Raw genomic sequence first — 72089 nt, 5'->3', positions numbered from 1 at the left:
GGAAGTAATGAATGCAAACAGCTAAAGAGAAGGGTCCCTTACCTCTAGAGAAAAGCAATTTAATGGCAATGGGTTTTTTCCCCCTGTGGGAAACTATGAACTTCTAAGGAAGTGACACAAATCTTTTCAAATGCTAAAGACCGTAATCAATCATCAATTCTGTGCCTGGGCCAAAGCCATCCTATTACTTAGAGGAAATAAATCAATTTTTAAGTAGGGGAAATTAAAAGAATATTTAAAATATCACTAAATATCATTAGCTGTGGAATTTATCTAAGCAGAAGGTAAATGATAACAGAAAATAGCCACACCTTTGAAGGGAGGAGGACATTAGAATAGACACAAGTGAGTGTGACTACATTATGAACTTCTGAAATCATTCACAGTGATTTCATTAAAAAGAAAGTCAGAACAGAATGTGATATTCAATATGAATTGAGAACAGACAACACAAGTATTTCATACTAGTTAAACAGTAGAGAGAGTATAGGGTCCAAAACTAAAGTTTCTGTACTTTATCCAATGTATTAAGCCATTAGTGTTAATAAATTATGGTCCTGTAGCATGCTATACAGTAGCAAAGGCAGGCCTTAAACTGGTGTTCTCAAGTGCTAGTGCCGCAGGCATGCTGCACCATACCCAGTGATATTTGATGTGTGCATTGAAATACTTAGCACAACCACCATGAAAACAAACTGCAGCATTACACCTCAGACACTGAACACACAGCAAGACGGATGGAATGCTTACAAAAGATCAAAGATTCTTCTAGACTGGATTATTCCTTCTTGAATCAGAAATAGTATAAAGACACTTGCTCTTTCTACTTTTGATCTTCCCTTACTAAAGAGTGCATATCTGAAACGAAAAGAAAATGTCCCTATTTACCAATTGCATTACTGAATTTGTGAAGCATAGGCAACCCACATATGTGCACACGTGCACACATCACACCTTTAAACCAATCTGTGTGAATATCTAAACAAATTTATATATGTATAAAACATTCACATTTCAATGCACTAACAATGAACAGATAGAAACCAAAGTTTAAAACAAAGTATCAATAAAGAAGAAAAGTATTTGCATCAAGATGTAAGAAAACGTGTGCAGGATTGGTATCCTTAAAAATCAAATAAATAATGAAAATTAAAAGCGCACTGAAATGGAAGAACCTGCTGTGTCTGTGGAAGATAATACGATAAAACATTCATAATCTTTTGCTGATAGCGTAACATGATGACTATCCAGATGTGAGCAAGTTTTCCAACAGATATGAAGAAACTGCTTCAAAACGTACATGGAAAAGTGACAGCATTCTCGTCTGGGATGGGTGAGGTAGAGGAATCCCTTTGTCTGCCTTTTACTGCAATATCCAGCTAAGGTCTTTATTTGGCTTCTAGTATTGCGATAAAATACAAAGAGCAAAAGTAACTTGGGGAGAAATGGGTTTATTTGTTTTTTTATGTTCTGATCACAGTCTATCGTGAGGGAAATCAGGACAGAAACTCAAGGCAATAAACTGGAGGCTAGAACTGAGAGACCATGGAGGAATCTTGATTATTGGCTTGGTTCCCACGGCTTGCTCGGTAGGATAGCTGTCTTCAAGAGAGGAAAATAGCTGGAAGATGTCACTGACAGAGGAACTAAAGGATAATATCAAAACTATTAGTCATCATGGTCTGGATTTTAATTATTACTTTTTCCCTATCTGTATTTGACATAAAATTTTCATGTGACATAGAATAAGATTACTAGACTTAAAAAGAAGTAAATAAGAACACACTTTAGCCTAATGGAGTTAAGATAACAGATAAAGAAAAGATGTGTTTTAAATAACCAAAATAGACAAATTTTAGCTAGGTTGACCAGTTTCCCCATGTTTTACAGGTGTTTGTACTCTACAAACTATCTTACGTAGATTTAATTGGTTAGAAATGGAATTTTGGAGAAGTTACTGTAGTATTGAACACCTTTGTTTTAGTAAAATAAAATATTCTTTAATTAATTTTTAAATTCTGACTACATGTACCATAAGTCACTTAGATATAAATTAAATAAAGACATATCAGTAATTATGGTATTAAAATATCATGAATATTTTTTAAATAGATTGTTGTATTTTGTATAATTTGGCTAATAAAAGTTAACCAAACTATTTGGCTACCTCTAATTAGAATAAATAGGATACATATATATCCATACTTACACATCTATATGGAGAATAATATATTTCTATACATCGAGAAATATATTTCTATATCAATTATTACATATTAATACATGTTAATATATAAATATTATATATATACATATATCACTCAAGCCATTTAACAGTTGTTTTGAATAAGGTAGGGGTTTAGCACCAACAGTCATAACAAAAAGGAATGATTAAATAAAAGAACATCCTATTTTTATTTCTAACTTCATTAAAACCAAGATTAGCATTATTTTATCAGTTAGAAATACACCAGGTGGAATGTTAAGTAGTATGAACAATTTTCAAAATAGAATTACAAAGGTTATTTTAAAAGAAATATTTTTAAACATTTAAATTACAAAAGACGTATTTTAGAAATATTTAACTATTTGGGAAGCTCAGTTGTCAGTGGCACTGGAGATGAATGTCATCTGTCATTTTCAAAGTCCACAGGAATGTACTCTGAGCTGATGTGAGAAAATTCACTGCTTTGGCTTTCATGCTCGAGGAGTAAATTAGAAGTACTTGATAGGGTCCTGATCTTTCCATCAGAACAGAGTCTTTAATATGATACTTTCTCCTTCTCCTTCTTCTTTGATGAAATCATCAGTTTATCCTTTGATATCCTGTAACTAATTCTGAGTTTTAGCTATCATAGTTAAAAGTCTTTTACAATACTATATGTTGTTATCTAGACCAAAATTTATTAACATATTTAAATATTTGTCTGTGAAAATAAGTTTTACAATCATTATTTAGTTTATTGGGGATATTCTAAAAAGGCATAACTCTGTAAACAGAACTTTGGAATGGCTTAAGCAATGACCTACTATCTGCAAAGGAAAACATTCATTCACTGGAAAATCATATTCAATCAAAGGTTTTAAATATTCATTTAGTAAAAGAATAAGCAAAGGTTTATCCTCTGTATTTTAAGTTAAAAAAACTTCGTTTTATAAAGTTATTTTTTGGTAAACAATACCAGGAACAAATAAATACTTAAGAAAATAATTGTGGTAGAGAATCAAACATTAATTTAATCTTAGGGTGTTTTGTTGATGTCAAGTTGCATGTTTATAATCATTGATTTGCTTTAACTTATTTGCAACCATATATCTATTAAAATAATTATTTTACAGCATACTTTAATATTACCATGACTAGTCTTACAACAAAATCTAAATAACAGTTGAATGAAGGAATTTTAAATGAAAGCTCAGGAACCTGGATCTAAAACACAGACAACACTGTATCGTAGATATCCAAAAGTTATAAATTATAGGGAAAATACATTATTAGTTTTTATTTTCTTAACTAATTTTAAATTAAATATTTGTTAAAGGTTTAAGCCTTCAACATGTAAGGTTCTTTTTTTAAAATTGGAATATCTTTTTTTAAAATTGGAAAATGTATTTACGTACCTTTAATGCTTTTGGGGATTCCTAATAGGATACGGAATATAGAAAAGAATAATTTAGTATTTATAACTTTACTATTTATTTATTTATTTATTTTTAATTTTATATTTCCATTCAAAAATTTACACTTTCTCCCCTCCTCCCATTCCTTTCCTGCTCCCCCACTCCCCCTCCCTCTCTGTCCTTAAGAGTGGGCAGGGAACCCTGCCCTGTGGGAAGTCCAAGGCCCTCCCCCCCCCACATCCAGGCCTAGGACACTTTGCATCCAAATAGACTAGGGTCCCAAAAAGCCAGTACATGCAGTAGAAACAAGTCCCAATGCCTTTATCAATGGCCTCTCAGTCAGCCCCAGTTTTCAGCCACATTCAGAGTCCACTTTGATCACATGCTCGTTCAGTTCTGTTCCAGGTGGATTTGGTGAGCTCCCATTAGAACAGGCACACTGACTCAGTGGGTGGACCAGCCCCTCGCGGTCCAGACTTCCTTGCTCATCTTCTCCCTCCTTCTGCTCTTCAACGGAACCTTAGGGGCTCAGTCCGTTGCTCTGATGAGGGTCTCTGTCTCTATCTCCATTCGTCGCCAGATGAAGATTCTATGGTGATATTTGATATAATCATCAGTGTGATAGTGGGGCAAGGTCAGTTCAGGCACCATCTACTTTGCTGCCCAAGGACCTAGCTGATTTTTTAAATAAAAATCACAGATGAATAATTCTTTTAAATACATCATCATGGTGTACCCTACTAAGATGATCTGTAAATTATAAGACACTTGTAGAAGCCTCAAACTAGGTTTCTAAGTGACAATTTTAAAAAGGGGTTTTTCTGTTACATAGGCCTGGCTGAGACAAGGATATTGAAAGAAATATGTTTTTTCTCTGTTTGCTTTTAAAGAGGCAGTAGTGGTGAAAAAAAAATTCTTAAATTCTTTAAAACATTTGTATTTACATATACATTCATTTGGATACAATATATACTTAAAAGCACAGTTGTGAGTTATCCTCTTAATCTTTTGAATAAAGAGTTTAGTGTCCCAAGGGAGGGCAATTATTGGTTAGGAATAAAAATACGGATCTTTGAGTAGGAGTGGATAATTACTTTAAAGTTAATTCTACCCTCAAATAATAGAGACCTTGTTGTAGAACCAGAATTGGAATAAGGATTAAGGAAATAATACCCTGACCAGAACTGTACAAACCTTTATGGCAATTAACTATCTCTATTTGTGGTCTATTAACTGTCTCTATTATTTTTGTGGTCATATTGATTTCATATTTTTTGTCTTTTATCACTATTTTGCTTCTTAAAACTTTAATTTTACTATGGGTCAAAAGGAAGCTGGCCCAAGTTAACAACTTTAGTTCACATAGTTTAGTTTACCTAAAAGCTTATTTGTTACTAAATATATTATGTGGTAATATAAATAAACTGCAATCACATTTAGATAATTTATATATATATATAATCATGTATAAGCTATATTTAAATAATCAAAAATTTCAAAAGTTATTGTTTGTTGGGATTTGATATTTTATAGCCTACACTGTAGGAAGAAAATACAACACATAGATTTTTAGTAAACAAATATATATATTCATTTATACATAAAAATCGTACATTCTGCAGTTTTATATTAAGAGTACTTTGAAGAAATCAAATGAATTTTATGTTATACATGATATAAATGAGATAAAATTTTACATAGTTGTGTAAATTTAGAGTCTATATTGGAAGAAAAGCTTTATAAAGATTTCTACATATAACATTAAATTTTATAGCCTAATGAAATCTAATAAACTCAACAAATGTTGTTTACATAAAAAATTAGCATTTTAAAGTTAATGAAGTATTTAATGTACCCAAATATATCATTTTAATAGGTTTTAAAATGTCTAGATTACCCAGATTTATCAAGTAGTATGTACATATTAGGCCTTAATATATTATCAGAATATTTAAATTTGTGAACTTGCACATGTATTTTAATTGGTCATGCAAAAAATAATAATTTTAGCAAACAATAAAAATACATTTATAAAAGGTTAACTGAAGTGGTCACAGATTGTTAAAAAATTATTTTTGAGGCATTGCAGCCTACACCTCCAGTGGGAAACACCTGCCCCATCAGTTCCCATGCCAGCCCTGACATCCCCAGATAAGCTTACAGACTACCAACAGTCCCCCAGAACCTGCCCACCCTTGCAGCAACACCCCTCCTTGCTTAGTCACCCTATCCCACCCACACATGCAGTAGAAGGCCCCTGCCACACCAGCACCCAGATCTCCATCTCAAGTCACCTTATCCTGATCTACACTTCCTGTGGAAGCCTCCTGTTCCATCAGGGCTCACAGCAGCACCCAGATCTCCAGTCCACACCTCCATTGGAAGCCCCCTGCTACCTGAGAGGTCAAGTCAGAGCCCAGATTCCCCAGAGATCACACCAGGACCCAGAACCCCAGGAACAAAACACTCATCCAACAAAGACAAACTCAGAAACTGGCAACTAGACATGCAGTCACATCAAACCCAGATGCCCAAACACAAGCATAAGTGTCTAATCAACAACAGTGCGAGTAATACATCACCACCGGAGCTCAGTCATCATACTACAGCAAACCCTAAATAGTCTAATATAGCTTAAGCACAAGAAAATGACTTTAAAACCAAATTTATAAAGATGATAGAGGCCCTCAAAGAGAGAATGAATAAATCATTTAAAGAAAAAGAAACAGCCGGGCGATGGTGGCGCATGCCTTTAATCCCAGCACTCGGGAGGCAGAGGCAGGCGGATCTCTGTGAGTTCGAGACCAGCCTGGTCTACAGAGCTAGTTCCAGGACAGGCTCCAAAGCCACAGAGAAACCCTGTCTCGAAAAACCAAAAAAAAAAAAAAAAAGAAACAATAAAAATTGGAGAAAATAAATAAATTCCTTAAAGAAATCCAAGGGAAAAAAACAGTTGAAGGAAATGAATAAAACTGTTCAAGACCTGAAAATGGAAATAGAAACAATAAGAAAACACAAACCAATTGAATTCTGAAAATGAAAAATCTATGTAAGTAAACAAGAACTACAGAGGCAAGTATCACCAACAGGATATGAGAGATGGAGGAGAGAATCTTAGACACCTAAGATATAATAGAAGAAATAGATACACTGATCAAAGAAATTGTTAACCCCGCCCCCAAAATCTCTTCGCAAAACATCCAGGAAATGTGGGACACCATGGAAAAGAAAAGCATAGAAATTGTAGGAATAGAGGAAGGAGTAGAATCCAAGCTCAAAAGCCCAGAAAATATTTTTGATATTTTTTAATTTCTTTTTTTACTGCTCATTTTAATTCTTTGAATAGGAACGTACTATATGTCTTTACCTCATTTTCTTTCCACCTCTCCTCTCCACTCTCCCTCTCCTCCAATGACTTATAAATGTTGCCCAAGTGCAGCAATATAAAGCAATACTGGGAGAAGTCACCGAATTCTTACCTTATACACTTACTGAAAAACTGGAAGAAAACTTCATCATCTCCATTAAATTCATACATTCTAGTTCTCATTTCCACAAATGTTTTCTGTTACCTTCATAGACCAAATTTCAAGAATAGCAACAACCACACAAAGCCAGACCCAGCGGGGTAGATTTGTAAACCTAGGGACTTGGAGGCTTAAAGCAGAAGGATCAACAGTTCAGGTCTGTATGAACTACAGAGTCAGTTCGTGTTCAGCAAAAATTAATGAGAGCCTGTCTGAAGATAAAGTGAAAAGAAGTCTGACAATGCGGCATAGTGCCCAGTGATACAGTACCTGCCTGGCACGTGTGCAAGGCACTGGATTATATACCTGGTACAAAGCACACAAACAAATCATCATCAAAAGCCAAACCAAAGACACTGCTAATCAAAATCAAGAATGCAGTTAAAGCTGAGAAGCTCTCCAAGATACTTAAATCTTTCTGCCCGAAGGGCAACAAGCTTATTCATAAATGCTGCAAAGGGCCTGACTGTTTCAAAGACACTGCAAAAAACTCAAGCAGGTGGCATCTCCAAAGGAACTCCGAGCATCGCAGAAATCTTAACAAACTCAGAGATAAAACACAATCTTCCTAGGAGAATTCAGGGTCTCCCCCCCGACCTTCTTTTCTTCACTGACATCTCAGAGAAGTCAGGATCATTATTAACCAAGATGAAACAAAGGCCCTAATTGATAAAGTCACTGTTCTACTGTTATAAATTCCAACATTTAAAACCTGTCTCAGAATAGAGAGAAAACTCAAATGGAGGCAATCTCTAACTGCTTTTGAGAGGAACCCAATAAAATACGAATCAGGAGAAAACGCAGGATAAGACGCTTTTCTAATGGCAGATACTTACCCTATATATTTATTAGGATAAAAGTTTTTAGAAAGACAGAGCTCTCATATCTGCTCTCCCAGGAGATAGACAACCTAACACCAAACACACTCTTCTCCGTATGTCTTATAAAGGAGTAAAAAAACAATCCCATCAAGGGAAATCAAGAGCCTTCATTCACAATACCACCGTTACCATGGACAAAAGAAAAATCCTGAACAAAGAACTTCCAAGACTAGCTGCCCCGAGTGAGGTAACAGTAGATAAGACAAAAGTGTGCTGAGTATAAAACAGTACCCTGTGAGGCAGAACGTTCTGCTAAAATTTAAACCCATAGTACAAGAATACTTAAACTAGGACACTGGTAGAAGGCAGCCTGGGAACCTTGGGTACTTTAGACAGCTTTAGACAGCAGTTAGACCCAGTGGCCAAAAGATACCCACCCACATGAGGGCCTTCTCTACCACTGCCGTGATACCAAGACTAGCTGAGAAGCTAATTGTAGAGTCTCCTGTCACAATCTGCAGAATCCCTGTTGAGAAATTTGAGCTAAATTTGAATCCTACCCAACGTTGCTCAATAAGCCATCTAATTTCTTAAGACAGTTTATACCTTCATCTTTAAATTTTTTGTAGGCAGCCCTCTTAATGTCATCACTTTATTACATCTACCAGATGAAACAGCGAAAGGTAAACATGAGTGTAACAGATAAACGTCTTTACTGCTGGGAAGCCCTACTATAAACTACCATTCAAATGTGAGTCAATTCCACTTACTAGTGATTCTTATTTGTGAGATGAACAAGGGCATTTTCAGGCAGGATATGTGGCTACAGCTGCACTTGATATAATTGAGAGTCTTCATTTGCCTGGAATTGAATTTGTGCAAATGGCTGAATTCATAGCCTTAACTAGAACATGCCATTCAGCATAAAGCAAAGCAGCTAATATTTAGAGAGGGTTGCTGTGTGTTTGGAGTAGCCTTGCTATTGGCTTTTGTGGAGGCACAAAGGGGTTCTAACTTACCCTGGTCCAGCTATCTAAAACAGATTTCAAATGTGCTATGTAGTACACATTCACCCAATTCGACATTATGAAATCTTAGGACATTTAAAAGCAAATACTAATGAGGTCAAAGATGACAATTTGCCAAAGTAGCAAAACCAGGTAAAGTATGCAGGACTTGCTCTCCTAATTGAATCAGGCTTGTTCAATCTCTGCTCAGTAGAGAATTCACAAGGGGCAAACAGAATCTGGCAACAAAATGTTTGTAAATTCCATTTTCTAAAGAGACCAATATAGTGATATATTATTTGTATTTTGATAAATAAATCTTGCCTGAAGATTAAAGTCAAAGCAAAAGTCACTAGAGGTCAGACAATGGTGACACACACCTTTAATCAATCAATTGACTGGTCTTCAGGTAAGATTTATTTATCAAAACAAAAATAATATACCACTACAGACTTTGCTTAGTGAAAATTCCCATAATAACCCCTAAAGCCAAATTGCCATTTCTGCAGTGTATATGATTTAACTCATCAACCCTCAGAGAAAGTATGTTTGTGGCAACTCTCCTCTTTTGATTTGAATGTGAAATGTCCCTCATAGGCTCCTAGGTTAAAGATGTTGCCTCCAGCCTCCAGCTGTTTAAAAATGTCTTGGAAACTTTAGGAGGTAGGGCCTTTATGGAGAATTTGGGCCATAGCAAGAGACTTGGAAATTTGTAATCTGGGCTCACTTCCTGTCTGCTTTCTGTTTCATGACTGCAGACGCCTCTTGCTTATCCTTTTCCCAGAATGATGGACTGTATCTTCTTAAACTTTAAATCCAAATAAACTCTTTCTTCCTCTTTAAGTTGCTTCATGCCAAGTCTTTTGCCACAGAAATGAGCAAAAAATTTAAGCAATACACCTCTTCCCAAAGAGCTCATAACTTCTAGTTGTGATAATGTATTGGTTCCCAAATATAATTAGAAAGGGGCATTCTCTTTTGTTAAATGTGTCATTTGTATTCTGTCACTTAATATTATCCAAATGCCTCTGACAAAAATATAAATATGCCCTATTGCTAGTCTGTATGCTTATTAATTGAATCAAAGTCTTTACTTGTTAGAAAAATCTCCATTTTAACAGGAAGAATAAAAATTATTAGGAAGTGTTATTCCTATTGGATAATTCCTACTGGATTGCATAGTGATAAAGGAACTAATTTTATTGGAAAAGTATTTAAATTTATTAATAAATTTTGTAAATAATTTTCATTGTGTCTGCTATCTTCAGTTCTCTGGACAGGTTGAATTAATGAACAATAGTATGAAAATTAAAAATCAATTTCAAAATTTGACTGTAACTTTCAGCTTCCCTTTCCAAAGACATTTCCATTCATCCTTCTAAGTCTAAGAACTACCTCTTTTTGTAAACATCAATTATCTCTATTTTAAAAAAATTATCTGATATCTATTGAAATGGGCAAAGAACACTATGAACCATCTCTGCTGACAAGAAACATTATATAACCCTGTGTGTGAGTTTTGAAAATGAAGATCTTAGAACTGGTTGCAGAGTGAAATTTCTGAAATATGAATAAGAGCTAAATTAAGGGAATTTGATATAGTATTAAAAATCCACATCAAATATTTCCTTTGGATTCAGTGAGAAGACACAGTTAGGTACTTTTAACCACTGCCTGTGCTCCAAGCTCGAGGAGATAAATGCTTAGATCTGAATTTTTCACCTTGGTTTAATGACCAAGCTATTATAGCTATTTCTGCTATCTGCTGCAGAATAAATTATATTGATGATCATCTGTCCTGTAAATACATCTGGGTGACCCACAGTACAGGGCCTAGCCATAACTATCAAATAGATGAACTATAAGTTCGAAGAGTCCTTGATGGGCACAGAGTCCAGATGATATCAATAGTACCACCCTGCTTGCAAGGCCCTGTGCACACTTAGTCTTGTGCTTGCATCAGAGTAACTCCTACTGACATCTGATGACTCTTGAGGAGGACATGCAAGTATTCATATTGACTCTTTTATGGAAGTTATACAAAATGAGACTCCAAAGACCATGGCATCCACACTGAGCTTCTCAAAACTGGTCAAATGTTATTGTCAAAGGAGCCATCACTGGAACTATGGTTACTAGTCTAGGAAATTTAGGAAAAGCTTAATCTGTGTTAAAGTAAAGCTACACATTAAAAAATAATACCTTTTCAAAAATCAGACACATTAGATGATTGTGTGTCTAGAGAGATGGTTCAGTGGCCTAGAGCACTTGCTCTTGTGGAAGACCTGGATTCAGTTTCTAACATCTACATGGTAGCTTGCAATCATCGGTAACTCCAGTTTCAAGGGATTCCTTGCACTCTCAATGGGCACCAAGCACACATGTGGTACACACACATGTATGCAGACAAAGTACTCATACACATAAAATGAAATAAGTAAGTCTAAAAACATGGGGCATATAGAGTCAATGCTATTATTTATGTGATTGTTAACTTATCACATCCTTGGTTGTCTGACACCAAAACTTCTGTTGAAGAATTGCCTACATTAATCTTATTGGCCTATGGGCATGTCTATGGGAGGTTTCTTGATTGTTAATTAATGCAGAAGTCAGTTCCCTCTAGGGAACACTGTCTCTAAGCAAGTAGTTCTGGGCTATAATGTCCTTTCATGTTTTTGTCTCTTCTCCTTGGCTCCTGTTTGGGTAGAATATCAATAAACCATTCTTACATTCAGGTTTCTAAAATGAGTTCCTGCACTGACTTCTGTTAATGACGGACTGTGACCTGAAAGGATAAGATGAAATAAGCCTTCCCTCCCTTAAGTTACTTTTGGTTAGATTGTTTTAACAAAGCAGCAGCAACAACAACAAAACAAAACGTAAAAATCGAGCAAAACAAAAACCAAGGACCAACAACAACACCAAAAAACACCACCATCAATGACAAAAAAGACCACTAAAACAAGACAAGCATTATTGCAAAAGTTACTGCTAATGGAGTCCTAGTACCTTTTCTGTAAGGGAAGTTAAAAATAAAATTTGACTATGAACAAAAATACTATGGAATTTTGATTTTTCCTATATTTGACTCCCTTTCCTGGTTACTAGTAGTATTTGGTAAATGAAGAAAGAATGATTTTATTATGAAGAAATTCAAAATTATGTTGTGGTCTTGGTCAATTATTCAGACTTACATACAATAAGCAGAGAGCAGAAAAAGAGAAAAACTTTGATCTGGACCATGACGGCTCATAATATTAGTACGATGCAGTAACTTCTTACTCCATTGATTTAACAACCATTTCTCTCCCATAAAGACTATTTTCCTGCTCATTCAACTACAGCTTTGTCAGATTCGAGGAATGAGCCTTATTCAAACCATGGCTCACAAAATAGCACTTGGCCTCTGCATGCACAAAATGTGATGTGATGCTTGACCGACAGGGGGCTATGAAATGAAGTTCTCCCAAGAAAGCCACAAGTGTGCTGAACATTCTGGGCAAGGATTGGATCTCTGTCAAGGTAGCTGATTGATAATCAAAACTAACTTGAATCATTGTTAGTCCTCTTAATTGACCAAATCGCAAATAAGTTATAAATTACCCCCTTTTTATAATCTAGCTGCCTGATGTCCAGTGATTCTGGCAAAGCATCAATTTATGGGTTGCATTTTTCTGTGCCTATAATGTAATTGCTGCAGTGGTGTAATGCATCATCCAGGACAAACTAAATCTCTGTTCCTAAGCACACTCACTCTGATTTTGGTTCTCAATAAACTTTTTTCCTCAGCGCAACAGCTGTGTTTTGCTTGAGGAAGTCGGGTCACATAAGTGATAGAAACATTGAAAGAAGTTCACAAAGCATGTAGAAGCCTCACCAGGCAAGTCTTTGGAACATAGTAATGTGGGAGTTACTGAGACTTGTGATGTCAAATTTTTACTCTGTTACCCTGGCATTTGTGCAAAGATCAATAGGAAGCTTTGAAGACTCCGTGCTGGCGGCCTTGAGTGGAACTACGCAGATGGAGGGGCATTTCTACACGTGAGAAGGGCTATGTGGGTAGAATATATTGGTTCCCTGAGTGGTAAGAATAACACAAAAACAAAGACCATGATGACTTGGGATTTCTGGACTACCAACAACAGAAAAAATGTATAGAGACTGATTAAGGTAGATAAGACTTGGAGGAGGCACTTTTAAAACTCTGCATGTGAAATTAAATATTTTGGCAAGCAATAGTTTCTAGGTGTTCAGATAGAAATAGATAATAGTAAAATTTATGTAATTTTACATAAATAAAATAGAGTTCAATTTCAAGTCTAAAAATTGAAATCTGGACATCATCATCAAGTATATAAATTTGTAAAATGCTGTGTTTGAAATTACTGAGAAATAAACACCCAGGGGAGGGGCATTCAAGGAAGCCTTGAATTCAGAGAATCCACTGCATTGAACAGAAGACTAACCAGCTAATAGTCTGAGAAGGAGGTCATTCAGGCTAGTGAAGCCAGGGTCTGAGCTGTCAACAATGCTGGGAAAGAACTCAGAGTCCTGACTCTTTTATCAGTCAGGTAGTGGACAAGGAACCTGGATGTTGTGAGATGGGGAAGAACAGGCTATGACAGCAGAGTAAGTAGAAATTATTTAAAAGGAAGTGGGACTCTAAGTAGAATCTAAGTACAACTGACAAACTGGAAGATCTCCAAGAAGGGTTGCAGAGTTCAATAAGATATTACATGTTTAATTAAGGATAGGAGGTTCTGTATCATAAACAGAATAAAGCAATAAAAATAATTAACTACATAAAGCAGAAGGAAGGCCCCTGGAAAGGTAAAGGATACTCTTTACTGTGGAATAAAATTTATAAGCATGTGGGCACTTTTATAAGAGGGAGGAAGATACAGGAGGTTTGGTACATTTTGTAAAAAGAAGATGAAGAATTTTCCTTCTGGGTTGCTTTCCATTTTATTAGTAGAAGGCAGACTACTCATCAGGGAAGGAGCATGTGGTGTTTATAGTGAGAGAAGTCATTAAATAGTTTGATTAGACTGTTGGGAGAGCAATTGCACTGTAGAAGTGTGCTGAAAAATTGTCAAATCATAATATTGCCCTGTAGGGGATTGTTCCTTTCTTAAAATTAACTTAACCGTTTCAATGCACATTCCATGCTCCCCTTGCCTTTTATTCCATACCAGTGGGGCCAGCTCGGTGAAAGCACAGTAATAGAAAAGAGCAGAATAGATAAAGCAGAAACATAATTTCAGGACATTTATTGTTACACTGCATGATGGAGCTATTCAAAAGCACTGGCAGAATGTGATTCCAATGCCATTCTATAGTAATTTGTGCTTTGATCTTAAATTCCACTAACTAGATGCATCATACATATCATCTACTTTCCAAAAACATTTGTAATGTTTGTGACCCATTTATCCACTTCTTAGTCAACATCACTTTTCGATAACCTAGGATACTAAGTTACTGAAAGGCCTGTAAAGCCTATCTCTAAAATGCAGTGGCAGGAGGCAGGCTTGTGGTTCACTTCATATTGTCTTTATCCATTCACCCAAACACTAATGATGCTATTTACCATCATGCTATTCACAGGGTGATGTAATAGGACACAGCGCCTATCTAATAAGGGCTCAAAAGAGCAAGGATCCATGTCAATACTGTATGAAAATGGTTTGAAAACTAAAGGTGATTGAGGACACTGCTTTGGGAGAGCAAGGGCACAGACCCAGAGAAACGGAGAGGAACCACTCCTGAGAGAAGTCAAGGGAGCTTGACACTTGGTGTGGGCTGAAATGGAGTTTGGGACTTAGTCAAGAGGAGTGCTAAAAGAAGGTTCTTCAGGAACAGACAAGGATTGTGCAGACTCATATATGAGCACAGAAAGATGTGGGAAAGATCTTAGGTACAGATGCTTAGAATGTAGTGTGATACAAATGTCAGCTTATGCTGGAGAGGATGGAGAGCAAGGGGAACACTCCTCCACTACTGGTGGGAGTGCAAACTTGTACAGCCTCTTTAAAAATCAATAAGGTGGCTTCTCAGAAAACTGGGAATCAATCTACCCCGAGACTCAGCAATACCACTCTTGGACATATACCCAAAGGATACTCAGTCATACCACAAGGACACTTTCTCAACTATGCTCATAGGAGCTTTATTTGTGATAGTCAGAACTTGGAAACAACCTAGATGCCACTCAGCCAAAGAATGAATAAAGAAAATGTGAGTTGATAACTAAGGTGATGAGGAACTATTCTGTGAGAGGCAAGCTGATGTCTATTGAAGGCACTAACCATAATAAAAAAAAAAAAACAAAAACAGGCATATGAAGATTTGCATTGGAGTGGGGATGGGTATCATAAAATGCAATGAGGTCATCATCTAAGGCAAACATTTTAATATGTTTACAGATTTTGAAAAATATTACAGATACCATCCATTTTGCTCTTTGAAATCATCATAAAAATGTGCAAAGAACTGCAGCATAGAAGGGAACACACACTTATTTATCATTGTAGCATGGCTTTTATGGAGTCCTACATAGTAAGACTAAGTGAGACAAAGCTAACACCACTGGGGAATGTGGGAGAATGTTTCTGTTTATAAATGTTGTTTATCACCCGGAGTCTAAGGAAAATCACTAGATGTTTGTTTGCTTGGTTGGTTTTGTTTTGTTTTGTTTTTGTTTTTGTTTTGCTTCTGGAAGGTTTCTCAGTATGACATAAAACATCCATTTGGTGAAGAGAGCTGCTTGTCACAACATTCCTGCCCTGACGTGGCTGACTCATTGTGTGATTACCTCAGAAGGCAGGCACTGGAGCACTGCAAGGTTGTCATCACCGGCTGCTTGCATTTGAAGACTTTCTATTCAGCCTGAGTCAGAATTGGTTCATATTATCTCCCCCTCCAGCAAAAACTTGCCATTTGTCAATTGAGGTGGAGCCTCTATTTCTCCTTTGAAAGCAGCCCCAATAATCAGGAGATTGGGCAAGCCTTTGACAACTTCCTGCTTAAAGAAATAGTGGGGTTTTTTCCCTCTCTTGCTTTCTCCCCATTCTTTGATGTCTCTGGTTGCAAACACTGTGTTTTCTCTCACAATCAAACTTACTGTAAAAATGAACTCCTTCTGTTGAAATCAACTTTTGTGCAAATACTTCAGCTCGTTGAACAAGAAAATAGGAGACACTTTAGAAAACAATCGGGTAATGACTTTAATAAATTGCAACAAAAGTCTTTCCTGCAATTTTATGAGGAATTCTATGTTCCAATTTAAAAGGAAAATAGCTTACATTTTCCAATTATTTTCAATGTAGGCTTGCTCCTGATGGGCAGTTGCGGTTCTACAGTTTGGATATTCAAGTAAGTGACCCTGGAGCAAGTTTGAGAACTCTACAATAATCAGAGCCCAGAATAGGATGCTAATGAGCTTGAGAATAAGATATAGAACTCTTATTTTATTAGAATCAGCACTCATTAAAGACTGTAGTCATATGCATTCTGTCCTATTCATCTTTACAGGAGTAACATATTTAAAGCATGCACATGCAAAATTATCTAATGGACTCTACAGGTAAAACAGGATAAAATGCATGATCCCCTTTAAACACGAGAAATCTTTATGAGCAATGAAAGCAGTTCAATATAAATGACAAGTAAAGTACAAATTGGGGATATAACTTGACAATAAAATGACAGCAATGTAATTCTTAAGAACAAAAAAAGGAGTCTTATTTTAGAAGCCACAGTCGTTTAGGCTTTGGGTTCATCAATTTCATTTTGCTCATTTTACTTCTGTTACTACAAATATGGGGTGCTAATGCTATGTCTATATGAAATATTTTTATTTTATTTTATTTATTCACAATTTTTTTACTGAAAATTTATGAAAATTTTCTCATACTAAAGAAGTTTACAACTTTCTAAATGTCTCCAAGATTCCCAATAGATCTGTTCAATATTAGTACCAATTATCAGAAACAGTGAAGACTCCTCAGATAAAGTTGATATAAATTAAGGGTATATGTGACTGCTCACAATAGTTGAGAAATTTCTAGAATGGTTCACAGGATTTAAGAAAACCATTTTCATGTCGTCATCAGCTGTGGAAAATCAGTCAATGATCAGGCAAGTTAAAAGACACAGAGGTGTGCTCAAAGCCAGAAGCTTACTGGATCTCTCTGTTTATGAGTATTGGCAGCATTCATCTCTGCCCAGTTCTTCTCTCCCTCCCTTCCCTCCTCTCCCCAGAGAAATTAGAGCGGGGATGAAGGTACCATTTCTCAAATGTCTTGGTTCTTCTTGTCGTTTTCAGATCCTGGTGCTGTTTTGATGCTCTTTCTCAGCTCACTTATTAGAAAGAACTCAGGCAAGGTCAACAGAAACTTGAGTAATAATAGACCATATTGTTAGAGCCCATGAAATCCCAAGGGTTTAAGGAGTTTATGTCAGGAACTTGGAGCAAATACCAAAAATACCTCTGAATTATATTACACTGCCACATAGAATTACAGAAAATGTTAAAGAGCTCTTTTATTGGGCGTATTATAATTCCTAAAGTAGCAGGTTATGTATGTGTATTTAGAACATTTTCGGTGATGACGCAGTAGCTTCTCCCTGTTACCGAGTTTCCTCATCTCAAAAGTAGTGCTAGTTTTAATGCTTTCCGACCAGATGAGTTTTTCCTCTACTATCCCCTCGTCAACTGAGAAAACCTGTCCCCATATATCACCCGCAGAATTTAAATTTTCTGATGCTAAGACACTTTAAAAATCAAGCTAATACTAGATAAATAGTTATCAGTAACCTGTATTCAGTTATATACTAAAGTCTAATGGTTTTATGAACTTGATACACGGGACTGATGATCAATCATAAATTTGTTGGTATGTTGGGTCATGAAGATGTTAAAAATCTAAACCGGCTGTATCTGTAGTGATCTGGAGTGTCATTTCACATCTTACATACTAACATGAAAAAAAAAACTCTGCTATTACACACCCTTTATCAATTCTCAGCTATTTCAAAACACCAGGGGAGTTTTCACTCATAGGGTTTTGTTTGTTGGTTTCGTTGTTTGATGTGTGAAGAAGCTGTGACACGCCATCTACTGCATAATAGAAATCCAGTGTAAAGTCACTTCCTTACTCAGCTTCTCCAACCATTTATTTTAGTTATTTTAGTCCCCCCCCCTTTTTTTTTTACAACTTTCAGGATCAACATTCTTTTAGAGAAAGATTATATATGTATGTGTGTATGTATGTATGTATTGAGTCTGCATGATTTTATGTGTATCACATGCATGCAAGCACCCCATAAGACCAGAAGAAGGCAATGACTCCACAGGAACTGAACCTAGAGGCAGTTGCCTACTATTTAATGTTGGTGTTGGGAATCCAACTCGAGTCCCGTCTAAGAGTAGCAATCACCCTTAACTGTTGAGCTGTCTCTCTGGCCTTGGTTTGTTTTGTATAAACACAAACCTAGTTCTGGGTTATAACAGTCTGTCATTGCTTCATGTTATAGCTTTGCTGTGCATAAAAGCACAACTGTTTCAGGAAAAGATGAGGAAGAGCACCCTGCTTTCTTTTGGAAATATCCTTTGATCCTTCTGTTTTTATCCCCCACTTAAATGTATATTTTGAAGCAGGCACATTAATTTTTGCTCACATTCCCCACTGAATAGATTTGTTTGCAGTTGTATTATTTTTTGCAATCAAAGACTACAGATTGTCTGAAGTCATCACCCTTTTCTTCATCATGACAATTTCTAACACCCAGGGATCTACTCCTGAGTCATGACACCAACCACTTGCCTTCCCTATTCTCTTTAGCTCTTAGTATTTTACTAGGTAAAGTTACATTTCTGACATTTTTCTTGTTCTTGAGATTGTGATATAATTAAATTATTTCTCTACTCCATATCCCTCTTCTGAATCACTACCATATAGTCTCTTCTTTCAAATTAATGTCCTATTTTTCATTGCTTTTATATGTCATATATGTCTATACAAATTTATTCCTAAATCTATCCTTCTCAGTCTGCATAATGTTACTTGTATTTATATGCTCAGGATTGGCCATTTGGTATTGGATACCCTCTTCCCTGGGGAAGGCTATTTTTCCTACTCACGCTTACTTATTTGCCTATAGTTCTTTGTGTAGGATTGAGGTCTCTTGGGCTTTCTCCCATCCACTTTGCCATGTCTATTGTTCTTATCCTTTTTTTCAGTGAATGGTTAGACTGTCAAGATAATGAGAGTTTATTTGGTGTAGCTTCTGACATTATTAGAAAATGCAATCTCAGAGCAATATCCCTGGTTCACAAGCTGTTAAACAATTTTTCAAAATGTTCCCGGAGCCTTAGATGCAGGAAATGTTTTGTAGATATATCCTTTGGGACTGAGATCAATGACTCTGATATTTCATTGGTTGTTGTCATCCATCGTTGTCTCCATCTATTGTGAAGAGAAGTTTCTTTGATGAAGGATGAGGCTGTGCAGTACTTACCTGTATATTTTAGAGATTGTGCTGGTTTAGTAAAATGATCATTGTAGAATATTCTCCAAGATCCATGACTTGGCTAGTCCTCAACAGTTGGCTAGATTTCCAGGTCATAAATAATTTTTCACTTATTGAGAGAATCTTAAATTTGTTTAGAAAACTGTTAGTTAATGCCAAGGTATGTATGCCACTACTGGACCCTTGGGGTTGTTGTGTCATTTCTGGTCATTGTCGTAGTTTATAGGTGTTATAACTGGGTAGGACATTTGGCTGCTTCCTTTCTTTGGAAGTGTGCACCACAGCTTCTCCTACCATGAATGCTAGTCCCCAGGAAGAAGATTTTCATGACAGTTCCAATAGGCTACATTTCCTTTTCAAGCTCATTTCTTTGGTTAACTTTCTAGTGAGAAGCAGAGCACTTCAGGGTAAATTCTCTACAACCTCTTTCATCTGGGGGAAGTTCCCCAAACCCCTCTATCTCTCTGTAGACTTCTTCATGGTTTTCCATGACTCCATGGAAACCATTGTGTGTTCTCTGTAGCTTTGGGTGGAACAGTTTGTGATCTCTCTATCTCTGGACTTTATCTGAAGAAAAAAAATAGATTTTAGGTCTTCTGACTATAAATAGAGCATTGTACATTACTTTTGATACTAAGTAGTCTTTCGAGAGGAACAGATTAAAATCAGAACATGGAAATTCTAACCCTATTACTTCTGCTAATCACCTGTGGGACTATGAATAAGTTATTAATTCATTTTGAGCTACAGCCAACTCAGGTTCAAATAAAGCTGTATTCTTGGGGCCCTTAATATTCTTCCCAATAAGGAATAAATGCCTGCAAAAATTTTATGTTCCAGAAAAGTATCACTGCGGGCCCCTCTGAGATTACTGGTTCTTCTTTTACTTGTCACAGCAACGTGATCTGAGTCATAAAGTTCAAAATGTTATGGATCTGAGCATTAACCTTCTGCTTCAATTTAGCCTCAAGCTTCACTGATTTCCACAGACTGACAACTGTTCCCATCAAGAGAAACTGTTCTGCAGTTCACAGTCTAGTCAAAATGACCCTGGACCAGATTCTGAGAAAATAGTTCAGCCAATTACAACTGAGTCACTAAACAATTTCAAAACAGACCGAGGATGGTAATTTTTTTCTCTAATGAGGGACAAAAGAAAAACCTGTACTTCAGGGAAAATCTCGATTCTAGCACTTCAACTGGAAGGAAGCACCAATTTAAAATGATATAGTCTTTAAATCAGGGGACAATACTGAGTAGTAAATGTGTATCTCTGATTAATGGACACAGCAAGTTATGTGTTCAGCAAAATGCATTTTAATGGAATAGAATTAATAACTTAAATTATTAAATACATTTTTTGAAGATTGTATTCTAAAAGCTCTTTTCTTGAATTGTTTTGGAAACATCTTGAAATTTTCGTCCTTCCCCAGTTATCCTCTTCAATATCTGTGGAGTGACACTAGTTTTTTGTAGCTGAAAAATGAAAATCCTCAATACTGGTCAGGATCTCCTACATCTTTTTTCAGGGTTTAAACTGGAGAATAGCCCTAGCCATCTCCATCCAAGAACCCAGATTTAACTGAGGTCTCATAGCCAGTTTTCTGACCTAGTCTGCCCACTCCTAAGTACACTTCAACATACCTCTATGCTTTTAATACCCAACCTGTCTACCCCTAACCTACAAGGCTCTCCCATGTTACACCCAACATTTCTACCCAGTTATATCTACTACCACATTCTAGGTTGAAACAGAAACCTCCTCCTTTACATTAGTCCAATATCCTCTGCCCCACTGACTTCATACCTCCCAAGCCATTTCCAACTAACTGTCTGTGTCTGTATCAGAGTCAGAGTTAACAATAGGAGTTCACATACCCAGATCTCACAAGAATATTATCAAAATGAAAGATTAAGCTTGTATCTTTTATCCAAAAGTTACCAATTCTGTTGAAATGTTTACTAATGAGAATTACCTAGATAAACCTCATGGTACATAATTTAAAGGAACAATCATAAGCTTTACCAAATAATTCAAGGAGTTTATAGGAGACACAAAGAAACAGCTCAATGAAATTATGGAGAAGAACCTAAAAAGAATAAACACCCAAGAAAATATGATGCTGAAGAAAATCCAGCATTTGAGAATGTAATTCAATAAGATGATAGAACCATTGAAGAGGAATCAAACTGAAATGAAGATGGAACTTAAAAAACTCAGCAAGAAAATGCAAAGGATAGCCTTAGAAGTACAATGAATCAAGTAGAAGAGAGACTATCAGGATTCAAAAATAAACAAAAGATCTAGATCAAATAATCAAGGAATATGAGAAATTTCAAGATGCATAGGAAAGGAAACACAAGAAATAAGAAACGCCATGAAAAAAGTAAACCTTTGAATTATAGTCATAGATGATGTATAATAATACCAAGTCAGTAAGACAATAGATGGAGAAAAAAAATCTCTTCAATACAAGAAATGACACACCTGTACAGATACAACAAACATACAAAACACAAGTAGAGAAGACCAGAAAAGAAAATACCTTTGGTATATTATAGTTACAACACTAAGTATACGGAGCAAATAAATTGTGCTGATAGCTGTAAGAGAAAAAGAACCATAGCAAAAACACAAGACACATTTAGAGGAAAGCCCAACAGAATAAGAAATGATTTCTCAGTGAAAACTTTAAAATCCCAAAGAGCCTGTATTTCTTTAGAAGTTGTTTACAATATAATTCCTGTTTACTTAAGTAATATTATATAATTATTGGGTTTTTTTATGAGTTGAAGACATATAGTTTTCCTTGATTATGATAAAAGATAAATTTAATATAAAACTTTAGACTCACAAAAATAAAATATATTATATTTTCCTTAATTTACCAAATTGTGAAAGGACTAAACATTGTAACTGTAATTCTTGCTTGATAACTGTTTTGTACATGTAATTTTAGTACATTAAAGTTAAAACCTTCCTTTTTATTTAGACGGAAAAGAGGAGATGATGTGGGATTGCCCTTTGTATGCTGTGAATATGTTTTATTACCATTGGTTAATGAAGAAGCTGTTTTGACCAATGACGTGGCAGAATAAAGCCAGGCAGGAAATTAGAACAGAGATAGAGAGAGACCATAGACAGAGTCAAAAAGATGCCATGTAGATGCCAAACCTTTGGGCACCCAATTTCATAATAAAAATCCATCACTAAATTTAAAGACACAGATAAATTTCAGTCTTTTAGTAAGAGGTGATTCCAATATGCTGTTTTCCCTAATAACTAGTTCACCTGGACAAGAAAGATAAACAGAGAAACATCAGATTTAACTGACATCATCCTTAAAATGAACTTAAGAGCTACCATTCTTCACTAAATCTAATTTATAACCATGGCAATTTGAAAAGTATTTAAATAGTTCTCTTGTTGAACATCATACATGGAAAGCTATTAACTGGTAGGCTAAGTCTCTTCCAAATAGTTTTTAAGCTACTCACAAATGGCCTAACATGCAGGACAAAGGGAAGAGAGAAAATTCACATTTTCTGTTCTTTGATGTTCTTTTCGTATAAAGGTATTGAGAACATAATGGAAATGACACAGAAGACTTTTTCAAAGGCTTTACCACAAAAAGCTAACTCATCTATGACTGATAGAGAAAAGTGGATTCTTTCCACTAAACTTTGAAAGACAGTGGTGTCAAGTCTGTTCCCTAAAGGCCTTCTGAAAGAGTCACAGCTCGTCGTTTTCTTGTTGAAGAAAACTGAATACACCCACATCAGACTGCTTTCTCCAGTACAATGGAATAAATCTCCTTGCTCTTGATCCTGCCTCACTTGTAGTCATTTTTAACCTCCTAGTTCATGTGTTTGTACCATCTGGAGAGAACATATATGAACAACAGAAAGATATACAATTATGTCATACTTCTCTTTATCTTATTATTTAAATAATATTGTTATACCCAGTTTACAGATTGCAATATAAATAACCCAATGATTAATCCCAAATCACTTTCTGTGAAGTTTCACAATTTTCAAAGACGAACAGTATATATATAGCATTTCTACAATAGAATCCAGCTAGGTGGAGGCCATGTGGAGGCCAGGTGAGAGCCTTCCTCCATACTCAGCATGCACATCTGCCACCAAAATTAATAATTCCAAATGAATGTCTACATAGAACAGTGAGGTGCCTGCAGGTAGCCAGACTCTAGCACAAGCAACCTGTACAAGGATGAGGTTGAAAAGATGAGTCATTATCAATCTGTGTGAGATGGCAGTAACTCTTGGGGAAGGTGTAACAAATGATCTATCGGGGTGCCTCCAGTGCTACCATCTGTCACAGAAGGGGGCAGACAATTGTTCAATATCAACTGGCTCAGCGTGTGGATAGACACAGATGTTCTTGTTGAAGGGGAAAACTTATCAAAAGAAGCCCAGCTAAGCAGGAAAATAAGCAGAGTAGGCTTTTTTTTTTATTTCAAAAAGTTTGCATTTGAACACAACCAACTTTATATAAAAAGAATTCTGGAAATTACATCTGACATTAGCATATATAGATTTATTTAATTTATTCCTATTGGTTAAACAAGATATTATAGTATATTGAGTTAAGTACTCCAAGTAATTTAAAATTATTTCAAAGCATATAGGATTACGTCCACATGCTCTGTATAAATATTCATTTATTTAATTTCGATTTAAGCATCTGTGGCGTTCATATAGTATACATGAAGTACTCATGGAGTTCTTTAACTAAATTGCCTGCCAGTTTAAATGACTGACTTCATGCTGTGTTCCTTCTGGCCTTTCCTCCCCAAACCAGTGCAGAGCTGTCCAGGGCATTGGATAGATACGACCTTGCTTTTGATTTCTGCGAGAACCATTCTCCATCTGGGAATCTCCTTTCTCACAGTGCCAGCTTGGAACATAGACCTGGGCATAGAAGAATAGAATCTCAGGGGCTCAACTCTCTGCATTTGTATCTGGCTGTTTCTGAGGTTATGGAAAGGCAGTTGCCCGTATCCTGCTAACTAGGGATGCAACCACTTTTCTGGAAGAGGAACTGAATCTCTTATCAATATTCTTTAACTAGCAAAATTGTCCCGTGGCCAACCAAATGTCCTCTCCGCAGAGGAACTGCTTGCTTTCAGTTGCCTCCTCTTCTCTGCTCCCACTCACCAGAATCTTTTATAATTCGCATAACTCATCAGCCTTCATTTTAGTTCTATTTGTTTCTAGCTGCAGACTCTTCTGCAGCTTTTGCTAATCCTGGGATCCAAAGGTATCCTGTGAGTGTGAGCAGAATTAGAATCTGAATTTGAAACCCCACAGAGATCGTTACAATCCTATTACTTCAAAGGGGCCAAGCTGGTAAAGGGTCTGCATCAATGCACTGACTGCAGCCACTCTCCTCCTCGCATGAGTAGTTTTGCTGACCTGCTCACAGATTCACATTCCAATTGCAATGTATCTCGCTCTGTGCTCATCTTTCCCCTACTTTATTCGTCATGAATCAAATAATCTCTATCCACAGACACTCATTTTGTCTTTCATGAAATGTTTAATAAATCTCCATCCCAGGCACTTCACTGGCGCCTAGATAATAAAGATGTGGAATTGAAGCTGGACAGCCTGTGTGCTGTTGTCCTAGTTCAAGAGAAACAAGTAAACATAAAATCTAGAGCTTTGGGCACAGGAGCAATTTTACTTCAAACCCATCTCCATCTCTATCTTTGCATTGATTAAATATGTATAGAGATAAATAGACTCGATAAATTTCCTTTAAAATATGAGAGAGAAGAGAGAGAAAGAGCAAGGAAGAAACTAGAAAAAGAATAATTTATATACAAAAGTCAAAATATTGTTTTTTTTTTTTTTGCAGTGTGCTAAGGCAACAAGCTCACAGCTGTGTTTTAATTCTTCCTTGGCAAATATGCAGTATCTACTTTGTGGTTTGAACTGAGGCAGAGGCTGGAGGCTGGCATCTTCCTGAGCATATTTCTGGGGCCAGACCAATCAGCAGACAAATTTTGGTATTTGTTTGTATGCTTGTGTTCCCACATTGCAACACTGCACCAGCTCTGGTTTGTCACTAATGGTCTGCCCTGATGATATTCAAAGACTGTAGTAAAGTAAGCCCCTCCTCTCTCACACCACAGTCAGACAAATTCTACTTTCTGATGATGTGTGAGGAAGGATTGACGCTGGGATTTGCACTGAAGGGCCAAAGTACAATGTGCCTTACCTTGTCTATGGGCTAAAGACATTAAAGGTGTCTACACAATTAAAGATCTTCTTTTATCTGAAATTTTTATAAACTTGAGAAAAAACAGCTTTTCAAGAGAGATTCTCTTTCCCTCTAATTTAATGAGAGCTACTAAGAGGAAGAGATGGCTCCCTGACCTCCAGTCAGGTCAATCCCTGGAGCTGTACAAGGACATAGCAAATCCCATTGTCCCCTGATTAGTTTGGTCATATGATTAGTTGTTATAGATTCCATTGTGGTTCTTATTAGCAAATAAATTCTCTTACTATTTCCTCTACAGGCTCGCATATTTACATTCTTAATTTCCATTTAAGTACTTAGTGTGGGCTTGCTGGAGTAGGTGTGACCTTGTTGGAGACAGTGCGTCACTGCATGTGGACTCTAATTGCTGCCTACAGATCAGGATGAGAACTTCTCAGCTACTCTTCCAAAGCCATGCTTGTTTCTTCCCGGCCATAATGATCATGGACTCACCTTCTGAAATTGCAAACAAGCCCCTAATTACGTGCTTTCTTTTATATGAGTTGCCTTGGTCAGGATGTCTCTTCACAGCAATAGAAAAATAAGGCATTGATAAGAAATTGGGGGGGGGGTTGACCATGACTCTGGGAGTCTTAATTTTTGATGGATACTTGTTTGGATTATTTGTGTTTACCTATATGTGATGGGATAAAGGCATCTCAAATTTGGTCATTGATACTGTTTCTTGGTATATAATTCTTATCTCTCTTTTGTTGGGGGGGGGGATTGGAGCAATTTTACCAAAACGTCAAAAGTGGTTGACCAGTTGTATGTGACTTAAGGTTCAATCTTGATGTGTCAATAGCTTTCAAGAGGAGTCTCAGCTCAGCATGGGCTACATGAGATTTCTACACCCAGGTACAATAGAGTTTTAGGACTCTCAGAGTAATTATGGAGGTTTCTGGGTCAGGTGCTCAGGATTTTTCCTCACGCCATAGGTGTTGACGGAGTTATCAGTACACATCTACAATGTCTACTGGAAGAATAGCGATTGTGTGGCGTATGTGAAAGACAGGTGGGGGACATATGAATCTTGGGTGAGTTATAAGGGTGACTGGAGATTGTGATGTTTTTCTAGTGGCCCTTTCTGGAGATAAACCATCCTCTGGTAATGAATATGAGGATACAGATAGCTGTTGGCAGGAACATGCTGTCTGTCTGTAGAAGAGAGTACAGGTGTGTTACATGGTTAAGTGGAGTTTCTATATGTTGCTGGAGTTTATTTGTGGGAAGAATCTAGTCTCCATATCTAGAGATCAGAGTAAGGGCTTTTTTTTTTTTTTTTTGGTTTTTTGAGACAGGGTTTCTCTGTAGCTTTGGAGCCTGTCCTGGAACTCCCTTTGTAGACCAGGCTGGCCTCGAACTCACAGAGATCCACCTGCCTCTGCCTCCCGAGTGCTGGGATTAAAGGCGTGCGCCACCACCGCCCGGCTAGAGTAAGGGCTTTTGAAGCATGATGGTGGCTGAGTTTAGAGGCATAATTTGGAGCTCTACCTGTAGTGGTTATGTGCAGAAAGACAAGCAGGTTGAGTATTCCTTAAGGAGGTTCCTATGGTTATGTTTTATATTATTCTGTCTAGACCAGGCTGTGTGCTGAAAACTCTAGTTTCCTCTCCTAGTTTCTTTCCTTATTTCCTGCCAATATTGTTTCTTTATTTTAGAAATGTCTCAAGTTGGGTTTGTGATTTGCAGCTTTCTCAGTTTTCAGCTGTTGTTGATGTGATGCGAAGAAGAGTTCTATGATTTTATGTTTTACTCTTAGTTTCTAAGTGAGAAATGTGTCCCTTGGCTGGCTGGAACAAAACTGGAGATATGAAGCTTTTTCTTAGACCTTTTAAACTCTCTCTTTACATCACACGGCAAGACAAAAGGGAGACAGAATTTGGTAATTTTCCAGGTTAAATGAAAAACTGGCAAAGTATTATTTTAGAAGGCATAATTTTGTTATGAAGAATGATCGGAGCTGGCAGAGCATGGTGGTAGAGGGCTGAAATCCTAATCCCAAGAAGCAGAGGCAGGCAGATTGTTAAGTTTAAGACCACTCAAGATTTACGTCTGGGAAAATATCATCTGGATTAATTCAAAACAGTTATTCTCTCCCAGCTTTCATATAAATGTAGCTTTACGTTTCTTGTATCACTTACTGTCAAAACTGGAGGATTTCTAGAGGGGCGTGGCATGAAAAGAGGAAGGTTAACTCTCTAAAATCACATCCTTTCAAGTCTTAGCTCTTAAATAAGTCCAAATTCAGCCTTCATAAATTCACCATAATTTTCACATGTGTTCTCATCAGCTACTGGGCTTATTGTTTTCGATTTCATATATAACAATTCAAGCTCTGTTTCTCAGTATTTACTTTATTTCTCTTACTGATGCCCCAATTCTCCAGTAAATCTAAGGGAAGACATTAATATATTGATTTTCATTATTTTTTCTTATTGTAAGGAAAACAAAGATGACTGACTTCTAAGTTCCTTACATTTGAAACTATGAAAATAATCATACAGTTTTTATCTAGAGTCAAGTTTGGAAAATTATATAACAGATTCTTTTTAAAATACATTTTCCTATTGATGGGCATCTAGACTGGTTACATATTGTAACAATATAAAATATACTGGAATTAGCATGATGTGCAAATGTCTCTGTCATGCTTTTAGTTGGAATATTGGGGGAAATAACTAGGGCAGGTATATCTGGATCAACAGAGGAAACTCATAACTGCTATATATGACCAAGGATGAATGACTGAAGAGCATCAGTTTTCTTTTAAATTTATGGTCCCTCATATTTCAAGCAGAGACAGGAGATGCAGAAGTAGGCGAGTAGCACAAATTGTACACAATGGGTCACTTAAAAAAAGAAGACACAAAGTTACAATATTTGGAGGGTAAGGAAATAGGGGTAGATCTAGAAATATTTGGCTTTGGAGTAGAGTAGTAAATAGGATCAAAATACATTACATGATATTTTGAGGGGATTTATACAAGTATTTTTAACAATGAAAGTGAAAGAAATGGGTTAGAGATAAAGAGGGAAAGAAGGAGGTCTAAGGGTAGAATTAACAAGTTGTGCAGAGGAAGAATAGAAGTAAGTGTGAGATTTCAGTTTACTTACAGATACAGAAGGAGTAATCATAAACTCTGAGAATATATAAACTTAAGGTCACTACAAAATATTTATTGAAGGATGAAGAGTAATGAGATAATAGAAATCTTTTAGTTAACAGAATAAATTATCAACCACCCAAAGACAATGTTTGATAAATTACATTACATTAAAAAAAGAAAAAACTCAAATCATTATATTTTTCTTGGTGGGGTGGCGTTTGAATTCTTTCCCTTGTGATGTTTCATGTGGCAAACTGTGTTGATAGGGAAGGAGCAATTTGCAAATCTAACTTAAAACTATATGGATTGACCTTGTGAAAAATAAACCAAATACCTTTTGGATTGAGGACCTCACAAAACTGGGCAGAGCTGGGCTGTGTAGCTCAGTTCTCTTTTGATTCTCTCTTGGTGTCAGAGCTGTGTCTGGGAGGAAAGGATCTGTGCTTCTGCTGACCACAGTGCAATGGTAGTAGGGAAAATGTCCTTGTGTTACAATGGCTAAGTTGAATTCCATAACCAAGGCTTTTCTCCGGTCTCTGTGCCGAGGGAATGTTGAAAATCCTTGATCCTACATGGCTTCTATAGAGTTCCACAGCAACTTTCTCCTCTGGTTTTCCAAAGTGGTGACAGTATGGGAGTTGGCTAGGCATGTATGTTATTCTCCTACTGGTGTGATAAGATATCTCGAGCAGTGCAATTTATAGAAAAAATGATTTTTTTTTTTAGATGCTGAGGAGTTCCATCTGGACGGAACCTTCATCTGGCGATGGATCGAGATAGAGACAGAGACCCAATTTGGAGCAACGGACTGAGCTCTTAAGGTCCAAATGAGGAGCAGTAGGAGAACAAGAGCAAGGAAGTCAGGACCACGAGGGGTGCACCCACCCACTGTGACAGTGGAACTGATCTATTGGGAGCTCACCAAGGCCAGCTGGACTGGGACTGAATAAACATGGGATGAAACCGGACTCTCTGAACATGGCGGATAATGAAGGCTGATGAGAAGCCTAGGACAATGGCACTAGGTTTCGATCCTAATACATGAATTGGCTTTGTGGGACCCTAGCCAGTTTGGATGCTCACCTTCCTAGACCAGGATGGAGGGGGGAGGACCTTGGACTTTCCACAGGGCAGGGAACCCTGACTGCTCTTCAGACTGGAGAGGGAGGGGGAATGGAGTGGAGGGAGGGGGAGAGGAGTGGGAGAAGGGGAAGGGAAATGGGAGACTGGGAGGAGGCGGAATTTTTTTTTTATTCAATAAAGAAAAAAAAGAGGATCAGGAGAGAAAAAGGAAGAATAGGAGGCTTTCAATAGAAAGAATGGAGAAAAGAAAAATGAAAAAAGAAAATCTGTATATATATATATTGCACATCTGGATCGCACATCCAGAATTAACATCTGGAACACACATCTGGAACGCACATCTGGAACAAACATCTGGAACGAACATCTGGAATGAACATCTGGAATGTACATCTGGATCGCACATAAACATCTGGATCGCACATCTGGAATGAACATCTGGATCGACCATCTGGAATGCACATCTGGATTGCACATCTGGAACGAACATCTGGATCGCACATCTGGAATGCACATCTGAAAATTGCCTTCTCCTCGTGTATCAGTAACTCTAGTCACAATGGACGTGACTGGTCCCTGGTATTGCCATTACAATGGCATGGTGAAGTAGTTCTCTGTCTACTTAGAGAAAAGAGTCAGAAGTTTGAGTTGAGAAAGCATAGCAGAGACTTCTCTAATGGTACAATTTCCTGTCTCTTCTCTAAGTAGACAGAGAACTACTTCACCATGCCATTGTAATGGCAATCCCAGGGACCAGTCACGTCCATTGTGACTAGAGTTACTGATACACGAGGAGAAGGCAATAATGACTCTGTCTCACAAACCTAAATCCTCAGAACAGGTGTGGATTGAAGGCTGGAGGCTCCCTGAAAGATTATTTGTATGATTCTTGCATGGTCAGTCAGAGTTTGTGAAAAGTCTGTTGGTTTTAGATTATTCCCCCACAATATGAAAACCAAGTAACCCAAGAGTCTAATAAAATATAGTTCATATTAATTCTCTCATGAATAATAAAAAATAAATAAATAAAAATATATTTATTAAAAACAACTAAACAATTTCATTGTAAATTTCTTACCTAAAAGCACTAAAGACAATTTTGACAGAAATTGTACACTGTCTGTGATCAAAGACAGTATCAATATAAAAATCTGTGGAAAACAATTCAAATAAGAGAAAATATCTATATTATATATTTTATATTTTTAAATAACCTTTTAGTAAATGAATAAATTCACTCATGTACTAACAGAAAAAAAAGAAAAAAATAATTTTTAGGGACTCTACAGTTTCTAATCCATGACCATAAGGGAGCATTCAATGCAACAGGCAAGCAGGGCATGATGCATCACTGCCCCTCTTTGTTCCAGCTTCTTCAGTTTCTGGGCCTCACTAACGATTGGTTCTTGTCATCCATCCTTGTACATGAAGGTGCTTTTGCTGGCTCTTTATTGCCTTTCTTTAATTTTTAACATAAGTATTTCAATAAGAAATTTTCATTTGAGCATTATTTTAGCTGAAGAACTATATGATTCAGTGTGAAGTGTTCTAATTAAACATTTGTTCAATTTAAAAGTTATATTTTCTTATTCAGATTGTGACATTTAAATGTATTTTGAATCTTTGCTATTAAACTTTGTCTGTCTATCCCCCAGCGCCCTTCGTGTAGTTTACTTGAATGTTATACAACAATGGGGCTAGATGTTGAGAACTGTATCCTTAGATAGTTTCATTACTAGACAACCACACCGAGAGTTCACAGAGATGTAGGTGAAGTAGCCCGCCACATACCTAGGCTATCTGTTAATCCAGCAGAGACATCATCATGTGTGTGGGAGTATGAACATGTTTGAATCACTTGATTCTTTTGACAGTTCCCTATTTAACAATATTAGGGCATATGTGTGTGGCTATAAAACTGTTTACATTGTGTGTAGTTTATACTAATTGTGTGTAGTTTATACTAATTTATACTATACTGGAAGTGTATCACTTATACTTTTTCCACTAACTATAAAGGAGAAATTGTGCTTTCCCTTTCCTTTCCTTTATCTTCTCTTTTGTATTTCCATTTCCTTCACATGGTGTCACACTTGGTATTCCAGTTTATTCTGGAACATGCTATGTCTCCCAAACTGACACTGAACTTGTGATTTTCCCACTTCAATCTCCAGGGTTCTGAGAATAGAGTACATTCCACCCTATCTGTCATTTTGCTTCCTGATCTACATTAAATGAATTTCTTTTTCTTGCAAAGGAATAATTATTTATCATGTTCTAGGATTCTTAGTTCAAATAGCTGTAGGCATGTATCCAAGTCTTAAACCTACTCAGATTGCATAAGGATGGTAGGAAGCCCTAACGTATGAGTAAGGAATGATACCTATTCAGCTGTGCTTGTCAACTTGATACAGAGTCACCTGAAAAGGACATCAAAATCGAAAGAGTTTCTGGATCATATTAGCCTTTGAGCATATCTTTGAGAGCTTATTAATCGATGAAGGATATCCCTGCCTACTATGGACAGCCCAGTGTAGATGGGCAGGAGATGTCTGCTGAGCATGCCTACTCGCAAGGAAGAAACAAGTGTTCCTCTGTGCTTTCTGCTTTAAGTCTCTGTGGGTTTCTGGCCTTACTTCCCTCAGTTATAGACCATAACCTGGAAGTATAAGCCAGATGTCTTCTCCCAAGATGCGTCTCTTCAGTGTTTCATTGCAGCAACAGAAAGCAAACTAGAACAGATGGTACTACACTTTAACAATAGCTTTTGCATCCTTATAGGATATTAAAGAGACATAGAAACATTTTTGGCAAAAAATAAACGAAAGGTGACCTCAGACGTCTACTATTTATATTCTCGTTAGCCGATCCGCAGGAAGGTAAGCATTTGAAACTCATAATAATGCTGGCATCAGATAGCCTTGTCCTTCCCTAGATATCCCTGGTAATCTAAATTTTGAATTGATTTGAGTTCAGCTTGAGGATGCTATGTGTGGTTTGAGTGAGAACTGTTCCCCGTTGACTAAGGCCTTTTAAGAGTTGCTTCCAGTTGGTGGTACTGTTTGGGGAAGTTTCGGAGGTGTGGCCTTGCTGGGCAAAGTGCATCCCTGGGGTGGGATTTGAGTATGTGTTGTTTCACTGTGCTCACAGTTCATTCTCTCTCTGATTTGTGCTTGTGGTTGAGACGTGAGCTCTCACCTCCTGCTGCATCCACCCTGCCTGCCACTTGCCCTGCTCCCCAATCCTGGTGGATTCTTATTCCTCTGGAAATATGTGCCAAAGTTAACTTTGCTCCATAAATTACTATTGGTCACAACTTTTTTATCACAGGGAAAATGAAGGATGTTTTGTATTAGTTACTTAAAAAAATAACTAATAAGACACAGGATGCATTCTAAAACATTGATATCCACTGTTTTCTACTATTTTGTAAACTAGTGTAATTTTATTTTTCTGCTGTTTTATCTGATTCTGATCATCATTAGACACTAAGACAACTTTATGGCAGGTTTCTAGTATATTTAGCAAATAATTCTTTCTACACATAGAAAATATCTGAAAAATCTCATAGATGAAATGACTTTGGGGCTTAATATATGGGTTTCTTTTATTCAATTTTATTTTATCAAACATTTAGCAAGACTCTGTTATGCTGTAGGAATAATGAAATCCAAACTCGCATGTCAATTTTACATCTATCAGTTTTCACAATTTTTAAATAAGTTTTTTATTTAAATATTTTTATTTATTTTATATACCAACCACAGTTCCCGCTCCCTTCCTTCCTCTCACCCCCCCCCACTCCCCCCATCCCACTCCCATCCACTCCTACAAAAGGATAAGACCTTCCACGGGGCATGACTAACATATCAAGTTAAAGCAGGACCAAGACTCTCCCCTTAGCATCAAGGCTGAGCAAGGCATCAGACCATAGGGAATGGGCTCCAAAAACAATCAGTTCACACCAGGAATATATCCTGACCCCACTGCCAGGGCCTCTTGATCAATAGACAGAAATAATTAATTATATGAAGAAACTATCACAGAAAAAAAATACAGAAACAGATAATGACAGAAGTGATCCTTCAGCACAGGTCTCTGATTAAATCCCTTAAAATTTAAACATGTCATGTTATTTCCCAGTGTGTCTGGCTACATATAAAATAGCATCACCCCATATCCCACAACTTAGTTTTCAAAGAGACACGTGAGCAGCTGAAAATCAGTATGCCAGTGCTCTGTGAAATTAGGCAGGGAGAAACAGTGTATGGACACAATGCAAGTAGAAAGGAAACAGAAATAAAGAGATGGTGCTGAATTCACGCCAAGCAAAAAGTATCCAAAGCATAATACAAAGGAAACAAGTTTTTGGATTATGGTGAATTGATTTCACACACATTAGAGAGGTCCTTAAGGCATTATCTAATTTAATCAGAATCAAGGATGGGTATTCCTTAATTCCTTGTTAAACAAATATTTAATAAGCATAAAGCATGTGTTGACAAAGGTTATTAACTCTCAATGTTTTCTGGCATGTTATATACATATAATTATCTGTCTATTAATGTATTCGGTAATAAACTTGTTTCAAAGAACAGTCCTGTATTTCTTTCTAATGGGAGACTGTTCATAGGAGGAATTAGTCCAATGTTGGCTTCTGCCACCTTCATCAATTTTGCTTCCTAGGATTCCCTAATTTTTTGTTATTACGCCTATCTCTTAAATCATAGGAATCTCATATGTACTGCAGATGTGGGAGAACACTGGATAGACCTTTACAGGGGTCCTAGGATTCATCTTTAGCATTACCACTCTAACCTTTTTAAGTGCCTGGCCTACATCATTTCCTGACATTAACTGAATTAAGTTAATAGATGTGGGAATACACAATTCACTGTGAATGACACCATTTTCTTGGCAGACAGTTCTGTACTGTGTGTGAGTGGAGAAATAGAGTTAAGAACAAGAAAGCAAGCCAATAAGCATGTATGCACTAAATTTTCTCTGTTCTTTATTGTGTATGTGATGTTTGTAACTGTTTGAAGTTTCCACACTGACTTCACCCAATGCTGGACTGTAACCTGGGATTGAAAGCTGAAATAAAGCCTTAATCCCTAAGGCATATTAAGTCACTGTATTTTATTACAACCAAAAAAATACATTAGGCCAGTTTCATTTAAATTTCCTTCTCTGTCTTATCTTCCTTAATAATGTTATTCTCCATACTAAGTTTCTCTGATTAAGTAGAATGTGTGATCTTTGTTTCCATATTGAACCAAAATTATTCCATTCATTTTCTGCTGATTCTGTAGAGACTTCATTAATTCATGGCACTATCTTGGCCTTCAGTACCTTGCTGGTAAACAAGCCTATGTCTTTGTCACTACTGTCACTATAATCTGCAGTGTCATCATCATCTTCATCATTATGAAAAGCTATAGAAACAGGATATATTCAGAGATTAGTCTTTTTTTTAAAGTAATTTTGGTCTATCTAACTTATATGTACTAGAGTTCCTATATCAATTCAACCACTTAATTTGTAGTGACAATCTAATCTAATTTCACCATTAGATTAATTTATGTAATTGTTTATGAAAACAAAGAAAAGCAATGCCTTATATCCAAATCTTCATTTTAAAAAATTGACCTATGAGTACAGGGAGTCCGGTTAAAGAGAGGAAGAAGGAATTCTATGAGCAAGGATGGTCAAGATCATGACAGGGAAACCCACAGAGACAGATGACTTAAGCTTGTAGGAGCTCACAGACTCTGGACCGACAGCTTGGGATCCAGCCTGGAACCGACCTATGCCCTCTGCATGTGGGTGACAACTGTGTAGCTTGGTGTTTTGTGATGCTCCTAGCAGTGGGAACAGGACCTGTCCCTGAGACAGGAGCTGGATTCATGGAGCCTATTTTTTTTGTAGTGGGATGCCTTGCTCAAACTTGAAGCAAGAGGGAGGAGTTTGATCCTACTTCAACTTGATGTGGCATCCATTATTGGTTCCCCCTGGGATGCCTTAATCCTTCTGAATGGAGCAGAGGAGGAGTGAGGGTGGTGAATAGAATACAGGTGGGGAGAGGGAACGGGAGGAGAGGAGGGAGTGAAAACAGTGGTTGGAATACAAAATAAACAAACAAAAAAATAAAATTGGCCTAAAGCCTACTGAATCTACCAGCAGTAGTGGGTGGGGGCATTCAATGGAGACCTCTAGAAAGTTCCCAGGTTCTTATATCATAAAATAAGAAACTGGACAGAAATATATGGGTGGTAGCAACTCCAAAACCAATATTTTGTATGTTTTTTTTTCAGAATTTCATACAATGTAGTTTGATCATATTACCTCTCCTCTGCTCAGTTCCTCCAACATCTACAACTTTTCTCTATCCAATCTATCAAGTTCTTTATAAGATCAGTCATCAGTCCTATCTGTGCTGTGTAGTCTTCCACAGGCAAATGTTTGATGACATCTTTGAGAACACAACCTCTCCCAACCACTGACAATTTCTGATAGTTACCCACCTAATGGGTAGGACTTCATGTCTATCTTCCTTCTACAAGCTTGGATTTTGTCTAGGTTAAGTTTGGGCAGGTCTTCTACCCACTGCCACAACTATTGTAATTTCATATTTGTAACTGTCCTGTTGTGTCAGTAAACACCATTTTGTTATAAACATCCAACACCTCTGACTCCTACAGTATTGCTGACCCTTATTCTGCAAAGATCTCTGGGCCTTGGGAAGAAATGATGTGATATAGAGGTTCCATTTAGAGCTTTTCATATATGAGTATCTACGTTAATCTTCATCTAATGAACAAAGAAGCTTCTCCCATGAGGGTCGACTCATGCACCAATTTATGGATATAGTGATAAATTATTAGTAACTGTTTTAATACTACATTCATTTAGAAAATGACAGTAGGAAGTTCTCTGTGGCCTATAACATATCTATCAATTAATAAGGAAGCTAGAGAATGGGCTAGAGCAGAGTAAAATTTTAGGAGGTCAATGCAAGTCTGATGAAAATGGTAGGAGTTTCTTAGTTCTCCTTTTCTATTTTGTGATTTAAAAAAAATCTGAGAATAACAGCTTAATAGATAAAGGGGTTACTTTGGTACCAGGTTCAAGCATACAGTTCATCGCAGGGTGGAAGTCCAGGTGGCAGGGATTGAAGCACTTAGTCCCATTGCATCTGTAGGCAGGAAACGCAGAGCCTTGGTTATTCCTGCTCAGCTCATTTTCCTTTGCTTATGGAGTTGCAGAGAGCAGCCCAAGAAATACTTAGGGTAGATGTCTCCTAATCAACATAAATTTTCACCTATAGAACTAGAGGTTATTATGACTTTTGATTAAAGATTTGTGGTTTGGGGAATTCTTTCAAGATTTTAGTTTTTCTTACAAGTTTCTTATCGTTTTGTAAGCAAAGCTGGGTCCTACGGAGTTGGAATTTTCCTAAGATACATAAGGAGTCTGCTGTCTGAAACCATTCACTGTCCTCAAAAGCACAGGTATACATACATGGTTAAGGAAAGAGACTAGGGTAAATCACAACACGGGATTTTCGCTCACAATGTCAATGTAAAGATTAGTGCAGCAGTTGACTCCATGGTTCAACATCATCTGATTGCTGTCTTACAGAGTTGCTTTGGCAACACCTTGCCCCCCACCTAATGGATTCCTGAGCTTTGGGGGATGGCTAGAGGTCACATATCTAAGCAGGAATCCAGAAAACGATGCAGGCAGTGCCCTTCCTTTATAGTAAAACATCTGCAGTGTAATCAATGTGATTATTAAGAGAAATAAATAAAATCTTGGTCATTACATTAACAAATATTTGTTGGCCACCAACATATGCTATCTTTTTCTTGCTTCAAGACACTGCTGTGTACAGTTGATGAAACAAAGTCACACCCCACTGTAGAGGAAATCATATGTAGTCTCGTAAAAATAGGAATTCATGGACAAAAATATAAATAGGCATTTTAATGGTAAAGATGCGATAATCAATTCACAATTACCTGGAAAGGGAGATTGGAACTTGCTTTTTTTTTTTTTTTTTTTTTTTTTTTTGGTTTTTCGAGACAGGGTTTCTCTGTGGTTTTGGAGCCTGTCCTGGAACTAGCTCTTGTAGACCAGGCTGGACTTGAACTCACAGAGATTCGCCTGCCTCTGCCTCCCGAGTGCTGGGATTAAAGGCGTGCGCCACTAAGAAGTCCATTTTTTTTTTGTTGTAAACATCTTGATAAATTTGTTTAGTGTGACAGAAAGCCTAGACACGATATGCAAAAAAGTTACAGATAATTGAACATTTGGCCATATTGTCCAAGGAGAGGTTAAATATATTAGAGACAATTGAGTAGATGATTAAATAGAAGAAACACAGAGTCAGAGAAGCAAGACCCAAGACACACTTGCAGTTGCAGCATCTTAGAGTATGAAGCTGCCAACGCAGATTGAAAACCTCTGATGGTTATTGGAAATGTGTTCTTTAGTATTCTGCCAGGACTCGTGTTGCCTTTAGTGCACAATTCTGGTCTGAAATCATGCAAGCTGAGAAATACATTTTCATTTTCAAGTCTCAATTGATGCAGTTTATCTTAGAAAAAAAACACAAAAACCAAAAATACAGAAGAAAATGGGAAACACAGAATATATAAATCTCGACTCTGACAATGTATACATAGAATAGAAGAAACCATGAAGGAAAGCGGCAGGGAATAATTTATTGAAAGTGATAGAAGGGGTGGGGGAAAGCCCACAATACCACCAGTCAAGAATTCTGTATTCAGCAAAACTATCCTGCAGAAATGAAGATGAAACAGTAACAGGCAAACAGTGCACATGGTTGTTCCTGGTAGATTTGTTTTACAAGACACATTAAGAAGTGTTTGCCTTCACGCTGCAGTGAAAGAAGCGAGGCTGCAATCCGAATCCATATGAAGTTGAGAGCCTGGTTCAGAGGACCACAAAGCAATGCAACAAACAGCATTGATTTGTGTTTGGTTTGTTAATCAAGTTTTCCTATCTGAATTAAATGTCAAGTGTGTACTGAAATACGCTGGTGTTATTGGGGGACAATGTACAAAGGTACATTCTGTGACGATACACTTGGAACTGAGGGGAAAAGGGAATCAAAAATGCATCTCACAAGGAGAACCTCTTATTTCACCAGCAACTGACTTGAACAGGTGTGGATTAAATATGCCAGTTAAAACATAGACTGCAGAATAGAAAAGACAATGAAACTGCTCAGGAAATACAGAAGACACACTTTTGGTTCAATGAGAAAAGCAGATTAATAATCAACACTTATAAAAAAAATGAAATGAATGAAATTATGCCCTGGCAATGCTGAAGCATGTGTGGGCAGCCTGTATATGATGGTTCTGTTGTATTTGTCCATATTGAGTTTCATAATCTTAGTTGATGAGGACGACTGACCAGGTGTCTTCCTCAAGAGTACACCAGATCACATTTCAAATAGTTGTGAGCCACCATGTGGTTGCTGGGAATTGACCTTGGGATCTTTGGAAGAGCAAAGAGTGCTCTTAACAGCTGAATCATCTCTCCAGCCCAAATGTGTAGACCAGGCTGGTCTCAAAATTGTGATCCTCCTGCCTCTACTCCTTCAAAAAATCATGCCGGCATGTGTCACCATGACTGGATTAGTTAGTTAAATCACCTATTGTAAAAAAAAAAATAATAATAATAACAAGTTTGATCGAGAAGAGGTGCTGAAAATGTATTGAATTTTGAAACATAAGATGTTGAATAACCTTGTGAATATATTATGCACCTCTGAATTCTAAACTACAAAGTAGTAAATTTTATAGTTACTACAACTATATCTCAAAAATTATAAAGATGTGTACAAAGGTCTGAGTGCTTTATGCCATTCTATTCATAATGCAAACCTCATACATTACAGCTCTATTCACTGCTTCGTATTTCAAAGCTACACATACTTCTTTTAGTATAGTTCCTTGTTGCCAGAATAGCTTGGAAAATTTTTCTTCCTTACGATGTAATAATGTTTATTTATAGAAGATCACAGGACCAAGTTAAGGGTAGCTATCTAATAAACTGGATGTCTTGATGTATATAAGGGGTTAAGACATGATAATGAGAGTATATTTAACCAGAGCCACCTTTTAAAAAGATTAATCTGACTCCAGTGTGTGATATGAGTTAGAGGCATTTCCTTCCCTCCCTCATATCACTTTGTGAGTTCTTTCTCGAGTATATCACTTCCCACAACTGCTGTATGAAATTTTTCGACTGGAATAATTTCTAGAGATCTGAATATGAATGGCAGAATTGTTAGTTTGTTTTCATATGGGAAAATTGTTCTTTAAGCACTATACATACAACTTAAAATTATATATATTATATATGTATAATAAAGAAAATTAAATGTGTTTATACAGTGTTTAAAGAAATATATACATGACAATTTGGGGAAATTCTGTCATAAAATCACAGAATAAAAACCTTCAGAATAGGAAGGAAAGCTTTAGTTTAGCCTTCTCATTTTCAGCTAAAAAAATTAATGTGAAGGAGCCAAATCTTTCAAGTTCATTAAGTGAATTAATTCTTTAAATTTGGTTCACCAAATTTTATTAGAAATATGTGTACACTCAGCTCACTGTTATTTCCTGGTTTTATCTGTCAGCAATTCTATATAAAATATTATTAGTTATTTTGATGTGTTTATTATTATTTTTACATTGTAAATGTTTATATCAGTTTCTCTTCCTAGATTGAAGTCTTTGAAGTCAGTCACCATAGTTTTCATTCAGTTGGTGCTCCTTTTTATATATAGACTAAGTAGGAGTAGATATGCCACTGATGCTCAGTGAATGTTTGATGTGGGATTCCTCTATGTATGCTGTGAATATGTTTTATTAACATTGGGTAATGAAGAAGCTGTTTTGTCCAGTAGCAAGGCAGAATAGAGCTAGAAGGGAAAACTAAACTGAATGCTGGGAGAAAGGAGGCAAAGTCAGGGATAGGCCACGTAGCCACAGAAGGAGAAAGATGCCAGAACCTTACCAGTAAACCATGAGCCTCATGATAAAATATAATACAATAGAAATGGGTTAATTTAAGATGTAAGAGTTTGTTAATAAGAATCCTGAGCTACTGGCCAAGCAGTGTTTTAATTAATACAGTTTCTATGTGTTTATTTCTGGCCTGGGTGGCCAGGAAATGAACGAGCAGCCTCCATCTACAAATGCTGATGTGGTGAGTGAAAAGAAAAGGAAAATTCCTTTCAAATAACTGGATATAGCTTATGAAATACATGATTTATTCCTAGACTAATATAGTGTCCTAAAAAGGCCTCAGCTAGATAACACATGTTACAGAAACACTGCAGGCAACCAGAGTGCAGCTTTTCTTCATTGTTTATGGTTAGACTAGAGATACTTAGGTTAAACATATGTAAATAGTATTAGGCTATACACAGATAATTAGATTTCTTTGCTTGCCTGTGTAGAATTACACAGAACAGAGAATGATGCTGGAAATCTCAGGCTACAAGGAACCTGACATGTGTCCCCATCTCACTGTGCATTCTGAGAGCATACTCTATGTCATATGATCCTGAGGAGAGCATACTCTATGTCATATGATCCTGAGGAGAGCATACTCTATGTCATATGATCCTGAGAGCATACTCTGTGTCATATGATCCTGGAACCACAGATTTTCATTCATCTTTTCATCTTCATTTCCAGATTTCCTTCTTGAATAATCATGGCAGCAGAAAATGTCTCTTTCCTTCTTATCTGATACCCAACAGCCTGAATCATTCATGTGGAAAGAGCAAGGCTCCAAATGAAGATACTTTATTCATCATCTGAATTCTTGGCATTAATGATGTTGAGTGAAATGCCAGCCTTTTAAGCCAGTGATTTCCACACAGTAAGAGCAAATACTAGGGCTCTTAAAAGAAATCAGAAAATAAGCTGCACTCACTTGGAAGATAAATTTATCAGAAAAATTCTCATTCTGATGCCATGTTCTTCCTCTGGTAAATTTGTGATTATCTCTTTTGTTGAATTTCTGCTTGTTTTAGAAAAAAAGGTTGTTATTGTCAGTGATCTATTTTGAAAACTCTTCTAGGCACTACCGACTTGGGGCCTCTGGAGCTCAAGATTACTGGACATAGATTTAGCCACAGTTTTCATTTGAGATTTTAGTTCTTTAAAAGTTTTCATTTTGATATGATGAAAATTACGATATTAAAGCACCAAGGAAGATACTTTTAGTCCAGTTGATTGAGTTTTTAAACTGAATTCCACTAGTCATATTCAACTGATATAGCTGAAGGGCCTGATAAGATGGGTAGGTGTGATGCTCAGCTGTGGCATAGAAATCATCTTCTTTAACTCTTTTTTTTTTATATTGTTACTTTCTAAACAGCTTGAAGTGATTGGTGATGTTACCCAAAGAAAAACCTTTGTTATTTATGTCAAGTTAGTTGTTACTTAATAAAAATATATTCATTGCTCTTAAAAGTAAATTTGAGATTCAATTCATTTTATTATTGTTTTTATTAAAAAAAAAGCTAAACAAAGGCTCATGCTATTGCTTACAGCAGTTGTAAAACAGCTAAGTGATGAAAATGGTTGGCAAGTATATTCTTTTCACATATGCAAACTTATAGATAATAGAAGGAACACAAAACATCATTTAGACAACATGAGGTGGAGTCTGGACCTGTTTACAAACCTTACCTCCCTGGTGGTAGCGACAATACTCCAGTAGTGTGAGTTTGTCTTGGGAGACAATAAATCTTTGCATATGAATAAATGCCAATTCCAAGGTCCCAATAAGAGGCCAGTATCCTCATTCCAAAGACTGAGAAATCTAATGCTTGCTTTATAAATTATCATCATTTTCAGGGGACATTACCAAGGAAATTTATTTTATCTAATTGTTATTCAGTGGGATTTGAAGGCAAATAACATGAGACATGCAGCTAAAATAATCACCAAACTGAGGAGGCCATTTTTTGGTTGTTTTGACTAAGATGAGTAAACCTTTTATCCACTGTAATTGGTTATGGACTTGGGAAAGACATTAGGAGTAGGGTTCCTAAAACAGGATGTTGATTCATTAGAGACCATAAAGGAAAGAATGCTTTGATTTCATTTAGTTAAACTCCTCACTTGTTGGTATTAGACACAGATGCCTTGACCTCACCTAGACATTTAATATTATCTGCATAGCGGTCCCAAGTACTGCAGAATGTGTGCAGTGTATTGGTAAGTTTCTGTGATGCAGACCATTAACACTTATCTCATCCTCTCAGGTTTATTCCTTACTGGAACCCACCAATTCCTTCTTCTTGTGTGTGTGCTCATATGACTAGTTTCTTTTGATTCTATTGAAAAGTCTGCCTGTTTATTGAGAGTATTAAAATGTTGTAAGTAAGTTGAAACTAATTATCCATTCATCTAATTTACCTGGAAAAGTTTGCACATCTTGGTTTTTGCCCAGTTTTACTTCATGTCCCCAGATTCAGACTCTCAGCAAGCTCTGTCAGAAGGAATAATATTTCCTATCAAGTCTATCATAATTTTTGTCATTCTACCTGCATTCCATCATTGTGAGCAGTTAGCTCTATGTTTCATAGCGACAATGAGTGATGGTGTCCCACTATGAGAAATGTTTTGACATAGGCATCATGTACTGAGGAGAAAGAAACCAAAGATGATGTGCTCAAAATATCATTGTTTTAACATTTCATTTTCATATATGAGACAAAATTCTCAGTACCTGCTAAAGAGTCATTTCAGATCCATATAATGCATTGTCTACATCAATCTGTCTTTGAGAGCAAAGATTCTTCTATGCTAGGATGGTGCTTGGGTATCATAAAGTAAAGCATTTTCATGATCAATAACTGACAAAGTGTATTTATGTTCAAGACCCTCCATTCAACACATTCAACACACACACACAAACATACAGACACACAGACACACAGACACAGACACACACACACACACACACACACATATATATATATATATATATATAGAGAGAGAGAGAGAGAGAGAGAGAGAAAACTTGGTAAGTTTTAAGACAATATGACAAAATTAATATCTTCTAATATTTGCCAATAAACACTATTGGGTAAATAAAAATAAGTCCTAAAAAGTTTAGTAAATAATTGAAATAATTGTAGGGTTCTGTACCCTCTCCTTGTCCATCACCACTCAGGTTCATTATACAGGCCTATTAGTAGCATTTGTCACTGTATGAAATTGAGCAAAAGAAAGAAGAACGTGACAAAGTACAATCTCAAGACAGAGAAGGATCACCCCTTGGGGATCATTACAATCTCGAGGAAGTATGTTGCCATCGTCACTCAGCTACTAGGGGATTTGACTACCATTCTTCTAAAACATCAACCGCATGTGGGAAACAAAGTGAAGAAAATTTGTGTGGAATTGAATTGTGACATTTGTTGCTTTTGTTTGCTTAAAACTATAAACCATTTGTGAAATATTCCAAGCCTGTAGTCAAAGGTGCTAAATGATTATTATAAAAATCAGCAACTTAGCTGGGCGGTGGTGGCGCATGCCTTTATGCCTTTAATCTCAGCACTCGGGAGGCAGAGGCAGGCGGATCTCTGTGAGTTCGAGACCAGCCTGGTGTACAAGAGCTAGTTCTAGGACAGGCTCCAAAACTACAAAGAAACCCTGTCTTGAAAAACCAAAAAAAAAAAAAAAAAAAAAAAAAAAAAATAGCAACTTTCTTCCCTACCGCATTCTACTTCCAAACCCGCCCCTCAACATGCGTATGAAATCGTTTAACCTCTTTGCTCTGTTATTAACCTTGCCATTTCTAAGCAATGCTCTTTTCTGCCATCGTGTCTGTTTTAGCTTTACTACCATATCAGATTCTGGAGAAAGCCTAGGTAAATGACTCTAGACTTGTCCAATCATCATGGTGTGTGATATGCCATATAGCAAACAGGTTACTAAGTGAAACAGTATATCAGATAATGCTTAGGACTTCTTGGGAACACCTTGTGCGAGATACTGTTGATATGACCACTAATCAAATGTCTGTTAGCATTATTTTTGTAGTGAACTCCGTAGCAGATGAATATTTAGCCGTCTAGCCGAGCAGTGCCGTGATGGACCGACTCATTAGAGACAATAAACACTGTTGATTTATGGATTTTTCAGTGCTTAAGCTGACATTTGGGGGAAAATATGAAAAACTACAAAGAATAAGTTTCCTAGCAACTCAATTGATTATAAAGCATTTATTGACTACTCAATTCTTAACTTTCATAGTTTATGAGTGATATGTGACATATAGGTCCACTTTACCATGTCACAATCTCAAGTGAAATCTGTTAAAGTCATATCTTATTCTCCTAGGAATGCCACACATCAATACTGACAGTGACTGCACTATGAACCCTCTAATAGCGCATTTTTCTTCTCTTGCTGGTGAATAATTGCTTAATATTTTCACTTGCATAGCTTTCTCTGCACCTATTATTTCCCATTCTGTCTCATTAGAGCATCATTCATCTCAACTCATCCTTTCTATTGTGGTTTCCTCGCCTGAGCAATTCTCCTTCTACGCTACAATGGCTTTTCTACCTTCAAATCCATGGCAGATGCTATCCTAGGACATTGTTACCATGTCAACAGGACCCCAGGCTGCATTCCAGTCTTGATTGGGTCCTTCGCGTTTTTTGAGAGCACAACTTTAAATAGCATCTTAAGAAACACTACAGGGAGAAAGTAGTTAAGAAAATGCAAGCCTGAAAATGTCATTACCTCACAGTTCAAAAGGAATAAGCTACACAGATGTCTAAGACAAAAACACCGTTCCTTTGAAATTTGGGAGATGTTTATTCTTTGTCCATAACATCTAGTCATTTTGATGAAAAGCCATTAGATTATCGTTTCTTTGTTTTGCATTGCCAGAAAACTTTACAAGTGTATTCTTATCGCTTGCATTCTGAAATTTCTCGAACTTTTTTCTTTCTCCTCTAGATCAGTTAAGAATGTTTCTTTTGCTTTCAGATACACAAACCCACAGATGCAATGGTGAACTTCAGCAACAGGGGGATTATCACATTACATTGAGAAAAAGCCTTGATCTAGGTGGCAGGATGGGAACCAGGTTTCCATTATATCTTCCAGCATCAGTTCATGCTAGAAATGGAACTGGCCGCTACCAGATTCCTGCAGTTTTGGTTGAGATTTAGCATTTCTTATTAAATGTTAACTTGTTTTCTTTTCTCCAGCCTTCGCAGAAATCTTGTGGGAGTCACAAAATCAAGTTATCTAAGTAGCATGCTCCATTTCAAAACAATCTTAGTGGCCTGGAGAAATACATGACAAGGTTTTAGCTTGAGGCTAAGAATAGAGCTCGCCAGTTCTGCACAATATACACTTTCTTCATCCACACTGATTTTATTTTCTTTTTGCTTGTTTGCTTTTGAGACAGGGTCTCACTATGCAACCCAGGCTGTGTGGAATTTGCATTAGATACCAGGCTGGCTTTAAACTCAGAGAGATCTCTCTGCCTCTGACTCCCAAGTGCTGGGATTAAGGGTGTGCGCCACCATACCTGGCTCCAGAACTGGTTTTAATCACTGAACCCACTTCACTTCCCATGTCAAAGAAGAAAACACGGCTCCATGTGCATGATGTCAGAGCTCTTACCCACTTTGCACATCGCAAAGCAACTTGCCCTACTAGTAGAATGGGTTTTTTGAATACAATACAAGCTAGGTGATAGCAACTTAGGTAGGTGGTGCCAAAGTTTCCAGAAGTTGCCTTTTCACACTAGATTCTGTACATGATAGCTTCTTACACAGACAAGGTACCTGCACTCAAAAGGAAAAAAATGAAAGGGCACTAATCACCATTAACCAAAGTTTTCATCTTGTTCTTTGAGTTCACACACTCATTACTGAGAGATAATTGTCTCCATCAGGAACATACTGAACAGGAAATTAAATTTGTCGCCGGACTCTTGATGCCTCTCATGGAAAAGGCTGAGAAAATCCTTTCTTGTGTTGTTGCATGGGGCGACTGATCTGGATGAACACAGAGGAGCTGAACTACTATTTCCTTCTGTGTTAGGGGAAACAGAGGGTTTAGAATCATAGGAGATTCCCTAAGGCATGTCTTCTGAGGATTCCCACTCAAAATTTCTTTTCATCCAGTACATTATTTTTTATGTGACACCAAATCTATGTGTTTGTAACCTAGATATGCAAATCAAACATTTACTGTTAATAAGTCACGAACCGTCCTTTGTTATGTATATAATTTTATCCTTTTTAAAATGCATGTGCAAATTGGAACACTAATAAGATAGATGTGCTTATTGATTTTTACATAAAGAACTAAATTTTCACTGAGTATTTGTTACTATACATGTAGAACACCCTCAGTGTTCACTAATGCTGGCTGATATTTCTATATTTTGATCATTAATGCTCAGAGCGCCAATTCACATAAATATGTAGTTCAAAACAGAAGAACTACATTTAGTGACATTTCAGAAAATGCTGGCAATTCTTTCCTAATCTCAAGTAAAACTGAAAACAACTTTTATTGTAACTCAAATTACCAACTCAAACAACAGCTTTAAAATATCAAATGTTTAAACAACATAATAGCCTAAAGGCCCTCTAGTTTAGTGCACACATAGGAATAATGGTTAAGAAAATTTTACCAATATTTGTTTTCATAACTAGAGCACCCCTGATCCTAATAATGGAGCAGCAGACATTATTATGAAAGAACACGTCCAGCAGTTCATGACAGACATGAGTCTCCCATCTGAGCTTGGAGGTTTCAGGTGTATTTCTTTGTGTTGCATGGTGTTGTGGTGTATTGGCAAGGTGTGCCAGTTGTGTGTTAAGAAAGAGAAATGCAGTGCACTTGACCCAACGTGGATGAGTCTCTTTTATTAATTACATGTCAATTTTAAATTAATTCTTGGACATTGTGTACCCAGAAATTTTGGACTCTTGTCAAATATTTTGCAACCCCCATACTCAGTACTATGGAGTGTGACCCACCCATGGAGTCATGACCCATTGTTTAAGAGGTTGAACCCTCAAAATTCTCTCCATATTATTATGGTTTAGATTTAAAGTCAATGAGAACTGTAACAAACCAATTTAGAAGGATGCTTAGGCACATCTCCTAGAACCTTGGGAATAAATATTTGGACCATAGGTGCAAAACTATGAGCAGATGAACTATATGCTGAAGTCAAAGCACAGAATGGTTTAGATGATTAGGAATATCATCTTCAGACACATGAACAGCAGTGGACAAGGACCATGATAGCCATGTAGTTCCTTATTTTGCTATGAAGACATTTGTGTGTACATATGTACATCTGTTAGCTGGTCCCCATGATGAAAATGTTCCATAACCACTCAACAAGCTCCATATCCACTAGGTCACTAACTTTTTGTACCTCTGTTTCCATAGGTTACATGATATAGTGACCTTGGTAACATTTAAGTATTTCTGTTATATAATCATGCTTAGGAACTGGATTTTTTTGCCCCATTTTCTGGGAAAGTAATATTTACATTTTGCGTTGTGACAGGATAGCTGTTATGAAGAAATTTTTCTCAATAGCTTGTGATATGCATACGCATACTATAAAAATACTGGTGTCCAACCAATAGCTAGGTCATCATCAGAGTATCTGTCATGACAGAATAGCCTCCACTCAACACGGACCCTTGGAGTAGCTGCTGGGCTGGTGTTCTCCACAGTCCCACTGACTCTCCCTGCAAATGCCCTAGCTGGCCTTCTTGTGGGTCTATAGACATAAAAGGGACGCTGCACCACTCCTCCTCATTCATCTCATTTCCATATCAGTGTTCTCCCACCTTTAAGTTTGCAAACAAGTTTAATGAAAGCTGCACAGGCATTCTACTTCTGCTCTTTCTGCTTCCAAACTTGGACTAGAGTAGACCATTCTGCCTTTGAATGTTGGGGTCCTGCCCCAGAATCATCACATCAAACTCCAGAACATGGCTAAGACTCTGAATTTTCAGTTGTGCTGCTGAACTAACCCCTAAAAGTATTTTAGGGCACTTTCTTCTTTCTTTCTTTCTTTCTTTCTTTCTTTCTTTCTTTCTTTCTTTCTTTCTTTCTTTCTTTCTTTCTTAAAAGAAAACAACTCATTTTTTTTTCTTTTTTTAAAATATTTATTTATTATGTATACAATATTCTGTCTGTGTGTATGCCTGCATACCAGAAGAGGGCAACAGACCCCATTACAGATGGTTGTGAGCCACCATGTGGTTGCTGGAAATTGAACTGAGGACCTTTGGAAGAGCAGGCAATGCTCTTAACCGCTGAGCCATCTCTCCAGCCTGTTTAGGAAAGTTTCTTAAGTCATAGGTGTCCACCCCTCGGTGATAATCAGTTCCTTTTGTCTCATTTACTTTCATTCCTACACTCAGGCTTAGAATGCGGGCATTTCTTCATGTGATGTGAATAAGAAGAGTCTTAGCTGACTTCACCTTTTATTTCTCTTGAAGTCCCCTCTAATGAAAAGAAAGTTCGCCTTCACCAAACATTAAGGTGCCTCTTCTCCCTCACAGTGACTGAAAGGGTGTTTGTTAAGGCTATGATTTTGCTTCTTTAACCCTCAGATGCAACACTGTACCTTGTCACTACAGCTTTCTAGAAGTTGGCTGAATGATGATGTGCAAGTACATACAGGATTCTCACCACATGGAAGATTTATTTTTAGCACTATGCTAAAGATCCCAGCCAAGATCTTGGCCATGCTAGCCAAATGTTCTCCCACTGAGCTATGCCCCAATCCTTTTTTATTCTGAGATAGTAGCTCCCTTAATTTCCCAGAGTCATCAGAAACTTATTATTCTCCTGCCTCAGCTTCTGAATAGCTGGGATAAAAAGTGTCTATCACTATGATGGTTATTACACAACCATTTATTTCTAAGATTCTGTTCTGCTGTCACTGTTTCTCGGGCGTGTTCTGCTTGGGACTTGCTTGAGGCTTGGAGCAAATCATGCTCTCTGTGGGCTTTCTGTGCCATCCAGGTTTCCCATGGAGCAGCATCAACTATAACTGGCTATTATTAAGTACTAACTCTGTTTCAAGTACAGAAACTACAGTTGTCTTTGGGTGTCTTCAGGGGTTGCCTCCAGAACTCTCACTAGATGGAAATCAGTGAAAATGAGCAAATTTCTCTATCAATTGTCAGCCCTGCAACAGCTCATTATGAACATTATTAACAATATACACTTTTATATCATTTCATTATCTAGAGTAACAGAAGATTCACTATTGTTCTTTATCACAATGGCTCACTAATTATAAAGGGAAAACTACTTTTTATGAGGAAGACACCTGATAACATGAGAACAGTCTTATATACTGAATTTCACCAAGAATGATACAGCTGATATTCTATGCTTCCAGGGGTGATATACAACCACAGTTCAATATTCTTATCAAAAGCATTTAATATAATTTTAAAATATAGGGAGTATTCTAAAATTCCATTGGGTTTGGTTATTAAAATATCAAGGCAGTATGATGATTATATACTTAGTCTGCAAAATCGAAGATATGAAATCTGTTGTTGGTAATTTGGGGAAAGATAGTAATAACTGTGAATGGTTTACCAATATAGTCTATGTCCTCATAGGTTTCTACCTTTCTAATGTTGATGATACAGGGGGTACAGAAAAGAATACTCTGCTCCTAGGAATCAAATTGTGGACCTAGAGTAGTTAGGGATAAAGAATCCTATCTGTGACTGATGTGGGATTGTGGGATTCCCCCTTTGTATGCTGTGAATGCCATTGGTTAATAAAGAAGCTGCTTTTGGCCAATGTCTTAACAGAGTAGAGCCAGGTAAAAAAAACAAACAGAGATGTACAGAGAGATTGGGTGGAGACAGAGAGAAGCCATGTAGCTGCTGCAGGAGAAAGACACCAGTCACTGGATGGGAACTTACCAGTAGGCCACAACCACGTGGCAATACACAGATTAATAGAAATGGGTTAATTTAAGATATGAGCTAGCTAATAGAAATCATTATCTAATAGGCCATGCAGTATTGTAATAATACAGTTTCTGCATGGTTATTTTGGATCTGGATGGCCTGGAAATGAACAGTCTCCTACATGTAACTTTCTTCCAAATGTCCAAAATTGAACATACACATATACACACATGTAAACACATGAAAATGTTGACATCTATTTTGTACAAAAGAATGAGTGTTTATCACAATCATTCTCAGTTTAGAAATGAATTCATTTTATCATTTCTATTTATAACTGACAAACAATAATTATATATGATAAAATGTGGTGTTATGATTTGGAAATGACATGTGAAATGATTAACTGAAGTTGATTATCATAGCATCACATCATATATATACCCTTGTTCATGATGAGAACATCTGAAATTGTTCTCCTAGCTGGCTAGTGACTGTGTTCTGCAGTAGATCTCAAAATCCTACTGTATCATTCTTTAAAGTTTTCCTACAGACTTGATACTTTTCTAAATATGAATTTGGAAGAAAATATGAAATACTTTAATTAATAATTGTCTCAATGAAATAAGGAACTATTACTAAATTTTTCAATTTTTTTTATCAGAATTTGTGGTAGATAATACAGACCCTTGCAGCAGATAGGAATGAAGTATGGGAACTGGAGAGATGGGCCAATATTTATGAGCACTTGGTGCTCTTGCAGAGGACCCAGGTTCAGTACCTGTCACTCACATGACTGCTTACAGCTGTCTGTAACTCTAGTTCCTGGGGATCCAGCATGCTCTTCTGATCTCCATGGACATCAGGCTCCCACACAGCATTCACACATGCATGCAGGAAACATACTCAAATGCATAAAATAAACAAACTTTTTTTGAAAATGAATGAAATTAGTTAAGTTTTACAAATGAATTTTTCAAAATTTTGTGTGTATAAGAATTGTCAATTGTCTCAATAGAAAATGTAGTTTATGTGGATTTCAGTAGACATTTTAAGTTAAAAAAATTACATTTCTGTGCAAAGTAAGAAACAGTTTTGGTTTCAAGGAAAATACAGCAACTATTACCTGCAACCTTGAAACTATGAATCTGGACATACTTTGGAAATAATAAATGTGCCCGTGGCTTCAACCATCCTCCTCCTGCAGCTGCCGAACACAGGGAGACTTATTCGTGCCAGTAGTTGTGTCTTGGAAACATCACCAGCAGTAGTCCATGAGTTAATTTTAGAAATGTAGGTAACAGAAAACAAATTATCTGTCTAGAAACTAATGATGACATTAATATGTCATTAGGATTTAATGGTAAAGTGAACAAGCATGGAAATGTGATCTATCAATGATGGAGACTTGCTCTGGATTTGAGAAAAGTGTTATTGAATCTGAACATCATATTGTGTATACATACCAAGACAGTCACTATATCCTTAGACAAAATAAGCTTATGGAACCACCAAAGTTCATGCATTGAAGTAGGTTTTTGTTGCTGATATTGTTTTCTTTTTGTTTCTTTCTGTAGGATATGTTAGATTTTATTTATTTTTTGAGAGTTTCATGAAATGAGTTTTGCACATGTTCATTTTCTACAACTCTCAAAAGCTCCATTACCCCTCACCTTCCCACTCAACTTTGTACCCTCCTCTGTTTTGGTTACCCTTTCAAAGCCAGTTTGTTTTGCCCAAATATTTTTTGATGTGTGTTATTCCACCACAGTGTAATCAACTTATCACAGGTCTTTCTTCTTAGAGAAACCATTGCTCTGTTTCCCAGCAATGCCAATTGCCAATAGCTGCACAGCTTGGGGGGAGATTTCATGTTCATGTCTCCTCTTCATGTGGGAATTCTATTCTGCTTGAGCCTCCACAGGTCCTGTGAATGCTTTCATAACCACCCTGAGATTATATGCTCTGCTATGTCCTAAAGACAGGTTTTCCTTATTTGTTCACAATTTCTGGCTCTTGTATTTTCCACTCCTTCACTGTGGTTCATTTTCTTTTAAATGAAATGTGGTATGATTTGTGAAATCCACCTATTAAAATATCCTAGTACAATAAAAGTGATAAAAGATGAAAGCTAGTATAATATATGACCAAAAGACCTGATCTTGAAAGTCTGAAATGTTGGTCATCTAACCCAGCATGATACAAGCTTTCAAGCTACCTGCATGCAGGCTGTGCAGTGTACCTCAGGTTTCCATCTTTACTGAGCTGCCATTAATGCTGAGGTAGGCTCTAGATAAATCATTTCTGCTCCTGTAAATAACTTCTCACCCATATTCGTGTAAAAATTTTCATGAAGCTCATTGGATCACCTGGAAGGACTTTGGAAGAATCCATGCTTACTTAGATTTGTCATCATTTCCTTATGTGATGAGAATAGCCACTTATGCCTTTCACTCCAGGAATAGTGCTACACTATACTGGTTTTTAGCATTTTACAATGTTTAAATTTTAATGTTGGTCATTTCTTTGATTGATTCTCCCCCCCCCCATAGGCTATTACTATCATGGAATCAGGGACTTTGGTGTTTCATTAACTGTAGGTTTCTGGCATAGATGCTACTCAATATTAATTAGTGAACCAAAGGACATACTCTGCAATAAAGGAAGGAAGGAAGTGCCTTTGCCCACTGACTTTTAAAAGAAAACCACTCTGGAGGGAATGATGTCCCTCTGAGTAGAATGATGTTCCTCTGAGTGGATTTCTAGAGGTGGCATTTGTAAGATGGACTGCCTGCCCACAGAGGATAGATATTCACGGGTTAATCCCAAAAATCATAGTCAATTCAGGTCCAGGATCCCTGCATGTGGTGCTACTTTTGCACATGGAGCTACTTACTCCTCTTAATGCTCGGGTGGGGAGACGGTGAATGGGACGACTTAGAAGGAAAAACAGAAAAGGGAAAATTATAGAAATTTATTTTCATCTAAAAATTGGAATTAATATGTTTAAAGAAATTATGCCTGAAAGAGAAGGTTCTCTAAAGATTATTTTGCGGAGGGTGGTTTGAGACAAGGTTTCTCTGTGTAGCTTTGGTTCCTGTATACTAGGTTAGCCTTGAACTCACAGAGATCCGCCTATCTCTAAAGACGATTTAAGTACCTATTGATAAAAGCAAAAACTCAAAGAGGAAGAGACAGAATTTATAAAATCGTAGCAAATAGTCTCAATTTGACAGACACAAACTACAAATGTAGTCAGTACTGGAAACTCAGCACATGAGAATCTATTGGTTCCCTCCTAACACCGAAGGAAGGAAGGCGATGAAAACACAAGGGGGAAGGTGGGAGGTAATATTATCCATGTGTTTTCTTCAGAAATGAATCACTCTTGAATTTGGCCATATGTTGAACATAGTCCCCAAAGGTACTAATATGGAGAGCTATGATCTACCTTTGTTAGTGTCATGGATACTGTTGGGGTTTCAGCTAATGGATTGGATAGGCTGAGTCTGAGTTAGCAGTTATTTTGAGTCTGTTTTCATCTGATGCCACTGAAGTCTTAGCTAGATCATAAAGTAGGGATGGTACAAAGTATAGCTAGATAAACACTGAAGCAAAGAACAGCTGAAATTATGTTTTCTAACTTCAGAACTAAAGCTGGGCTACTCTTTTCTTTGCCCTATAGACTCTATACTCTTAAATTTTTAAGTAGCTTCATGTAAATGAAAATATTAATTATAGATGCTCACAAAGTGTGCTCTCCATCAGTTTTATTTTGCCTAGCTCTACTAAAAGAACAAGCTGGGGATCAATTATAAATTCTATTGCTTTAATGACTTGGATGCTCCTTCTAAACTATGATTCATGATTTATAAAAAATGTTTCTCCCTACTCCATTTTTTTTAAAAAAAATGCTAAATATGGTCTATATTCAAGATAATGTTTCTTAAGTTATGGATACTGAAGAGAGCCTTTGAAAAAGACAGCTTTATATGTAACACACTTGCGTATGTATGTTAAAGAATTGAAAAAATTAAATGCAATGAAGGTCACTTTTATTAGATTCAACAAATATAAAATTAAACTACTCAAATAAGTATCAGTTTCTATAGCATGTTTTGGATGCTCAGACTATCTCAAAATGACAACAGTTTGGTCCTTGCAACAAGGCGTTGACCACTATGAGTAACACTGTGCTCAGGTAAATCTAGGACCAGACAACATAACTATAAAGGACACAAGCTTATGTTCTTTCTATGTGAAAGATATGCAATTCAGAACACTGAGGTGTTCACAGATAAACACATTTCCGCAGTCCTTACATCAGTGGTTCTCAGCCTATGGGTAGAACATGCTCTTTCAGAAAATGTTGAGAATGACTTTTAAGCGTAGAACAGCTCTTTCAGAGAATGTTGAGAACGACTTCCCTACATGTTTCAACATATTATGCTCAGATCTGGTTCTTTACAGTTTTCTGAGAAGTCTGAATATAAAAATTTAGAGTTTGACTAAGGCCTTGAGACAGAAAGAATTCTAAGTATCCCACATAAGCTTTTCAAAATTCCCAATTCATTTTCCTTCTACTGCCAGTTCAACAGAGCATCAAATGTTCTTAAGGGAAATAAAAATTTGGGACACCTGCTTGCTTGCAGGTTTATTTTGTCACACAGAATGACCTCAGAAGGACCTTGGAATTCTGGTGTTGAGTTTGTGACTCAGGGATGGGAGACAGCTTTGCCCAATTGATACTAATTTAGCCTTTTTAACTTTCTAGGTCCCTCTAGCCACTGCTCAGAGGAAGGTTTTGAAATAGATTGCTAACTTTCAGAGTCTGTGATATCGAGGTAAATGGCTTAAAGAAATGACTTTTTAGGTCGAGTAGTACTTAATACCTCTTGGGGCTGGAAAGTAGTTCAGAATTCAGCTTCACCACTTTAACCATCAATCCTGTTCCCAGCCAAACCAGAAGGGAATTTATATGCACAATGGTCCCTTGTGAGTGTGTAAACAAAAAGGGAGCATACTCTGCATTGTCAACCAATGCCTAGGAACGGGTTTTGGAAGTGTACATTAAGTGCTGTTGCAGCTGATGAAAAGCTGACAGGGAAGTTACCTCTTCGTTCTGCATTTCTAGCAATTACATGAGAGTCACAGCTGCAGTTAGACCCTAAGCCCTCTTCCATGTCATCAGCACCCACACATACAGAAGTGAAGTTTGAAAGTTTTCCTTGCTTTACCCGTTTGAGTGTAAAGTTCGACACAGAAAAGACTTGTGTTTTTATACACGCACACACACACACACACACACACACACACATGGGGGGGAGGGAGGAGTGCATTCCTAAAAGCACAGCAAATAACAGCTGCTTTTGACATCATGCTGTCCCTCAGTCCTCTCTGAAAGGCATATAAAAGTTGCGTGCTAGATGAGGGCTGCAAACAGTATCCCATGGTGCTGCAGGACACTGTGCTTGGCTGCAGCTTGCCATAGCACCTGGTTTCACGATGGTAACTACCAGCAACAGTCTACATCCTACAAGGATGTACCAAGCCTAACAGTGCATCAGGTAGGATACAACTCTAAGAAACGTGTCCTTTTCTTGGTAGAGTGAAGATGTTTTGAAAACTCTCTTTTAAAATTCCTTTCAGAAGCACACGAGATGCTTTTAAATTTTTAAAATCTAAATGGTGTGCAGTTCTTCAAGAGACTAGCTTACAGACATCATCCTAAACCACTCTGCTCTGTAATGTACGTAATTCATGGACCCTGGCACTCCAGCCTGGCCTCATTTCTCTGTTCATTTTACATTGCATAGTTTGAGTTGACAATGATGATTAGTTATCCATTTCAACATCCTAGAAACTCCCTATTTGTGTCTCATGGCTCAGAGGTCATACTTCCTATTTCCCATGCAAATAATTCTGCTTGCCCAGCTGCACTCCTTGCCTTGTTTTGCTCAAGACCCTTTCACTTTTCTTAGGCGAAAGTTATCATCTCCCATGTAGTTCAAAAGTCATTTGAATCTTTTCCCAGAGAGTACAAGTTTTAACTATCCATGTGTTGAGAGACTTTATCTGTGTCAGTTTAAGCACATTCTCAACCATAGTTAGGTTTCTAAAATAGTTTTTAATCCTAAAAGTATCTGGGGAAATTACAATCATGAGGGCAGAAATGTCTAACATAATCAAACCATTTTGCAACCTTTCATCCAAACCACTACAATTATTGAAGTGATGAGAAACTTTAAGTCACTGCTCTGGGAGAGCATGCCCAGGACATCTGGTGAATCTGTGTTTCTATGTCCTGAAGTGCTGTTCCTATAGATGGATTATCTACATTATTTGTACATAGAGACCTTTTATAGGCTGGTAAATCCCATCTTTTATAGTATTTAAGAAACAGATTGTTTATGCTTTGAAGTCAAGAAGCAAAGGTTGTACTACATACAGCCCTGGAGACTCCCCTAACTGCTCTTGGGACACCATGGGCCTCCACCCTGCACATGTGTCAACTACATTGTAATGGGTTTATTATTGGTTTGCTGGTTTGCCATGATCCTGTGCTATCTTGCATACATTTTCCCTTTACTGTTACTAATTTAGTTTTCCAGACATTTTGGAACATTACCAGTCATTTCTCCCATGTTAGCTCTTTTTAGAGAGCACTGGAAAAGAAAAGAACATGAAAAAGACAAGGAGAAAAGAGAGCTGGAGAAAGAGGAAGTGTAATGATCTCAGCCACAATAAGGCTGATACTTCTGGGTTCTAGAGGCCTTGCATGTGCAGACAAGCTTTCAGGCAGAAGTGACAATGGCCCTAGGGATGTTAAAGGGCCCTATGTGACCCATGTGCGGCATGGATTACATCATCCACGTATGATTCAGCTAATCCCTTGAGCCCCATCATCAGTGCATGGCATAGCCATATCAATTCTGGTGAGCATGCGCTAGGCAGCTTTTGAAAGCTAGATGTGCCATCGTCCTGTCTCTCTCTGCACACTGACTTCCCCAGGCCTGTACATTCCCCCTCTAATAAACTCATAAGTGGGTTTTTTGTGTACTCCATATTTCCTTCTCACTTGCACCAGGTAATGTCATTAGTGCCTTTGGACTCAGTAGGCTCTCCTACCCCTCTTCCAGGGTCAGGGTCTGGAACCTGGTATTTTTTCCACAACAACCACACGTTCCATCTGCTTGACATTAATTTTACTCATATGCCCACAGTCAGACAAATTAAATATCTCCTGGTTTTGGTGAACATCATGTCTGGGTGGATTGAAGCCTTTCCCACCATTAACAAGAGGGCCCAGACAGTTTTCGATGTTCTTCTCTGAGAAATCATTCCCTGGTTTGGAATCCCAACCTCTCTTCAGTCAGATAATGGCCAAGAGTTTACTTCCCAGATCTCTCAAACTTTGTCTACTTTGTCTATGGCTTTTAACATTTCCTGGCATTTTCATATTCCATACCACTCTCACTCTTCAGGGAAAGTAGAACCAACTAACCATTTCCTAAAAAAATGTCCTTATTAAAATGTCACAGGAGCTTCACCTTGACTAGGTAAAACTTTTGCCTCTGGCCCTTCTTAAGCTTAGGGCTCTCCCCAAAAGCCCCCTTTCCGTCTTACCCTTTGAATTCATGTATGGGTGGCCAGTTTTAACCCCCAGCCTCTCACCTAAAACCTCGCCCCTTCCTGATCACCTGCTTACTCCACTGTTATCCCATCTTTGCTCCCTATTATGGATTTTTACTGACTACTCATTACCTCAGCCATGTGCCAGTTCATGCCCACCGCTGATTAAAATAGATCAGGTTCTATTCTCTTCCCTAGACCAATGCCCCGCACTCCCTTGCCCTAAATGGCAGGGCCCCTTTAAAGTAATTATTGCAACTCCCACAGCTGCCAAGCTCGAGGGACTTCCTCATTGGATCCAGCTGTCCCACCTTAAAGCTTTTGCTCTTCCAGCTCAAGATACCCCCTCATATATGGTAACTCAAACAGGGCCCTGCTCCCTTAAGTTCCAGAAAGCACCAAGATCAGCCACTCTTTCTCCAGTTCCAGAAAAATAAAAGTCTCATCCTTACTCAACTCTCCTGTGCCCCAAACTCCATATACTCTCCCTCTTCCTCTTTCTCCTGTCTATTTTACCAACTCCTCTATATCTCCAATGTCATGCTTAAATTTCTAGTTAACTGCTCAGCTGTTTTTACAGGGACCATCATTAAACATAGAGCCAGAGCTACAAGGGTTGCCAAAAGCCCAGGTGATAAGAAACAATAACAAGATTGGGGACATTCACAGCCTCAAACTCCAAAAACTCACAAAACAGAATTTGACATAACAGGCTTATCACTGACTGCATCAGTGTCTCCTGGATTTTAAGGTAATACCAAATGCCTTGAGATTTGCTTCAGGTAAAACATGAAGGGGTCTAATAATTCCCCTTTCCAATAATTCCCCCCCTTTTCCTCCCTCCTCCCCAGTGTCTTCTATTACAATGATGCACCATCATAATTATAAGCTTTTAATATGTCTAAAATTTATTTCTTCTCAAACATTTTTATTCATAAGCTCCAGGGAGCTAATTGAACCTATCTAAATGGACCAAACTTGCCTAGAATTGGTATCATTTGATTCTTCCCTTATCATTCCCGGTCTTGGGAGCCCCTGGGAAATTCCCTTTTCTGCCCCCCCCCCAAAATGCCCCTCTATCTTCCATCTTGGGACTCTCCTCCCTTAATCACTGGAATCTAAATTTTTTTTCAGACAATTTTCTGCCTTTCCAGCATCTTGCGAGGTCCAAGCTGCCAGCCAGTCTGTCCCAAGACGCCCAGAAAAGACATAAAAGTAATCAGCCACCCCAGAACATAGCCAAGCATCTCAACTCTCTGACACCCCCAGAATCAGCAGAAGCAGTCATGAGAGACCTTACAACACCCATTCCCACCCATTAAAGACCCCTTACTCCCCAAATTTTTATAATAAACAAAAGTGTAGAATGTAATGATTTCAGCCACATAAGGCTGATACTTCTGTGTTCTAGGGGCCATGAATGAGCAGACAAGTCCTCAGGGATGGTAAAGGGCCCCACGTGACCTGCATGTAGTGTGGATTAATCAACCATGTATGACTCAGCTAAGCCCTTGAGCACATGCATGAACCCCATCATCTGCGTATGATGTAGCCATGTCAACCACCTGTGAGCATGCACTAGGCAGCTTTTAAAAGCTGGATGCACCCTCTCTCTCTCTCTCTCTCTCTCTCTCTCTCTCTCTCTCTCTCTCTCTCTCTGCACACTGACTTCCCCAGGCCTGTACATGCCTCCTCTAATAAACTCCTAAGCAGGTTTGCTGCATGTTCCGTGTTTCCTTCTCATTCATGCCAGGTAATTTCAGGAGGGATAGAAGGAAGAGAGTGGGGAGGGGAAGGGAAAAGGAGAGGAAAGAAGACAGAAGGGGAAAGAAAGAAAAATAGGAACTAGGAACAAAGGGAGGTCCTGGTGGTGGTGGCTCATGTCTTTAATCCCAGCATTCAGGAAGCAGAGGCAGGTGGATCTCTTTGAGTTTGAGGCCAGCCTGGTCTACAGAGCTAGTTCTAGGACAGGCTCCAAAGCTACAGAAAAAACCCTGTCATGAAAAAAATTAAAAAAAGAATCAATGGTAGAATGTAATTAAAGGAAGGGAAATTGGGAGATTGGAAGGAGGGAGGAGAAGGAGGAAAGAGACAAGAAGAGCTAAAATAAGGTTTTACACACTGGATCCCTGTGATACACCCCTAGTGGAATGCTGGTCATTGGTACAATCTATTCCACCAGCAGAAGAACATCATAGATTTAAAATATGTAGTGAATAATAGTTTCCCTTTTGTGAAGAAAATATGCTATGGATAGCATTTGGGAAGTCATCCCCTACCCTCCGTTAAAAAGGAAAGTTCATTAGTTGTCAAAATTTAATGTTTGCTCATATGATTTTAAAACCTAGAGAGCAAGAAAGCAAACGAGTACAAGGTCTGAAGGACACACAGGAAAGTCAAAAGATGGCTTTGGGATTTGGGGGAGAATTGAAGACGAACTCACTACAGGAACACATGTAAGCATGTACAAGAATCACCTCTTGCAAAATGGCTTAGAGAGAAAAGATATAGTCTGAGGCATTCAGCCTTCCTTTTTCTCTTCACAGCATTTGAAAGAACGCAAGTGATAGAGAACCCATAAAGAAGAAAAAGTCCAGAGGTCAAGAATGTATAGTAAACTTACAGAAGCCACATTTGGATATAGAAGCCACATTTGGATCCCCCTATGAACTATGCCTGTAGCACAGCAGTCCTCAACTCTAAAATGTGACCCCTTTGGTGGTCGAATGAACCTTTCACAGAGGTTGCATGTCAGACACCCTGCACATCAGATATTTACTTTATAACTTATAAAAGTAGCAAAATTGCAGTTATGAGATACTAATAAAAACACTTTTATGGTTGGGGGTCACCACAGCATGAAGGGTCACCACAGCATAAAAGGTCACAGCGTTATGAAGTACATTCTCTTGCCTCCGAGAGATGAGGTAAAATATAGAAGGACTGAGAAACACAGAGCCCCATATTATCATGACAAATGCTCAGAAGGCCTGAAACCACCTTCATTCAGAGAAGGCATGGAAAAAGGAAAATGGTTTTTTTTTGGTTAGATATTTGTATCAAAAAGCATCCAATTGCACATTTTTAGTGTACTACAGTAATAGAATACTATGACTAAATGTGTGTGAAGTGGTAAAATCAGAAAAGTCTCAAGTAAGTGCTCATTTAAACATAAACACAATCCAGTGTAACTACTCCCCGCTAGATTGCAAGGTAAGTGCATTAAACACAATGACGGAACTTGGCCATATGGGTCTGACCTGTTCTGTTGATTTGTTTTGAGTAAAGTTGTCTTACTACTTGTGCAAATGTGTCTTGTCATTGTTTAATTCTTCGAATAACAGGTGAAGAGCCTGCAAACAACAGACCAGATCTCAACCACTATTCTTACGATCAGATGGGCAGAATTTTGTTAGAGGATCTGTAGTCTCCTAAGGCCACTGCCATAGCTGTATTTTGAAGCAAACTAAAATTGGGAAGTGATAGTTCAACTTAAATTTTTTGTTGTGCCTTGTGGCTCATGCCTCCATTGTCAGATAAGTTTGATCATGGAAGCACATTATGCATATCTCTTCCCAGAGTGCTTTTGATTTGAGTCTTCGAACACCCAATTATTCAATGGTATAAGTTGGTAAAAGTGAATTGATTCTCTGTCAAAACTTGCTTAGAGGACACAGTGTGTCTTCATAATCATGTATACAGATGTAACAAGAGTGAAATTAAAGAGAATTTGTCTACATGTGATGGTTCTTAATGGAAGGAGAAATTTATTTCATTGATGAACCTGCGGGGTGCATGCAGGGATTCTAGATTACTAACACGTGACTAGCTGCATTGTTTAGCAGAGAGAGTACATAGCTCAGGCAGGTAGAGGTCTCAGGTTGACAAGGACATTGTTAGAAGAGGAGTGTGTGCAGAGCCTAAACCAAGTTGGAGTTGCGGGTTACAATCAGACAACTGGCTCCTTACAGGTCATTAGCACACACTTCAAATTTAAAACCCTGGCTCCTCCCCACATAGCCCAGAGGTTCAAGATCAAAGGTAACACATACCCAGTGGGGCACATGGGTCCCTGGTGAAGTCCCAGATGCAGAGTTCAGAGGTAATTCTGCGGCTCATCATCAGAGCTTTACAGTAGGTCTCATGGAAGCCTGTGTCTCAGAAAACTGCCATGGTCACCCAGGTTCCTCTGACTTTGTTCCTGTATTTCCCAGCGTTCACTAATTCCTTCTTCAGCTTTCTCTAAACCTCTCACTTACTTTATTTGAACGGTTGTATTCCTTTCACTTTTGAAGCAATAGTTGATTTTTTTTTTTTTTTGTCAAAGCTGCCTGTTTGTTGCTATTGGGCTTTTACTGCTTCCTAATTAATGTCATTTCATTTTTTTTGACATATTTGCGATGTAGTCATTTTATTTTATATCTGTTCTTTGTAATTATATCTCAAGTCCTTGGAGCTTTAAATCTGTCACTTTTGTTTCTGAAAATTCTCATCCATGTTGTCTTCTTTTGATTATGATTTCAGTAAATTTTGATGGTGAGCTATGAGCTAGATCTTTTTAATCTTTAGAAAATCCAGAAAATAGGGAGTTCTTGGGCTGTGAGAAATGCATATGAAGATCCAGGCTCTTCTAGGAACTCTGTTTCCCTTTGCCTCTTCCAAAGTCCTCAGCAGGCTGTGACTTTGGGTAATCATTTTCCAGAGCCCCATTCAAGGCACTGATCACAGTGGGCGGAGACCTAACTTTTTGTGCTTACAGATTGTCTCTGAAAACAGGTTCTAGGTCACTGCTCTATGCAGAGGGAAGTAACCATTTTCTTGTTCCTTGCTATTATTGAGAAGGCATTTGGAAAATCCTGTCAACACACCACTGGGAACATAACTCAGTAAAATGTTTTCAGAGAAAGTCTGTTGCGATCAAATGCAGTCAGTTTTGTTGTTTGAGTATGTTTTTATTTTACTCTAAATGTTTTCAAAATGTTTAAGAGATTAACTATGTGTCATTTTGTTATAGAATGATGCCTAATTATCTAGGCTACTTGTAAGTTCAGAACATTGCTCTCTCCAGGCTAACAGTGTTCACAGTCATAGGTGACTGGGCTCAGTATGGTAGAACCGACCTCCAGGTGTTTTGTTTGCTCCAGTGCCAAGCTGAAGATGTTTTAATAAGTTTCCTTGCTTGCCCTTCCTTCCTTCCTTCCTTCCTTCCTTCCTTCCTTCCTTCCTTCCTTCCTTCCTTCCTTCCTTCCTTCCCTCCCTCCCTCCCTCCCTCCCTCCCTCCCTCCCTCCCTCCCTCCCTCCTTCCCTTCTCCTTCCTTCCTTCCCTCCCTCCTTCCTCCCTTCCTTCCTTCCTTCCTTCCTTCCTTCCTTCCTTCCTTCCTTCCTTCCTTCCTTCCCTCCCTCCCTCCCTCCCTCCCTCCCTCCCTCCCTCCCTCCGTTCTCCTTCCTTCCTTCCTTCCTTCCTTCCTTCCTTCCTTCCTTCCTTCCTTCCTTCCTTATTTCCTTGCTTCACATTTCTCTCCCTCCTTTCCTCCAACCCTCCCTCCCTCCTTCCTTTCTTTCTCCTTCCATTCTTCCTTACTTTCTTATTCCTTCTCCCTATCCTTCCTTTCTTCTATCTATCCTTCCTTCCTTCATTTCTCCCTCCTTAATTTCTGGATTCTGGTTATCATAATTCTTTTGCCTCAGTTCTCTAAGTGTTAGGATTTTAAGTATGCATTAGTGTACCTGACTCATTTTATAATAGTCTTATTATTTGAGAAAGTTTTCAAAACTATGTCTAGTACATCAGGTGTTTTCTCTATACCAAGACACCAGTGCCTGTATACAAAGGAACCCCACAAGTGTGTGTGTGTGTGCACATGCAACTGGCCTGCTGTGGACCAGTGCTTTTGTAGAAAGGAACCCTACACAGGTGTGTATGCAGCTGGCCTGTTGGGAACTAGAACATGTGTATAAGGGACCCCATACAGTGTGAGTGTGTTCAGCTGACTTGCTGGAGGCCATTGCTAAGGTAGAAAGGGACTCCACACATTGCGAGTGTATGCAGATGACTTGCTGGGAGCCAGTACCCATGTAGAAAAGGACTCCACATAGTGTGTGTGTGTGTGTGTGTGTGTGTGTGTGTGTGTGTGTGTGTGTGCAGTTGGCCTGCTGGGGAGCAATGCCTGTGTAGAAAGGGACCTCACATAGTGTGTGTGTGTGTGTGTGTCTGAAATCCTGCTTGGGGGTAATTTTCTCGAATCTTGCCTATTTAACTGTCAGAAATGCAAAGTTTTGATTAACGCTTGAAATATTAGCACTGTCAGAAATGCAAAGTTTTGATTAACGCTTGAAATATTTGCCCAAGATATATCCACCAAAGATGATAGCATACTGGTAATAAACAAAAAGTACAAGATGCCTCTGTCGATGTCAAATACTGCAAAATATATTTTGGAAAGGAAGGAAAACATTTTATCATTCTTGATAAGAAAAGGAGGAACAAGTCATCTTCTGGAAGTTTATCTAGGACGTCCAAAACAGATGCATCTTTATAGGAGACAGAGGTATTGCAGAGATCCTCTGTTTGGGAAGGGTTCTCTGTAAACAACCTGGCACATAACTAAAATATAAACTTCACTTCCCATTTCTTTGTATCATCACACCACTATATTCTTCATCATTTATTTCTGCACTAAAATATTCTCAATTTTCTTAGTGGTTAGCTCAAATAATTTTTTAGACATTTTTCAAAAATATATTTTTCCTCTTATTGAAAATAATTTTCCCTCATATAATATACCTTAATTATGGTTTCCTGTCTTATACTCTTCCCTGCTTTTACCTACCTATTCTGCCATCTGAATCTACCCCTTTCTGTTTCTCATTAGAAAACAAACAGGCTTTTGAGGGGTAATAATATAATATAATATATCAAAAAATTTTCACATCAGAATAGGGCCAAACAAACACACAGAAACACAGAAGGAAAACAATCCAAGCAAAGATGCAAGAAACAGAGACTCACTTCTTTAGACTCTCAGAAATCACATAAAAACACTAAACTAGACCCCATACTACATACCCAAAGGAGCTGTACAGTTAATAGGGAGTAAAAAATGATAAATTAAAATAAAAATTAAAAAAAGTGAAATCCCTGACATGATATTATGAGACAAGGAACCTCAAAAGACATGGTTGAGTTCCTTTTATGTTGGGCATTAACAACTGGACATTCAGCCTACCATTAAGAGCACTTAGCTCCCCCACTGAGATGCCTTTAGAGAAAATGAAGTTTTTCATTTATAAGCAGTTATCAACTGGAGATAACTTTTGGGTTAAGGATGGGGAAATGTATCTACTTCTCCTTTCAGCTCGAAGACCCAATCTGTTGCAGACTTGTGTAGGCTCTGTCCATGCTACCTCAGTCTCTGAGAGCATACATGCATTGAACCTGTTAATTTAGAGGGCTTTCTTTCCTTGGTGTTCTCAATCCCTTCTGGCTCATACACTCTTTCTGCCCCCTCTTCTGCAGAGTTCCCTGAGTCCTGATGGGAGGGATTTGACTGAAAACATACCGCTGAGTGTAACAAGTTCTCTCCCTCTCTACATATTGCCTGGCTGTGGGTCTCATATTTGTTCTCATCTGCTACAAGAGAAAGCATCTCTGATGATGGCTGAGCATGGCACTGATCTATCAATTAGTAGAATGTCTTTAGAAGTCATTTCATTAGTGCTTTTTATTATAACAGGATATTGAACTATATGTTCAATGTCCTTTGTTTATAGCTAGTATCCACTGATGAGTGAGTACATACCATATTCATCTTTCTGGGTCTGGATTACCTCACTCAGTATAGTGTTTTCTGATTCCATCCATTTGCATGCAAAATTCAAGGGATGGAGGAAGGGTGGATATGGGAGCAGGGAAGTATATATCTTAATTAAGGGAGCCATTTTAGGGTTGGCAAGAGACTTGACACTAGAAGGGTTCCCAGGTGTCCAAGGAGATGTCCCCAGCTTGTTCCTTGGGTAGCTGAGGAGAGGGCACCTGAACTGGCCCTATCCTATAGCCACACTGATGAATATCTTACATATCACCATAGAACCTTCATCTGGCGATGGATGGAGATAAAGACAGAGACCCACATTGGAGCACTGGACTGAGCTCCCAACGTCCAAATGAGGAGCAGATGGAGGGAGAACATGAACAAGGAAGTCAGGACCACGAGGGGTGCGTTCACTCACTGAGACGGTGGGGCTGATCTAATGGGAATTCACCAAGGCCAGCTGGACTGGGACTGATGGAGCATGTGATCAAACTGGACTCTCTGAACGTGGCTGACAATGAGGGCTGACTGAGAAGCCAAGGACAATGGCACTGGGTTTTGATTCTACTGCATGTACTGGCTTTGTGGGAGCCTAGTCTATTTGGATGCTCACCTTCCTAGACCTGGATGGAGGGGGGAAAGTCCTTGGACTTCCCACAGATCAGGGAACCCTGACTGCTCTTTGGGCTGGAGATGGAGGGAGATTGGAGGGAGGGGGAGAGCAATGGGAGGAGGGGAAGAGGTGAAAACTTTTAATAAAAAAAAAAAAGATGTCTGTTCCCCCCCCCCCCCCCCCCCCCGCTGAGTAGTACTCTAATGTGTAGATGTACCACATTTCCTTTATCTATTCTTTGGCTAAGGGGTATCTAGGTATTTCCAGGTTCTGGCTATTACAAATAATGCTGCTATGAACATAGTTGAACAAATGCTTTTGTAGTATGATTGAGCATATTTTGGGTATCTTCCTAAGAGTGGTATTGCTGGATCCGGAGGTGGGTTGATTCCCAATTTTCTGAGAAACTGCCATGCTGATTTCCTAAGTGGTTGTACAAGTTTGCATTCCCACCAGTAATGGGTGAGTATTTTCCTTACTGCGCATTGTCTCCAGCATAAGCTATAATTGGTGGTTTTTATCTTAACCACTCTGACAGGTGTAAGATGGTATCTTAGAGTTGTTTTGATTTTCATTTCCTTGATGGCTAAGGATGTTGAACATTTCCTTAAGTATCTTTTGGTCATTTGAGATTCTTCTGTTGAGAATTCTCTGTTTAATTCTGTACCCCATTTTAATTGGGTTATTTAGAATTTTAATGTCTAATTTCCTGAGTTCTTTATATATTTTGGAGATCAGTCCTTTGTCTGATGTGAGGTTGGTGAAGATCTTTTCCCATTCAGTAGGCTGCCTTTTGTCTTATTAATTTTGTCTGTTGCTTTACAGAAGCTACTCAGTTTCCTATTTACTTATTGTTGCTCTCAGTGTCTGTGCTACTGGGGTTATATTTAGGAAGTGGTCTCCTCTGCCCATGCATTGAAGACTACTTCCCATTTTCTCTTCTATCAGGTTCAGTGTGTATATTAAGGTTTTTAATGCATTTGGACTTCAGTTTTGTGCATGGCGATAGATATGGATCTATTTTTATTCTTCTACATGTTGGCATCCAGTTATACCAGCACCATTTGTTGAAAATACTTTCTTTTTTCCAATGTATAATTTTAGCTTCTTTGTCAAAAAACAGATGTTCATAGGTGTGTGGATTAATATCTGGGTCTCCGATCCCATTCCATTGGTCAACATCTTTGTTTTTATGCCAATACCAAGCTGTTTTTCTTACTGTAGCTCTATAATAGAGCTTGATGTCAGCAATGGTGATGCCTCTGGAAGTTTCTTTATTGTACAGGATTGTTTGGCTATCCTGGATATTTTGTTATTCCATCTGAAACCGATTATTGTTCTTTCAAATTCTGTGAAGAATTGTGTGGTGATTTTGATGGGGATTGCATTGAATCTATGGATTGCTTTTGGTAGGATTGCCATTTTTACTATGTTGATCCTACCTATGTAAAAGCATGGGAGATCTTTCCATTTTCTGGTATCTTTTTCAATTTCTTTCTTCAAAGACTTAAAGTTTTTGTCAAATAGGTCTTTCACTTCTTTGGTTAGTGTTACTCCAAGATATTTTTGTTACTTGTGGCTATTGTGAAAGGTGATGTTTCTCTGATTTCCCTCTCAGCTTCTTTATCATTTGTATACAGGAGGGCTACAGAATTTTTTGAGTCGATCCTGTATCCTGTCACATCACTGAAGGTATTTATCAGCTGTAGGATTTCTCTGGTAGAGTGTTTGGGGTCATTTATATATACTATCATATAATCTGTAAATAACGAAAATTTGACTTCTTTCTTTCCAATTTGAATCCCTTTGATCTCCTTTTGTTGTCTTATTGCTATTGCCAAAACTTCAAGAACTATGTTGAAGAGATATGAAGAGAGTGGACAGCCTTGTCTTGTTTCTAATTTTAGTGGAATTGCTTCAGGACTCTCGTTCTTTGAAAGCATTTTGAACAAAATAAGGCTTCTTGACTGTGTGTACTGTGATACTACCACAGTCAATATAATAAGTGAGACAGTTACTGACTAGCCAACATGTAGCATATCTAGCATAGACACCCTGGACAAAGGGATGGTTACTACCATGGGTAGCACTTAAAATGGCGTCTGATTTAAAGTTTTGAAGAGTTTGCTTCTAGAATTGTCAACTTAATATCTTGGACTGTGGTTGATATTGGCAGTTGAGAAGTTAGAAATTGGAACCAAGAAAGATTAGCCTAACTCAAAATTAGACATTAAGAGGTCTTACCCAATTCATGAAAAAGAATGATTCAACTTTAAGCTTACTGGGACCTCGGTCCACAGTTTTTACTTTCATTCTCATGTCATTAGAGTGTGTTCTGTTTTATACAATAAAAATCATAGCACTACCTTTCTCTGCATATGCTGGGGAAAATGATATCTTGGGTCATTTAAGAACAATAATGGCTCTTTACATTGTTTGTTATATATTTTATATTATGGTATTGACTGCTAGTAGGCAGAACCATATCTCTCTAACTTTAAAAGACACGAACAATGCTTGACAAAGTAATAATTAGCAAATGTGGGAATATTATTATGACACAGTAGTTACAGCATACATTTTAGCTTAATTTTAGACAATACATAAAACACTTATCCTTGTCAATAGATGGGTAATTTCTAACTAGAAGCATACACAGAAGAAGAAAATTATGACAAAGTAAGACAAAACGAGTCCTCAAAAGGATAATCTTCCTTAACTTATTAATTAAAACATGTCAAAGTGGATAAAATGCAAACTGATTAATTAAAAATTTATTTGTAAGAGCAATCAATGACTGTAAAGATAATAGAATGATCAAGTGGCAGGAAAGGAAAAGCACAATAGGATAGGAAGGGCTTGGTGAGGAGGGTGAATGGGTCTCAGACGAGTATGGGTTGGAGGGTGGAATCTGACCAAAATACATTGTATGAAATATCAAAGAATGGATTAAAAAAGAAAGAAAGAAAAAAGAAAACCAAACACTTAATTTTGTTCTGTCTGTTCTCCCTGTGGTGTATCTAATACTGCTGTAGCCCATCTTAATTTATTTTCTTAAAAATATTTTAAATTGCTTTCTAGAGTTTTATAAATATATTTTATCATATTCTTTGCCCTCCTTCAACTTACCACAGATCCCTATCCTCCCAGCTTCATTCTTTCTATCTGTCTGTTATCTATCTGTCTATCTATCTATTTATCTATCTGTCTGTCTGTCTGCCTGCCTGCCTGCCTGTCTGTCTATCTATGTACCTGTCTGACTCTATCTCAGAAAATTATAACAACAGAGAAAAAAAACCAAAACCAAAAATTAAAACAAACAAAAAAACCAATAAGACAAATTCTATCTTAGTCATTAAAGGCTAAGGCTCACATCCAATGCTCTTACCCTTATTTCTTGAATAAACTACAAGGAAGAAGTTCTGACACTCTGCACTGAGAATCACACAGCTTTGTGTACAATCCAGACATTAAGTTACATATGGTTTACATTTAAGACTTCTGGCTGTGAACCATCAGCATTTTGGTCTTCTGCTCTCTTATCTATGGAGAAACTGAAGTGCAAATAGCAGATTTATGACTAGAGTGGTGGGTCATCTGTTAACAGAACTGGCCGGCCTTCCAGATGACCCAGGTTCAAACTCCAGCACCCACATTGTGGTTCACAACTACCTACATATCCAGTTTCAAAGGTTTTCCCTGAACACCAGACTTACACAGTCAAATATGCAGAAAAAATATCCATACATAAAAAATAATAAAAATTTAAACCAAGAATAGCAGACCATTTTTCAATTAAACTACACTTATCAGATGCTTGGAATGATGGGACTATTAGTCAGAGAGGGACATAAAGGGTATGTGATACATCTGAGAGTAACAGTGCTTGGCCTGTGCTTGCTACACAGAATCCATGTAGAAAGATCAAAGTGATGGCATATATCTGTTATCCCAGCATTCCTACAGTTGAATGGGAGGTGGAGAAAACCAGGAATGTTGAGATGTTTCTGCATCTGAAGTACACAGAGTGTCAGGAGTAATAACACTCTGCTTCAAAACAAGGCAAACGAGCAGAAGTAACTCTGGAAAGTCTTCCTCTCACAATCATATGCATCACTGCAAGCATGCACCTACACAGAGAGAGACACACATAACATACGTTCACATAGCCATAGAAAACATGCACCTGCACTCATATTGGCGCATCACACACACATACACACATACACTCACAAACATGTACACACACACACAGAGAGAGAGAGAGAGAGAGAGAGAGAGAGAGAGAGCCATGACAAGTGTGCTACTCTTATACCCACATCACACACATACACATAAAAATCATTTAAAGACTAAAGAGATATATCGCAACACAGATACATTTAGTAAAATCTTATGATAAAAAATTCATAGAATGGATGACCTTGGCTTTTAGCAAATGAATGTAAAGAAGATAAAAGCAAAGAGATGCCAATGTTTTAATGTCATGATTGCTCCGTACAGAATGACCACCACTCCTGCTTTCCTAGGGCAGTCCCGGATTCCGTTCTTCCTAAATATCAAGAGTGCTCTGATCATTTTTAAAAGAATTCTGGTCTGTATAATTATATCTAATGGCCCTAACCATCACCTAAAATGATAACAGGAGAACTTTCCCACACTCAGCTATGTTTCAATTGTACAACACGCTGAAGGAATACAGTCCCTAATTGTTGGGCTCTTGTTGAGCATTGGTGACTTAGCTCATGCTGCCACAACAAAGTACCACTAACTGCATGCTTTAAGCAGCAGACATGTCTCAGTTCTTAGATGTGAATAGGAGACAGGTATTAGGTTGCTTTGCTTCTGAAAGCTGAAAAGAAAGATCTGCATGCAAGCATCTTTTCTGGGACTTTGCGTTCCTCTTCTGGACCCTTTGACTCATTTTCTTTGGCATGAATGGATGTCCCAATGACCTCCCTTTAAAAGACTCAGGTCACACTGGGCGAAAATCCATACCAATGACAAATGGCATCCCTGTCACGTGATT

Source organism: Chionomys nivalis, chromosome 19 (assembly GCF_950005125.1).
Source record: "Chionomys nivalis chromosome 19, mChiNiv1.1, whole genome shotgun sequence".
Taxonomy (NCBI): Eukaryota; Metazoa; Chordata; class Mammalia; order Rodentia; family Cricetidae; genus Chionomys; species Chionomys nivalis.
The sequence above is the reverse complement of the archived record's forward strand: the minus strand, read 5'-3'. Positions refer to the sequence as shown.